At 39.1% G+C, this 72,089-nt stretch overlaps 5 protein-coding genes across 7 annotated transcripts; 1 reads left to right on the forward strand and 4 right to left on the reverse strand.

Annotated features, from left to right (window-relative positions):
- The first annotated feature begins 2,792 nt into the window (after positions 1-2,792).
- On the forward strand, positions 2,793-10,009 carry LOC120103747 (WPP domain-interacting protein 2-like). 2 transcript variants are annotated; one of them, XM_039118329.1, is made up of 3 exons: positions 2,793-2,941; positions 3,017-4,356; positions 9,200-10,009. In XM_039118329.1, exons 2-3 carry the CDS (start codon positions 3,156-3,158, stop codon positions 9,868-9,870), a joined length of 1,872 nt encoding a protein of 623 aa, XP_038974257.1. In that variant the 5' UTR covers positions 2,793-2,941; positions 3,017-3,155; the 3' UTR covers positions 9,871-10,009. The 2 variants fall into 2 exon arrangements, with proteins under 2 accessions (XP_038974257.1, XP_038974256.1); XM_039118328.1 differs by having other exon boundaries at positions 2,800-4,356.
- Positions 10,010-16,042: 6,033 nt separating this feature from the next.
- On the reverse strand, positions 16,043-18,065 carry LOC103718479 (zinc finger protein ZAT9-like). Its single transcript, XM_008807328.3, has one exon. The coding sequence runs from the start codon at positions 17,720-17,722 to the stop codon at positions 16,295-16,297; it is 1,428 nt and encodes a 475-aa protein (XP_008805550.3). The 5' UTR covers positions 17,723-18,065; the 3' UTR covers positions 16,043-16,294.
- Positions 18,066-32,268: 14,203 nt separating this feature from the next.
- LOC103718466 (ubiquitin-conjugating enzyme E2 11-like) lies at positions 32,269-38,993 on the reverse strand. 2 transcript variants are annotated; one of them, XM_039118331.1, is made up of 4 exons: positions 38,783-38,993; positions 34,132-34,355; positions 32,693-32,949; positions 32,269-32,558 (listed from the first exon to the last, which is right to left on the reverse strand). In XM_039118331.1, the coding sequence occupies exons 2-3, from the start codon at positions 34,345-34,347 to the stop codon at positions 32,719-32,721; spliced, it is 447 nt and encodes a 148-aa protein (XP_038974259.1). In that variant the 5' UTR covers positions 34,348-34,355; positions 38,783-38,993; the 3' UTR covers positions 32,269-32,558; positions 32,693-32,718. The 2 variants fall into 2 exon arrangements, with proteins under 2 accessions (XP_038974259.1, XP_038974258.1); XM_039118330.1 differs by having other exon boundaries at positions 32,314-32,949.
- Positions 38,994-43,957: 4,964 nt separating this feature from the next.
- On the reverse strand, positions 43,958-44,676 carry LOC120105654 (photosystem I reaction center subunit V, chloroplastic-like). Its single transcript, XM_039118323.1, has one exon. The coding sequence runs from the start codon at positions 44,562-44,564 to the stop codon at positions 44,118-44,120; it is 447 nt and encodes a 148-aa protein (XP_038974251.1). The 5' UTR covers positions 44,565-44,676; the 3' UTR covers positions 43,958-44,117.
- A 3,118-nt stretch (positions 44,677-47,794) lies between these two features.
- On the reverse strand, positions 47,795-57,858 carry LOC120105657 (uncharacterized WD repeat-containing protein C2A9.03-like). The gene is made up of 10 exons (XM_039118332.1): positions 57,629-57,858; positions 55,881-56,046; positions 55,517-55,684; positions 55,351-55,437; positions 51,409-51,543; positions 51,143-51,253; positions 49,317-49,408; positions 49,134-49,239; positions 48,735-48,821; positions 47,795-48,609 (listed from the first exon to the last, which is right to left on the reverse strand). Exons 2-10 carry the CDS (start codon positions 56,019-56,021, stop codon positions 48,196-48,198), a joined length of 1,341 nt encoding a protein of 446 aa, XP_038974260.1. The 5' UTR covers positions 56,022-56,046; positions 57,629-57,858; the 3' UTR covers positions 47,795-48,195.
- Between the last annotated feature and the right edge of the window lie 14,231 nt (positions 57,859-72,089).

Below are 72,089 nucleotides of genomic sequence, written 5' to 3' on the forward strand. Positions count from 1 at the left end.
ATGGCACTAGTGCTCATAAAAGCAAGAGGTAGGATGAGTTTGTTTGCATAACTCTTAATGAGTCCGAGACTCAAGAGGTAGGAGCTTCCTTGCTAGCTCCCTTATTAGGACTCACCTATATGTGTTGTCGTGAGGCCGCGATTATGGAAAATAGGTGATTTTCTAAAAAGCACATGACAGATACCTGTGCATAGTCATATTAGCGCAACCCGCTTAGAACCCAAATCGGGCTATATTATGTGTGCTGTTGATTTAATCTGAGTCATGGACCGAGGTTTAAGGTTAAGACCACTTTGGCTCTACATATGTAATCAATTGTCACTAAGTGAAGCTTCAAACCGAAAGGTACGTATACCTATTACATAATATAAGATATCTAATATTTTGTTTTGATTTTAAAATTATTTCAAAATTAATTTTTGTGGGGGATTGTTAGAAAAATTTAATTTTCCTTGGGCCAAAACTCGGCCCAGAGTTTTTGACCCACGCGCGCTCGCACGTCTTGGGCCGCGCCCGGCGCTCGGCCCATGCACGCGAGCGGGCGCGCGCTAGCGCCCTCCACGGGCTGATCGTGAACGTGTCTCCAAAATACCCCTTGCTGCCTTTCTAGGCTATAAATACCCCTCTTTTTTCCTCCTATTGGTGTATGAAAAAATAAGGAGAAAAATTCTGGAAAAATTCTGAGGAAAAGTTTTTCCTCCTCTAAGCCACTTTCTGATTTTTATTTTGGCGCCTTCATTCAACGAAGTTCTATTTTCTTTTTATTCCTTTCTTTGCTAGATTTGCAAGTCTGATCGGGTTCGTTTTGGCTTCTTCCAAGACATACCAAAGAAAAAGCTTACAATCGTCGTATCTCTGACGAGGATTGCCGGAAGACCCGTACGTGGGGGCAAATACTTCATTGGGACAGCGTCTATATACTTCGACCTACCTTTATTCATGCTATCTTTTTTTGCCTTTATTTCAAATTTAATATTAGTAGATCTGTAGTATTTACAATTTATGATTTAAATTTATTACATGTTCTCAAGAATATATTTCTTTTGTGCTAAAATAAATTTCTTTTGATGCTAAAGAATATATATATAGATTATTCCTTTTAAGATTGTTCTATTAATTGTTATTATAGTTTTTATTTACTTATTTAGAATATATATATATATATATAGATTTCTTTTGATGCTAAAGAATATATTTATGATATAATAATATATTATGATATGATATGATATAAGATGTGATCATAAGATTTGTTGGAGGGCATTTTGGTCATTAAAAAATTTATTAAAATTAAAACAGTTTTCTAACTAATGTTAGAAAGTACTTTTGGAGAGAAGCTCCAAAAATATTTTTAGCTTTTTTGCAAAGTCAAAACATCTTTCTAATTTTTTATCAAGCGCTATTATATTATTTAAAAATATTTTTAGAAAATCAAAAAATATTTTTTGGTACTTCAAAGTTCAAAAGCCCCACCAAACGGTCTTTAATGGCTTATTGGCTTTTGTTTCTTTTTAGAGCCTCATAGGTCATATCAAAATCCCCACCAATAATCCAAGGTCCAGAAAAAAATGCTCTAATCTGCTTCAACTCTCTCTAGAACACTTTCTTTAATGCATGATCCCAGGCTCATACACGACAAGGAGCATCCACGTCATATTGAGAATTCTACCATTCCACAAGATTGAGATAGAGAATCTCTTAACCTTCTGTCTTGACACCACAAACTTAAAGTTATTCCAATCCAATAGAATTAGGGGTGCAAATGGGTCGGATCGGATCACGAGGAATCCCGACCCAACCTAGTTTCTTGTTTGGATCGTAATTTTGGATCTATACCCAATCTAATAAAAGATCGGGTTGGATCGAGTTGGGTTCACCACCATAATTTTTGACCCAATAGATCATTCGGGTCGGATTGGGTCTATGCATAATCTGGACTCATTCTAAAAAAATTGGATCCAATTCGAGTTTGGGGCGAGTCTAGTTCAAGCCAACCGAATTGCAGCCCGTGAGCGTAAATAATTTTATAGATTCAAGTTGAGTCAGGACAGGACGGATCGTAGGATTGAAAATCTAAAATTATCTAAATTTCAAATAAATCATGTTGGAGCGAGTCGGATCGGATCTGAATTCAATAAATTCAGGCCCGTTCCAAAAAATGGAGCAAGTCCAAATTTAAGACCCGACCCGATCCTACCTTACAAGTCCTTCAAAATAAATCGGATTGGATCTAAGCGAGTCGAATTGAGGCATAAATCAATCCGACCTATTTGCGGCTTAAACAGAATGTCTCTAGCTGATCCTCTTCGTCCCTAGGCACCCAGCTGTTAGTTTGGCCCCTAGGTAAGGGCTTAGAATAGTTGGAGAAGGATTGCTCAGCTTAGGTTCTCTGTCCCGCAGTACAGCAACCACTTGATATAATCAAATTCCTAACCACTCTCCTCTTGGGAGGGATCAGCTGATCCCAGTGCTTATTGTGGAGAACATCGTTAAGCAACATCACGACAAATAGAGGAACGACACGTCTCGCTGCCCGGAATCAAGCTAGAATGGATGACGTGTCAACTCCTGATTGGCAGTTACCATGTGACATGTAGTGCGGCAAAGGTGAGCCCTGCCTGGGGCATTTCCGTAATTTAATCCAACATCCAGTGGTATTCCACTCGGCAACAAAAGATCCGAGATGTGCCGACGGGAGACAGCGCCACGTGTGCGGGACCCACATATAAATCTGTCCACTGCCTTCCACGTAATAATCATAAGAAACTAATAATATGTTTATATTATTACATCCATTGTTCTTCCTTTTTCTTATATCCATGGTCTTTCTCCTCCCCTCTTCTTCTGCTTCGCTAATTTCTAGGGTTTGCGGTCCCCTCGCCTTCCGATCTTTCCCCATCCCCGATCCCAACGCTAATCCCGAAGACGTGGCCATAGGAAGGTACGCTTTTTCTAGCAATTCGCGCTCTGATCTTTATGTTTGAGCTTTTTCCGAGAAATTTCGTTGGGTTTTCAGTGGAGTCACCCGCGTTTTTAATTCCTTATGGGCGGAGGAATTCGGGATTTTGATAAAAGCTGGCATTGAGATTTGAAGAATTCTATTGTGGATCTTTGTAAATTGTGCTAGGTTTAAGTTGTTGTGGTAGGTTGAGTTAATGGATTTGAAGGAGGATAAATCGAAATCTATGTTGGAGGAGGTGGGAGAGAGGAAGAAGAGTGAAACCCTAGGAAAGATGGCACCTTCAGTTGGAAATAAGGTGGAGGTCAATGGCGATATTGGTCCGGAGGAACATATTAAGAACCATTCCCCGGTTGAAACAGGGGGTGCTGATGGAGTTAGGGAGGAGATAGGGAGCGTGTCTTCTTCTGAAGCAATTTTGTTGTCTCCGGCGGAAGCAAAAGTGAACGGGGATGGAGTTGGAGTGGGGCATACGGCTGGTTCGCTGTCAAGGACAATTGTATCTCCTCCAATTGCTGCTTCTGAGGTGGTGGCATCGAAGCCAACGCCTACGAAGGGGTATGGATTAAAGAAATGGAGGAGAATAAGGAGAGATTTGAATAAGGATGGAACGACTGGTGCTGATTCTGCTCAGATTCTTAAACGCAGGCTTCCGCTCGTGGAGACTCAGAAGGCTCGGGATGAGCACAAGCAGAAGAGTGATGGTGAGGATGAAGGCGAGGGTTCAGTGGCTTCTATGGAGTCGAGGAATGCCAGAGGGTCTCCCCTTGCAGTTGCTGGTGGCACTTTGGACCCGGAGCTTGGACTGTTGGTGGCAGCTGCTGGCTTCTCTATTGGCATGGATTCTGAGAATAGTGAGGACCGAAGCAGCAAGTCTTCAACGGCTGCAAGTGCTCCAAGGCTTAGGCATGAAGCGGTTGGATTTGGGAGGGAGAGAGGCAAGGTGAAAAATTTCGGTGGGAGAGGATCAGGGAATGTTGTACAACAAAGGGGTCAACGGGGGAGAGGGGGTGGCTTAGATAACATCAAGAAGTTTAGAGGAGATCAGGTTAGAATTGAGAAGGAGAATTCACATTCTAGTGCAGAGTCTGACTTGAGAAGCTCTAATGCAGCCTTTGTGCAGAGGGGCAGCATGGTTAGTAATGGAAAGCAGAGTGAGAAGTCAGTAAATTATGATGGAGAGAACAGTGATGAAGCTCAGCCCAGTGAGGAAGTCCGATCAGCTTACCATAAAGAGAATGGGGTGATTGAAGATTTATCAAAGGAAGATTTAGATGCTGAATTATTGGCAGACAAGAATGTTGAAAAAAGCGAGAGCCATCAATCCCACCCAAATCTTGATCCTTTTGTTGAGTCACTTGTTTTGCTTGAGGCAGCTCAGCAAGCTCTGGAAAGCGGTACAGCTTGTATCTCTTTATTTACCTTTTTTTTTAGCAAAGATTAGGCACTGCCCTTATTTGCTGTTTTCATGTACAATGATTTGCATCTCTCTTTTCTGCTCTGTTATTTCATACTATAGTTGCTCTTTTAGACGGCATACTTTCTTCTGTTGTAGATCATGTTGTAGACAACGATGAAATTGAGTTGCCGATAGAACAGTATATAAAATGTAGCATTTGTTTCATTATTTATCCGCTTTCCTCATTGTGCTATAGTGGATGAAGTTATGGACTGAAGTACTGAGAATTGACAGTATTTAGGTTATCAGACAAGAAGCATTGGTTTTCTTCAGCGATTTCAGAACTTGCCCGTGAAATGTTAAGAAATATTTGTTAATCACAATACTATCATCATAAATTTTGATAACTATTTCTAACTTTGCTGTCAATCATATTTGGCAATATATTTCATGACAAGAAGATTGAATGTTGTTTCAGTTTTTACCTGAAAAGTTGGGCACCTGGTTAATTTTGCCAGACCCTTGTTTTGTTAAAACACTTGAACTGATATTATATCTAATTTTGTAGAAGAATATAGTTCTCGCATTTCATGTATGCTATTACATGCATTTATGTATGTATATATGCATGCATGCATATATGTGTCTGTATGCGATTGATCCTTTTGTACTATGTGAGAATCTTTTGTCCTTTCATTTTATGCCTTACAGAAAATTTTCTCGTAAAGAAACAAGCAACATAAGAAAGATTGTTGCATCACATCTGGTGAGGATTTGGAATGCTCAGTAATCATGAATTGCATTTTCATTCACTTTGTCATGATATTTTGCTGGGTCAAATGCCTTTGCTTTGCCACATGAAATATTGCAATTTCTGATTTTTGGGACGGAGAAGTAGTTTTTGCACTCTTTTGAACAAAACATTAGAGAGAGTTATCTTGATTTTTATCCAAGTCATGTAATGTTTTCATGCTGGAATTGTAGGTTCAAAATTGATGAGTATAATTAGCTCATCTATGATGACCATCTTGGTGAGCATTTATGCTCATGCTTTATGTATGCTATTGCTGAATGTCTGAATATTTTAATGAGTATGTGTCCATGCATGGTTTAATGGACACATGCATGTTTTTAGAAAAGTTGCTGCCAAGCTCCTGGACAAGCTATTTGTTTCATCTTCCAAGTTCTGCCCTGAAACCTTGCACACAAAATGAAAAAGTAACCCAAAGACATACATCTCCATAAAATATTTGGACCTCTCTCCTCTCTCCTCTCTCTCTCTCTCCCCCCCCCTCTCTGTGTGTGTGCCTGCGTGTGTATGCCCGTGCCTGCGTGTGTATTTCTTTCTTGCACTAATTCATTCACTCACACAGTAATGTTCTAGCTAAAAACTAAAAAAGTATGTGTTTCTATCAGAAAAAGGAGTCTTTTGATCAATACTAAGAAAAAAATCTCTGAAAGAACACGAACTTTCTCTTGATCACAACCATCAATGATCCTCTTTTCATTTACATTTATGATTAGTCCTTTCCAAAATTAATTAGATTATAAAGGCCGTCTCTAATATATGGTCAAATCCATTCAAAATCCTCATGGCATTGAGATTGCAACCTTTCAGTAACCTTCCAAATCATCCTTCGCTACTTGGAAACTCCACTAAGAATCTATGAGTGTTGTAACCTTTGGACTCTCTGATATGACCACTCCCCGGTATTCAAAATGGAGTGTCATAAGTATGTTTGCTTGAATTGTTGACACTGATGATGATTTTTGGGATGTCAATGACATGACTTATGTTAAAGGATGTTAAAAGGACAGAAAAGTGCAATGAATGATACTTCTGGTGAAGTATGAAAATAACTCTTATTTTGAATATAACATAATAAAATTTGATATTACTGAGTACTATTGACTAGTCAACTGGCTATACTATTAGCATATTAGATATATATTATTATTTACCTTTTTGAAGGACCTTTGGAGGTCCAAGTGATTGGTACTTAGGACACCTTGAAACTTAACATTGTTATCCTACTTAATCAAGTCCTTCCTCGAATACTTCACAACCGCATAATACTTTTTTATTAGTAGTCCTTGTATGACCTAAGGTATATGTGCTGTATGTTGTATAAGCTATCAAATAGGTGATGGTGCAAGGTGCAAATTTACACATGGAAATCAGAGAATTCATGAAGTGTGCTAGCATTTGTTAACTTTACATCATTTCATTCTTATCACCATGCATTTGCATGTCATGGATTCCAATCAAAGGCTACTTACAAATGCATACTTCTATTTACAAATGCATACTTCTAACCTAAAGTTATCTTGATTTGTCATGCATTTTAATCAAAGGCTATTTTTGAATGCTTTCTCAAACTTCAGGTAGGCTTTTCAGCTTATGCCTTCTTGTCGTTGTCATCCCATCTACCTTCTGTTGCAGTTAGATTAGGCATTAGATTTATGACTCATCTGGATTTCTTTTTCTAGGGTAAAATAACAGCTGAAACCAACAAGATCTATCTTCTGAGCGTTTGTTTTTAGCTTAGAAGTATGCATTTGGGTCTCTTAGGCAAGCCACATCTTGTGTGTGCCTATGATGCACAAACAGGTTTATTTTACCCAGGGCATCATGGACTGAAGTTGCAATATGAGGATATAGGGATATCTTGTCTTTTATAGTAAGTTATAGGTTTAAAATAGGCTTCCTAAATACTTCAATAATTATGGCTTATATACATACTGCAAGGTCATTCCCAAGGATCGTGAAAACTGTTAATAAAGATTTCAATTTATTTATTTTTTATTTCTGGTGGACTCCAAACTTACTATGGACTTTCTTAGGCTTGATATTGCTTGTATGACCATGGATTCAGTCGGCATATCATTCCACTCTATGTTCCTTGAATTAGATCTATAACAATCTTGAAATTTAGATCTATACTACTTGTGGATCTGTTCATCAAGGATCAGTATATATTAAATTGGTATAATAGCAGTAAGATTCTTAAAGTAAATCCATGTCATATTTTTTGCCAACATGTCGATGGATGACAAATCCCACAGTGAGATCCAACAATGTGATAAGAGATCTGATTAGCTGCATTGTATTATTACCTGGATGTAAGAGCAAATTGATGAGAAAGAAAGGTGAAGAGTTAATGGTTAAATGATTGAACAGACTAGTTCAAGGAACTGAAGATTAATTAATGAAAAAAGATCATTCATACCAGCGTCAAAGAATAAAATTGTTGAAGATCAAACAAATGACAAGTTGATAGTACCAAATGGAATATCATTAGAAGAGCCATTAGGAAGCATGGCAGCAAAAATAGTGTTCTATAATGGTAAAGATTAAGAGATCAACTCATCTTTCATCAAAGAGTATGAAGATCTGATTGAAGAACTGTCATTACATTTGAACTGATTATTCACATTTCCCTAGGATCATGATAGCATTTCAATTCTGGGATGATTACAAAGTTTAATGATTTGAAGAATTCCTTGGTGTCTGTCTTAAAGATCAGCCAACATGTTCAGTGGTTAGGTTTGACCATTTCCACGGTTTCTCTGTCCGTTCTCATGCAGACTTGAAATTGATTACAGCATTTGATTTTGGCAATCAAAAAATGAAGCATGTAGTTATTCATAAATATCCATCCCTGCAATTGTAACTCATATCTAGCATTACTTATAGAAAGTCATATTCACAGTATTTGATTATGTATGTAAATCTAAGTGTGGAGCATGTGGCTGTTCATAAATATCCATCCCTGTGATTGTATCTCATATCTAGCATTACTTGAGAAGTCGCATTCACACAATTTGATTATGTCAATCTGAGTGTGGAGCATGTGGTTATTCATAAATATCCATCCCTGCAGCTGTAACCTATATCTACCATTACTTATAGAAAACTATATTTACATAATTTTTAGGACTAGACATAAAGGCTCAATCTGCATCAAACTGTTAGGGCTCATTATGTGTTTGCTGCAAGGTTCGCTGTCACGGTACTGTACCCCGTACAAGTGCCACACTAGTACTGTATCGGTAAGTACGGTACGAAATCTTTTTGGCATACTGAGCGTCGGTACAGTATGGTATGCCCCGTACCACCTGGTTCAAGCCGGTACAGAAAACCATGATTTGCTGTTTTTTGACTATATTTTGTTGGTATCATGCTCATTACTTTGCTTGGTACAAGTCTCAAGCTTTCTCCGGCAATTCATCTCTTATTTTCTTCTCGTTCCTACTTCCTAGCTTTACTACACATATATGTGCTCTTCTGTTATGATCCTCTAATGCGCTTGTGCATGCTAAGTGTCTTAAGATATCTATTTCATCAAGATATCTATTTCATAGGACCTTGTATCTCATATTATAAAATTTTCTGCAAGCATCTTACTCTCTTTTATTGAAGTCTTTCTCTAATACAGCATTAGCTAGAACATGTGGTACTGAATTGTTAGATGACTGGTCAAAAAGGACTTCAGGCTTGACTGAAGTTAGCTGGTTCTGCAAGATCCTTATGTCATATTAAATAGCAATGTAAGAAAGTCGTTGTTTAGATCAACAGTTGCAAACTTATCGGTATATGATGCTATGTGTCAAGCTTTTTTTATATGATTCTGATTTCTAAGTTAAACAGATAGTTGTAGTTCATGCTGCTTTAAGTGTTATATTCTATTACTACGGTTAGCTTTTAGGTTGAGACTATGCCAGCAATGAACAGAACTCTGTAATTGCTTGGAATATTTTATGATTTGCCTGTGTTTGCACAAAGGACTATGCTTCATCACAAACTGATCATTTTTGTCTGTTATGTTGTCCCTGTTCAGAAATTGAGAAATTCGGAGAAATTGAGGAACCAGGCCTTGATGACTTTGATGATGATTATGAAGAAGTGGAAGGTAGTAGTTCCCCATCTCCTGAAGCTGATTCAATCCAATTGAATCAAAGGATCGAACAACTTCAGTATAAACTGGAAGAAGCATTAGCAGCTGTCAGGTCTAGAGAATCAAAGGTGCTTGAACTTGAAGCAATCCTCAACAGAACTGAGTTGCCAAGAAAGGAAATAGAGAACACTGATCCACCATTACTTAAAGAGAAGTGCAAGGAGATGGAGTTTGAACTTGAGAGCCTGCTTGAGAAGAAGATAGAGATAGAAATCGAGTATTTGATCATGACAAGAGCTACTCGAAGCTGGAAAGTCATGGCAGAAGATCACATTGCTCTCCTTGAGGACCAGAAGTCTCTTGCTGGGGATCAAATGCAGCTTATGCATAAGTTGAGAGATACTGAGGTTAAGGTGACCATGTTGACAGGGCAAATGGGGGAATTAGAGGCTTACTGTGCAGAGCTGGTAGGGGCCGAAGAGGTCTTGCGGCTGCAGAATGAAGTCCTTAAGTCTTCTCTCTGTTGCTTTGTTCAGCTGGTAACGTTGTTTATCGTATTTTGGTGGTTTCTCATGCAGTTGTTGCCCCCATCTAATGGGGTTGTGCCCACCTAAATTTTGAAAACAACCCTCATGTACTTCTATCAGTTTCAGAAGAAGTTTGTGTGTAAGATGTTATTAGGCAAATATGAATATATGTGCTTCCTTCTTAATATTCTTTAGCAACGAGTCAATAAATTTGCTAATTGCATCACATTTTTCCAGAACAAGTGATTAGTACCGCTTAATACTTGTGCTGCAATTCCAAAGAGTTCTTTTTATACATTAGCATAATAGATCAGCAATTGGTTTCTTCTCTGGTACAGGTGATTGACATTTACCTTGCCTTGACAAACATGCAACTCAGGTCATTTAGTTCTACATTTCTTTATAGTCCGCTCTGGCAGTCTTTGCAATGTTCTGAACAAAATTTTTCACTGTGCTGTTTATTTTCTCTTTTACTATGAAGCAGAAAAGTTTGAGAACTTATAGCTACCAACCAGTTATAGCTGCCTTAAGGATTTTATAGGAGTTCTGCCCCATGGACTTGGCTTAGATGGTTAGGTTATATGCCTATTCTGTGATGGTCATCAAAACTTCCAAAATGCTGCATCTGGGATGCTGAGCTATACAATTTTTAGAGCAATCTTCTTTTGCTGCGATCTTCTGATAATGTTCCATATGCACTTACTGGTTGATGTAAAGGTAGGAATAGAACCTGCCAGCTACCGTGTTCATCTCAGCTTCTATCCCAGTTTAATCCTCATGGTGCTCAGAAGAACTCTAACAGGGCAGGTGATAAGGAACTTTTAACCTTCTTCAGCTTTCTTATTTGATATGCATTCCCCGACATGTATCGAAAGCAGATGCCGGCGCATGTGACATAATGGCTGGAAGGTTTCATGGCACAGCAGATGGCAAGACATTTTTCAAGACAACATCCAAGGCTTTGTTAAGCAAAGGTCTTATACTGAACTGAACAGTGGAAGCTTGTTGATCTATATGGTAATATGTCCAAATTTGCCCAATTGATGGTGCTTGAACAATTTCAAGCCGTTATTTCATTCTAGAGCTTATGTGTGAGATTCGGTCCAAGGCATGACCATCAATTACCAACATAGCCGACCGCTATCCACATTATGATCGTATGCAACTATGAGGGTCATCTGGGAGTTGTTTTAGGTCTTCTTGCTTATCCTCAGTAGATATGCTTGCAGATATAGTTTATTAACCGTAAGCCATCAATGGTGGCAACTTGCACAGCGCAACTATTTAGGACTAAAATTAGATCAGATACTAGCATATTCATATTTATTTATATTTGTTTTATTTGACGAATATAGATACGCATTTTAGTGTGGCTATTTATTTATTTTAAAAGTTCATAAGTTCTATATGGGTTACAAATGGAATCAGATATCTATATTTTTTTTTTAATGGATATTGATATAGATACAAATATTAGTCAAATGCTCAAATTTTTATCCATATCCATATAGATTTGGATATAAAAATGCTTCCAAACGGAGATTATTAGATCCGCTTTCACCCTTACAACTACCCCATCCTTTGCTTTTATGTTCGTGTTGCATTGTTGTGACCATTCAGTGATGGACCTTATCAGTGGCTCCGTATCAAGAGACCATCTCTGCTCTCTTTCTACTTGAGAATTTAGCCACTGTTCTTTGAACGCAAGCACTGTTAAGATAGGAACTTATGAAATGATCAATGAGAATTATGTTTGCAGAGTAAACCGTTTATAAAAGTGAATTGGTAACTCAGAAATGTCACTCAAAAATCTCAGTTTTGCAGCTTTCCAAATGTTCTTTCCAAATTGACATCACTTGTTTTTCTAGTGAGATTTCTAAGATATACTAGCATTGATTCATTTTATAAATAAAAGTAGCCAATATGCCATTTCTTGCTCATTATGCACATCAATGGGCATATCAACTGGCAAATGGCAATCCATACATGCCTCCCGAGTTCACATGACTGCAAGCAGTTATCGATCGAATCTAGTCAAATTTTTGTAATGTTAATTACAATCCATGGATCTTTTTTTTTCTTTTTTGATGTAATCCATGGATCATTTTTAACATGCCATCCGGCAATATAGTCAAGATGAGGGAGCTCCGAGTTGTAGGATAGGCTTGCATGGTGGAAGAATATGTTGTGCTTGCAATATCCCGATCTAGAAGAATTTCGACTTTGATAACTGAACGAAAGCAAGGTGCTTAAGACTATAACAGGAAGAATGCTAGTGATTCCGGCCTGTAGGCTAAATTGGTTGTGGATAAGCGTGGAGAATCACTTAAAATGATGCTTCCTGAAATTGAGTGATATGAGTTCATTATCTAATCAAGTTAAATAGTGCCCAGATATCAACTTTAAGTTGTAATCCTGTACATCATTTTCACAATATTTGTTTCATAGTTTTTATCGATGAATCTTTCTCCAACCAGAAGAATGTCTCATTCTAATTTGAATTGTATCTTTTATCCTTTTCTTAGGACTGATCCGCTCGCAAGCCTTACGCAATCGATTGGATCGCATAGATAGCTTTTCAACATAACATAGGTCATCAAAAGGATCTTGGACAACTCATTAAAGTACAAAAACCAAGTCAGAAAATTGATTCCAATTTAAAGAGTGCATAACCTCACGGATGAGCTCACACCAACCCGTTGATTTTGGATCGTAGCAAGTTTTTGATGCTGAAATGAATGGCATTCCGATAGAGCCATTTGCAGTCAATGTTGCATTTGATAATTTCCGGGCTGGGTTAACATGAACTAGATATAGTCCAAACTGGGATTTGGTCAGTCAAGCTTTATGAAAATCTGACTCGGTCAGACTTGGGCTGAAAATGTGAGCCTCATTTTGAGTCCACTTAGGTTTATGCTAGAGACTAGATCAAAAACTACCCCTAAACTTGAACCCCTAATTCTGAGCAAACTTACTCCAAACCAATCCAAACCTAAGGCAGTCAATTGAGCTCATTGCTAAAATGGTAGGTCTACATGAGCCAATTAGGCGTTGGGTGTTTTAATTTGTCAGGTTGGAACTCATTGGTCCTCGACCTATGCCAAATTGCACTCCTCAGTGTTTTATGAGCTTATTTTGATGTGATGAGACCTGAGAATAACTGCCATATTTTGTATAACTATGAAATCAAATATCCTGAATTTTCCAGGACCTAAAAAACAAAAAGCAGAACTATTAATTTTTCTATCATATTCACAATTGAAGCTAAATAATCTCGATCGATATAAACATATGTATATTCCAGGCAAATAATGTTGTTAATGCACACTCTAAACAGCTGAAAAATCATCTGCTCCTGCCAAAGAAATATGGAATTACATAGCGAAAAAAAAAGACCAAAATACATTGGCTACAATTTTCATTTTGCACAAGCACCTTCAATATCAAGCTTAAAAGATTTTGAGAATTTTAGATAAAGAAAACTTGGGTACCATAATTATCTACAGATCAAAGGGTCATCAACTAAACCTTTAATGAAGTTGATGCAGATATTTACTCCAAGATTGCACTCGACATTGCGTAAACTTTTTCCTCATCGCAAGAATTCAGGCTCCTCCGGGAAAGATTTTAATTGAAAATAGGGAAGGGCATGGATTGATAATCCAGCAATTAGTCAGTTTTTGCTAGTGATCTCAGATGGAATGTCCTATTACCTCCTTCATTTGTTACTTAGAACATGAGCCCATATATGTGTGCATGCACACGTGTATGTGCATGTATCCTTGCGTGCAAGTGTGCGAACATGCATGCATAAACTTGACTGGCATAAATTTTAGAATACTAGCAAAGTCTAACTAAATTGTAAATTGGCCATAGCATTAAATATATAACTATCTAATACATTTCGTGCACTCGCTATAGGAAAGCTATATCCCAACCTCATATGCTTTGTTATTTAAGCTTTGAATACTCACAACACCCACAGAGAGAGAGAGAGAGAGAGAAAGGAATTCATGTGTCCAGAATGGATAAGATAAAACAAAAGCCTACACTAACATCATTCTAACCATCATCCATAGTTCACATTGTTTAGATTAATCTGAAATGTTAAATAGACAATATGTAAAATGGAGTGGTTAGTTTTCCCTTGCTCTTATTTTGTTGTTCACAACACAAAATAGGTCATATATATACACACAACACACACATATTGAGGAACAATGTTAAAAAGTTCACAATGTTAGATTAATCTCCATTATCTATGCAGGATTACAATGTCTTAAATTTAATTTTTACTAGCAAAACCATAAATAAAATGGAACAACCCTTTATATATATATATGACCCTTACTTGAATAACCAAAATGGATGGATCGATTGTCCAAACTCTTAAACAAACTTGTCCAAGATGCTCCTATCAAACATGGATCAGAAGGCATCTTAGAGAACAAAGTTATCATAATGGTAGCTTTTAGGATGTCTTGGTTCAGCTGTACTGTAAACCTAATGAGAACTTCTCTTCCAAGCAATAGCTTCATATTTGGCAGCTTTAGGCATGGAATGTTCCCATAACGATGGACCACACTGACGGTCATGGTTTAATATCCCTTCAAGTTCAATACCACTTGAAATAAAAATCTCAGTTATCTCTAGTGGTATTGGAAGACATTCCAAACTCTTAGAGAGATGGAGCTTTATCTTTCACAAGGAAATAACGAATCAATTTACTCGACAAAGATGTTGAAATCCAGAGATTTACCATTCAAGCTTTATTATTTAATAACAAGTTTAAAGCTTCTCTCTGTATCTTTTATGTATGGCCACCCACACCCACTCCTTAAAGCCCATTAAGTGGGGTAAGTGGGACACTGCAGTGGAGTACTTTCACCAATCACCACAAACATCAAGGAGCCATCTGGGTTCGTATTCTTGAAAGCTACATGCTCATATATATATATATATAGATAGATCGATTGACGAAAGATAGAATTTTCTTTTGCTTGGATCAGTGGAAGAGGTGATTGGAGTGGGGGCTCTTGGAAGTTAAGGAGAGAGCGTGAGGAAGGTGGGGATGGCCTCAGAGTCAAATCATTCGTATAAGGGTTGCTTTCAGAGGGTCACGAGAATATGTCAACAAGCAGTTAAGTTCCCCTTTCTTTCACCAGATACTTGGGTCCAAAGGTGAAGGGGGCGGACCCATACTTTCCCACCTAAACCAACACAAACTAAAATCCTTGTGCTGATATATATATTGACCTCCATTATACAGTGTTCAGCAACTGGGACTATGTGCATTTGATCAAAAGTTTATGAACTCTGGCACAGCTCAAGACGATCAACTTAGCTTCGAAAGCATTTGATAGCTGTCTGTTGTTTTTGGAGCAAGATTTCGAGTTCTTTAGAATACTTGTTGTTTTCTATTTTGTGTTTGGTGTTGGTGAACAGCCTTTTAAGACATGATATACCATTGAATATGATGATTTGCTGTTGAGTTTTCTTCATTTTCTACAGTAATAAATAGTGCATATTCCTTTGAAATATCTCTCTGTAATTATGTTTAATTCTTCTATATTTTAAAAGAAATGCAAAATTTTGTCACGAGAATATTTTGCATATTATGTATAACTTCTTCTTTTTTGCTTGTTATTGATAATGTTAAACTTGATAAAAGTACCAACAAGGGTGAAACTGGATGACCCATAAATAAGTAGATTGAAACAACAGACACATAGTAGGCTTGGATGAGCCTTATGACCATATATACCAGTAAAATGTTCTAAATAAACGGCAGAATTTCCATCATATTTATGAAAAGATGTTTTTTTTATAAAAAACTAGGTATCATGTTCCTTCGTCCAATAATCAAAATAATTAGTAGTGTGGTCCCTATTCTTCAAATCATATTATCTAACAGAGTAACGCATGAGATGAATATAAAATAGCATCCACATAAACCTCACTTAGAATGCTTGAAGTTCCAGTATATACTTTTCCTGCGTCTCCCATTCCTTTTGGTGCGTATACTTTATGCTTGTGACATCCACTTCATGAGCTATTCTCTTGGACAGCTCCTGCACCGGGACAAAACAAGCATTTCAAAAAAAGGGCTGTAGCTTATGGAATGGCATTACTTTTTGGCAGATAGAAATAACTTGCCCCAGTGTCCTGTTTCTAGTAGATACATGTTCAAGGACAAGAAGATTGCATGCCAACAGAAACTAATAGAACAACAGTGACACTGAATACCACAATCACCAAATATAGCTTTTAGTTATCAAATTGGTTCTTCCTCCAAAAAAACCAAAGAAAAAGAAAAAGCGAAAAGGCCACCATTGTTCCCCAGTCACCCAACTGCTGCATCAGATGGCATTTGCAGAGGCTGGGAAAATAAGCACAAGCTTTATGGTAATCAAGGGAGGGGAAGAGAGAGAGAGCCAAGTTTTTTACCAGCTCCACTGTCAACTAAAGCACAAAATTTGATGGAGCTTTTAATATAGCCAACTAACCAAAACTAGATTGAAGGTTCCAATATCATCTGTTCTTCAGCCTCAAGCTTTGGTAGCTCATTGAGGTCAATGTCAAGCAACCCTTTGTTTGCCTCCTTAACACTCTCAGATGATGATGGTGCAGGCGAGGGTGCCGGCGTCGACGGTGCAGCCGGCAAAAGTGGAGGATGATTCACAGGGCCATTCCAGTGCCTCCTCATGTGCCCACCAAGAGCCTGCCCTGTCGGGAACGAGGCATGACAAAGGGTGCATTGATGCTCTGCGGTCGCAGCTCTCGGCACCGCACCCTTTGAATCGACCAGCTCTTCGGCATCGGCTTCCATCCCATCCATGGCCACCACCTCCTCTGAATTGTTCTTGTTCTTGTTGTGACTAGCTCTGTGACCCCCCAGTGCTTGGTGGGTAGAGAAAGACCTGTTGCAGCTGCTGCAGTGGTACCTTCTACCTCGAGTTGGTGGGCTTGCTTCGTTCGCCGCCGATTCCAGATCCTTGATCCTCTTCTTCTTCACTTTTCTTCCGCATGCCGACGGGCTGCTTGATGCTTCTACGTTTCCATCATTGCCAGCCTCCATTTCATCATCTTCATTCCCATTCATAAGTTCAGAATGCATGGCATCCTTCAGCTGCAGTCCTTTAGCCTTTGTGTCTTCCTCATCCATCTCAATTCTGATATCAGCCAGTATGGATTTCCTGTTCCTATGTCGAAGCCGATCAATTTCTCGCGGTAGAGTTGGTGTAGGCGCGAGATCGTTGCCCCTCGATAGCTGCAGCAGAATCCTAGCCGCATTGGATTCAGGGTCGTTCGACTCGATGATACCTTTGCGACCTCTCTTCGCAGTCACCGACCACTTTGCAGCAGGAAACGCGAGGTCAGATGAGGAATCGATGCCTCTTTGGAGCTTGTTCTTCGCTTCAGGTGGCCGATTCGCTCCCCGGTAGCCCCTCTGAGGATGGGATCTCAGGTGACCATATAATGCTTTCAATGAAGGGAAGGTCTTCTTACACTCAGGACAAGTAGGAGGCTCCTCGGCGGCCATGTTCGCATCTTCATTCTTGCTCTCGGAGCTCGCAGGGTCCTCGGCGACAGCTTTTTCTGGGACGTTCTCTTCTTCCATTTTCGCAAGAAATCCATCATCATCTCCACGATGGTGGTCTGGCGATTCGATATGTTTATCTCGATCATCTGCGAGCTCTCCATTGGAGATACGGTGAGCTCTCATATCACCATCAGAAGCTCCTTCTAAGCTCCAATCAGAGGAGAGCGCTCCACGAGCCACTTCCTCATTCAGCTCGCAAGCCTTCTGACACTTGAATCGAATCCGAAGCCCGTTCTTCGCTAGCTTTTGTTTCGCGGCGACGGATCCATCTTCTGGCCCCAATGCAGCAGCTTCACTCTGGTAATAACTTCCCCCATCCATGGGATGAGCTCCCATTACTAGAGAACAGAAGAGCTGCTAATCTAATCTCTCGAGCAAGTCAAGGTATGTGAACCGAAACAAATCGAAAGCTTTATCCCAGAAAACCTAACTCGCTCTTGATTACAGGTAGCTTCCTCCTCTCTCTCCCTATCAGTTTCCAATAGCCCAAGAAACCACCACGAATCCGAAAACAGGGCTTCTTAGAGAAGTTCTGCGGACAATAAATACAATAAAAACTCCATCTTTAGCGATCGGCAAAACTGAAAACGAGCTTCTGAAAGATCATCCCGAGAGCTCATCGTATTCCCCTGGGACTTCAAAGGAAGAATTCAAAACAGCAGCAACCGAGCTGAAGAAGGTCCGGATTCCAGCTGAAACAGAGAAAAAGAAGCCACCTTTTAGTATAATCAATTATCGAAATCAACATGCAAAGAAACCATCAATTAATCCGAGGAAAAAAAAAAACGATGGTGGAGATTACCGGATGAGCTCAGAACCGTCTGCAAAGAGAGGAAACGAGTGACACCCAGTAGATTTCCCCAACCCCCCAGCTCAACGGAGCTAGCTTCCCACTAGATTAGATCCAGAAGGGAATAGTTCGGATGGAGGAGACTGAAAAGAGATCGAAAGAGAGCAAAAACCGCCACCTAGATTGGAAAAGACAGCTCCTTTGCTCCGAAGAAAGCGAGATGGATCGAAAAAAAAAGCTCGAACTTTTTCGGGCTTTTCCCCACCACCAGCAATGAGAGAGAGAGAGAGAGAGAGAGAGAGAGAGAGAGAGAGAGAGAGCTCTGGAGAGAGAACAGAGGAGGAGAAGAGGAGAGAAGAGGAAAGAGTGGCAAGAGGAAGAGCAAGAGAGAGGGAGGAGGGAAAGAGGAGAGATGATTTCGGGGATCCCGGTAGGTCGTGGTCGAGGCTTCGACCCCACGACTCTCTCGCTGCCTCTTGCCAACAATAAATTGGCTCCCGCCAATCACTCGATTTCCTTTCGTGCGTTACCATCGCGTGGGGTTTCGTTAAGGCAGATAGAAACCGACTCCTTCCAAATATAGATTCGTAGCCATCAGATCATGGTAATAGATTTAGATAGATCCTAAAATCCTCAAAGTTTTATTTTAAAGAGAATCCCTATCAGTTATTATAATTTCCATCCAATTTTCCTCTTTCTTTCCTCGTCAAAGCTTCCTTTTTGAATTTTTCAACTTTGTATGAGACTTTTTTTTCTTTTACAACCGCTCTTATTACATCTCCCTTGAATTGAAACAATCCATGCCCGTAGATTCGTCTCTCTGTTTGTAGCATATATTTCAACATCTGCTGGTTAGGACTATTGCATCATAACCGTCGAATTTGATTAATCGATATAGTTATTTTTTTAGTACGGCCAATAAAATTTGTGCATACCAAGAGCTGCACATCAACAATATTGTAGAGTTGTATACACTACCTTTAACTTGGTTCCTTGGCCAAGTCAGGATTGTATTGTGACAATTAAGTAGAACTGTATAGTTACGAAGTGCATCTAGCATGGTTTTGTTGGTGATGTGAATCATGTATCACTCTCTCTTTGAGTAACAATGGCATCTCTCTAGAAGGCACATTCTACATGTAACTGGAGCACTTTAGTCTTACCATATTGAATTTGCATGATAAATCTATTTGTAGTGCACTACACAAAGATGATGATGCATTTGAGACAATAGATTTATTTATTTTTTTGTTTGCTACAATGAATGGTTTATATATTTTTAGTATGGATGCATCTAAAAGTCAAAAAAATCATAAGTCTCGGAGCACTCGGAGTGATCAGCTACATACGAGGCTACCCAATCCATGACTCACTAACCTTTTTATAAATTTGCCACCTACTTATTAGTATTTATAGAGGTTCATGCATTCTTGCTTTTGTTTTGTTTTGGTTTGCTACATATTAAGCTTGCTTACAATGCGTGATGGATTTTTTAAATGTTTGCACGATGCAAGGAGATATTCTTTTCCACGTATACCTAGATTATGTTGGACAAACACAAAAGGGATATGCGTTTCTACGGAATGGGAGCAATCAATGCACCCTTTTCTTTTCTTTTCTTTCCTTTTGTAGAATATGAAAAAAGAATGTAGAAGACAAAAAGGCAATATTATTATGCATGGTTCTAAAGTATATATTTTTTAATATACTTTAAAAAATACTGCCTATTAGGAGCTTGTTGTATATATTAATCTTATTTGCATTAATTAATTACCATAAATTTTAATGTCTATCAGGATGGTACTAAAGGAATATCGGTGGTATTCAGGGAACCTAATTAACAATAGAATGGCATTTACATAATTAAAATGCGGGAGAATGATCATGGCCTTGGAGTTGACCAGGAAGTGAAAATGGGAATGGTACAGATTATATATATGATTTTAATACAGTGTTCCATTATCGTGAATGCCTAATAGAAAGCTATCAAACTCACCATGGAAAAATAGTAAACACATATAGGACATAAACACCAAATGAAAGTACTCAACTTACTCTGTGATGTTCTACAAATAGATGTGTGTTTTTGGCTAGTGAGGATCCAGTGAACCTTCGCATCGCTTCGTAGAATAGACACAATACAGCGGAATATATAATATATATATACTAATTATCAACCCAAGATACTTGCATAGATCTCAATTTTAACAAATATTTTATGCATAAGATAATTATGCTGTCATATATATATATATATATTATATAAAACATAATATAATCTTTTTCTGGTTGATTTTTTTTGTGAGAATATCCCTTGACTAATAGTTGTATAACAATTATTGATGATCAGCATTATTCAAAACTTTACGATCAAGTAATTGGTGGATCGTAGTTGTCATCTTGTCGACCTTTAAATGTTTCCACTCCTAAGATCCGATTGTCCTCTTTAGAGTTACTACAATCTAGTGAACCTTATTTTCCGAATAATCTTTTAGTTTGACAACCTTACATGTCTTTCTAATGACATTCACATTCCATATTAAAGGTCATTTTTTTTATCACCATCAATAAATTAACTTATTACGGCACTCTTAACATGTTTTTACTCCATTAGAACCTAAATGGGAGTTCTTTCTCTTTGTTAGTATTTTTTTGGTTCCAAATAACTTTAGTAAATTATTCAATATGTACTTTTTTTGAAGGCTGGATTCACCACTAACATCTTTCACATGAAAGAAGGATTCACCTTCCATCGTGCGAATCCACTATTGGATCGCATAATGGTTGCTTCGAGATGTATGCAAACATATGAATGAAGAAGTTTGGAGTACTTCGAAATTTGCATGAGGCTTGATCCAATGGTCAACGTCAAACCACACCCATAGAGTCCTTAACAGTTTTTGCCCCTTGATGTATTAAGAGCCTTCCTTTTGGCAATAATTTTCTACAAGGCTAGTTGTCTGAAATTCATGCAATTGGCTCATATTGTAAATTTTGATAGGCTGAAAAGATTTTTCCTTCTTTTAATTTAAAATCACTCTTCTGTTCATTAGATGTGGGCAGGAGTATCCCCAAGGCGATAATTTCATGATCATCAATATGTGATGCGCTTGACCAAAAATAATAGGTTAGATAGACCTTATACAAATGTATTAAACTGCACCAAAAAGATTTACACAGCCACCATCTGGGTACAACATTAGCAAAAATGAAAATTAGTATATATAGCAACTATTATTCTTGGTTTATTAATATGTTATAGAAAATATTTTTCAAAGTAACCATGTAAAGTTATATGATTTTATCTAAGGGTTAAATTATTAACTCGCCATTGAGATTTGCAGCTAGGATAATGAAACCCACAGCCACTTCCTTATCACTTTGTGGGAGAATTATGTTCTTACCTATTTCCCAGATCGTACTTTAACTTTGACTTGATTTTTACCGCCCTCATCGAGTGAATCAACTTCCAAGGATACCCGCTTGAAGTTGTGTTGACTGTGGAATCTCCATAAATGCCTAAACTCTATGAAAATAAGATAATTCTACTAAATTATAGAAATTTTAATTCCACCAAACTATAGAATTAAACACTCCCATCAAAAATTTCCATTCCTGAATTCATGTTATTGGTGCAAATGAACCTCCCACCTAAAGATCCATTTTTTTTTTGTTATATAAAAATCTTCTCTTTTTTTTTTTGGTATAACGGCGGCTGACACACAATGAGCGTGGATGCGACTAGCAAAATCAGAAAACAAAAAACTATATAAAGGTCCTGGTACAACCTCACTATCCATTCATACAAAGTCTCCAGAGTAGTGAGCCATAAAAGTCCTTCAAGGATGATGATGTGAAGAAGATATAGTCACAAAGCATGCTGATGCACATAACCACCCAAAATCCCCTCCAAATTGATGGTTTGAAATAATCTAATTAAACCCCTTGGCAGCATTTCTACGTGCATGTTATTTTTCTTTTAGGAAAAAAAAAATATCGAAAAGCCTTTTTTTTCCCTTAATTTTCTAATAAGGCACAATGACCTTCATAAAATTAGAAATGAATGGTGAGGTTCCTTTACAATGCAATTGATTTCGGCGAAGGGATTTTTTTTTTTTTTTTGACATGAAAGGGAGGCAAAAACCAACCATGATTTATTGAGATAGATGGAAGTAGAGGATAAATCTCTTATGGGAAGGGAATATTTCTGAGGAAGGGAACATCTAAATGGCTTTTAGATTGTAAACTTCCAAGAATAATAACCAAGCATCAGGTTGGAACTTTCCCATCTTTTTTTTCTTCTCTTTTTCTTTGATCCTTTGGACTGTTTTTCTAACACTGACCGGCGGACCAAACTTAGCTGCCAAGATATCTTTGGATCACCGATAATGACCATATAGATTACTTAGTCAACTTAATTTTTATTTAATATTTTAGAGTTCTCCTACCTTTGTCATCATAGCTGTGAGGTTAATACTTTTCTTAGGCTTTGACCGTTCCTATTCGTCCCATCGATCCCACCCACTTCCGTATTAAAATTGATTGGTAGCCTACGACTCACTAAATTCCCCAAATTCCTCGCGGTTGCAACTCAAGGATGTGCTCGATTCTACCATGCAGCAATAAAAAATTGGTTGGAACCGTCAATATACGCGTCAAAGATATCAACCATCATGTCATGATAAATCCACAATGGCCCAGTCTAAAGTTAAACATGGAGCAAGAAGATTAGATCGACTCATTTTTGAATGGGAAGCAATCCAAAATTAATCTGGTCTAACCCAACTCAAGATTATTGTCATTAGGATTGGAAAATACGATCTGTTTCGAATATGAATTAGATTTGGATCCTTAAATTCTCAGTCCAAACCTAAATTGTCGCAAACTGATTCAAAACTACTATATTATATATTTCAAAATCCTTCTTGAACATATCTATATATATATAATAGTCTTTTTATCATGATATGAAATATCGGTAGCTTATAATGTTGACTATATTTTTTTAAAAAAAATCTTTTGGCCTCTTCTTTTTTGATGCACCACGATATAATAATCGCTCATATATCTCTAGTAGCTAGTCGTCTAGAAAATGCATCACGTGATCCACACATGATAAATTAAAAATAATTTTTATATTAAAATATTGTCGTTACTTAAGAAAAGAGAAAAAGAAAAAGATGAAGTTGCTGATTGAATATTGAGTCTGTCCTACCATCTTAACTTCTTCATTCGTTACTGTAATACTCTATCTATCACATTGCATTGTATTAGATAAATTATCCCCACCATTATCAATATCACCATCACCATCTGTTGGGGAAAAAATGGATTGCTCAAGACACATGGATATATCGTCGGCACGTGATGGCGAGCACGACAGTGGCAACCCTTAAGGCGCCCGACCAAGAGACGCCCGACCTCAGCGCGCCCGACCACAGAGCTTGCAGCCTTAATCTCGGTTAAGCTGAGCCCGATCGACCTCAAGCTCAAAGGAGATCCAGTCAAAGGACGAAGCAGACCCCTCCACTCCACTGAAAATCAAGTCCCCCTCCTCCTTATCCGGGGTCCAATCTCGCGATCTCCGCCCCAGCGACTATCAACGATTAAATGCGCACGATCTCAATGGACCTCCAGCCAGCCCAAAATCTCGGACCATCCACGGCAACTCATTAAGTCATACGATCACGTCCAATCATTACGGTAACTCATTAATTCACACAGTCACGTCACAGGTAACCCATACACCCCTCTTATAAAAAGGAGAGACTTCTTCCTTCTGGGGAGAGATCTTTTTTTTTCGTAACCTCTCTACTGGTTCCACCAAAAAAACCCCTCTGACTTAAGCATCGGAGGGTCGGCGCCAGAACTCCCGACCATCGGCTTCTTGCAGGTTCCCCGAAGAAAGCTGTCCACCGCCGCACCCCCTGCCGGAGCTCCTCCTTCTTAGTCCGCGGTTACCCCCGAGTCAAGTTTCCAGCAACACCATCCATGTCAAAACTAATCAAACTGGCAATCCAAACTTGCCTCCATCCAACAAATAAGGAAATAACCAAGCAGTTGGCGAGCTAGTGTAATTCTTTCCAGGCCGCCCATATGTACCGGGAGACGAATAGGGCGGCCGACTAGGTGGCCACCTATGCCGCTCAGCACACCGAGGAGATCCTTTGGACACGGGAGTTGGATGCTTCTTCACCCTTGAGCAGTTTTCTTTTTTTTAATTGTGCTGGTTATACTCATGCGAAATTAATGTGAGTTGCCGATGTACCAAAAAAAAAAAACGAACAAGCAAATAATCAAACAAGAAAATATCACCAGTAGCATCGCATTGGCCTGTCGCGCTTGCAACATTGCCACCTCACCCTGCAACAAAGGATATGAGCTCAATCTCATAGTTCTGGTGCTCCATAGGGTGCTGACCATATCCTCAGCCTGGCAAGCATGATATGAGGACAGTCATATAGCCATCGAGTTGATCGCAAACCAACTTAGATTGATGTCATTTTGCTAGAAAATCCATTTTTCCATTTATTGAATAAGGATCAAAACCCTACTTCCTTGGTGGCCTCTAATTTCTTGATGTTGGAGAGCGAAGGTGGAAGAAGAGACCCTAGCAAGCTAGAATCGAAATGAAGAAAAGGAAGAGCATAGATTATGGAAATAGAGAGATTATTTTTACCGTAATTTTTATTAAGGGATATTTTAGTCTTTGAATGAAGAGGTTGATGGACGCCAGTGTCATAGTACACCAAAAAATGAAGATCAGAAATTAAATTGTAACTTTTATAAACAAAGAAGGGTCATGCGAAAATGATAAAAATTGAGGCGGTCAAAAAGTATTTTTCATTGTAACCATGTGTGATTATTAATTTAATCCTATGTAAAATATATTTTCAATAACGTTTAGATGTGTTAACTATTATCTTATTGCATGACATGTTTCCAATATGATTAGATACCTGATATTATATGTTTACTATAACTAGTGTTTGAATTATTTTTGACTCGATTTGATCCAAAAAATCCGATAGACTGATAACATCAATTATAGAATTCATCCGATTCGATCTCTAAGAAAATCAGATTAAATTTGTAATTTTTTTTATTCAATGCGAATATGAAGTGAATTTGGATTGTGCCTATCCTCGATCCAGTCCCGAGATAGAGACAAAGCATATACGAAAATTGAAATGGCTGAAAAGGAGAGCCAACTATAGGCTAATAAATGTACCTTCTTTTTTTTTTTTTTTTTTGATGAAAAAAAGGGGAAGAGGGGGGAAGGGCAAGCCCACCCCGCATAGCAGCCCCACACTGGGCCCCCACCCCGCCAGGAGCATGTTCGATGCGGGCAGAATGACCGTTTGGTATAGGCCCAGCTCACCAGACCCCAGCCATATTTTACTCATACCCTCCCCACCCGTGGCCCCGGCTCAGTTACCCCACTGGGCCCTGGCACGAGTATCCCGTGTGAGTACGTCACACCTGGCACCACCCAGGCTACCAGCCGACCAGTAGCACTTCCAGACCCCGTGTCCAGGCGCGGGGCATCCGGTCCCCAGATTTAATCGACGCCCGTGCGTTTCGAACCTGGAACCACTTGGTTAGAAGCAAACGCCCCGTTCCAACTGGGCTACCATCTTGGTGGTAATGTACCTTCTTCTCGCAATAGCTTTTTAGACTTGGTTGATATGAATTGCGAGATGATGATAGCTTAGCTGAAAATGTGACTCAACGTGGAAAAATTGTAATAGTTGGGACAAAGAAAATAGCTTTGTTTTACGAGCATGGAAGACCCATAGATTTTTTTTTTTTCTTCTCTCTTATTTCAGAAGAGGGATGGGATTTCATCGAGAAAATGAAGGAAATATAAATTATCCTGGTAGGAGACAGGTAAAAGCAAAATCTATGCATGAAAAGATTCAATACGAAAGAAGAGGTGATTGAACTAAAAGGCAAAACCGTTCCCTAAAAGAACCAATATCTCCTAGGACCAGAAAATATAGATAGATGGCTGAGCCAATGAGCCATAAAAAATGGGATGCAAAGTAACTACTCTCCAAATCTTATTTTAAGTTACTCTTTGATTATTGTGTTTTATGTTTGAATGTATATATAGTTTTTCCTTAATAAACTAAATGTTTGGCTGAAATTAAGGGAAGGTTTGGTAAGCTGAAAGAAGAAAATTGAGAAGGAAATTAAGAAAGACATGTACTGCCGTCTTCAACGGCATGCCTATCCTTTAAAATAGGATATTGAATTCTAAACATATGATTTCGAGTATCCTGATCATTTGGAGACTTATTAATCTCAAACTTTCCAAGTGAGAAGGATTTTTCCTTGAACCATTTAGGGCATGTTCGGCTTCTTGGGAAACATCTTGGGAAGCTAAAGAATTTGTAAAATCCAAATTTTCTAACCTGTTTAGATGGTGCCGAGGCTATAATAAAATGGAAATAAATTTTCTAGATATGGCTAGATTTGTTTTCTTTTCTAAACAATTTTTCCTTTCCCATGGTTTTGTAAACAACCAACATATCTTTACTTATTCTCAATAAGTTTTCCTTTGAAGGGATATTCTACATATTTGCAGTATCACTGTATATTTCATAGGAAACCATGGAGGACAACATATGTTTTACTCCATGACCTCATTCAAAATCATGAGCGCTTTGGCTGCATTTGGTTCGCGATTAGAATCGGAATCGAAATATATTGAAATAAAAATAGAATGGCCATATTCCCTGATGCATTTGGTTTGTGATTGGAATCGAAATTGGATTGCAATCAAAAATTAATTAAATAGAGAGGCATTTTTGAAAAATTAATTAAATGGAGGAATATTTTTGAAAAATTATTTTTTTAGTAATATAGTCGGGATTGGATTTTGGAGGATTAGGACATTCTCATTCCAATGGGAATAAGATTGGAGGATTAGAGGATAGGGTTGGAGGATTAGGGCATACTCATTCCCTCCTAAAACGAAGTATTAGAGTCTAGCATATCTAACATATGGCTTCCAAAAGAAAGCGGACTTCAGTATGTACACATGCTAGGATCAAGTATAGATAAATTCACTAGATAACTTATAACAGCATCCAAACAGCCTTTTAATTCACTCCAAGGGTATGTTTGGTTCACGATTGGAATTGGAATATGAGTGGATTGAAATGGAAATTGGAGTAGCCATATTTTCTAATATACTTGGTTCTAGAATTGAAACCAAAATTGGAATGACGATTAGGGCATTTTTGGAATATCAATTAAATGAAAAGCTATTTTTGAAAAATTAATTTTTAAAACAAACATGACGAATTGAAATTTGAATAATGGCAAGAAAATAGGAGTTAGATTTTGGAGGATTGGAGCATTTCCATTCTCCCCTGGAATGGGAATGGAAATAGACCCCCTAGAATGAGAATGGAAATGGAACTTCCTCTAACCAAATAGCTCGAGTGAGAGCCATTGATTTCCATATTTTCATTTTAGAGGCCAACTCTCTCCAACCAAACATATTCTAATTGTAAATCCACACACAACTCCTAACTCTCTACAGAACCAACGGCTCGTAGATGGGAAAATAAAAGGCACTTCAGGTGCAACACCTAAGAGCAACAAGGATGTTTACTTCGAGTTCTTAAAGAAGTCGAAGGAGTTCGTTTCATTTTTTATTTGTAAATTTATGATATCTACACTCTAATATAAGTAAAAATACTGAATAAGATGATTTAGTTCTATCTCCACATAAGACTAACTAATAATGATGATAATATTTTGGACTATTGAATCGAGTTTTAAATTAAATTCCTTTATTTGATCAAAGTTATCTTAAGCTGGTCCTACAACAATCAAATTCAAGTCTCACCTACGAGTTTGGAGTGAACCACAATCCTGAATCATTTAGCTTAGGTCAAAATAGGTGAAGTCCATTGCGCAAATCCTGTTTGAATGTCCGAGGGCGGCCCAGGTGTGGCGGCTAGTTGGAGTTGATTGGTATTTCCTATAGATGTTGACCCCTGTCAGAGCTTTCTTTGCTCATCTGAAGGGTACCTTGCAATGACCCACAACTTTTGCCTGGAGCATTAGAACCGTCTATGTTGCTTACCATATTTGGCTGAATAGGAATGTTAGAGTTTTGAGGATAGAAGGTTGAATCTAAGGATTGTTGTTGACAAGGCGCTTCTCCATGCAACCGAGATCATTTAGACTCAGAACGTTGTAGAATTTGGGATTGCAAGGGATATATGGGTCTTCCATTTAGCTCTCTCAGCGATCCAGATGATTTTTATCTCCTAGGAGCCCCCATCCCTGAGCTTTCTTAAGGTAAACTTAGATGGTAGTGTGTTTGATGATGGAAGAAGAGGCGGTGCTGGTTTTGTGATTAGGAACCCTAACTCCAAATTTATGGTGGCCGGAGGTAGTCGAATCTACGACACTTCTGTCCATGGAGTTGAGCTAAGGGACGCTTCAAAACGCATCACCCATGCAAGGTTCACCTTGGGGGCAAATCACATTCATCTCGAAGAGGATTTAGCTACGGTGATTAAGTGAATCCAGGGCCAGTCTAGGGGCGACAAACACTTGCTAATATAGGATATTTGCTGGTTATTGAGGGATTGTGTTGCCTCCCGAGTTACCCATATATACTCGGAGGCTAATAGGGTAACTGATTGAGTTGCTTCATGTGATGACCCGTGTGGGCGTGTATTTAGTTTCATATTGGTTATTCACTGGATAAATTTTGGGTACTTATATAGGATCAAGAAACCTAAATAATACATTTTGGCTAGCCTTTTTGGGTGAGATGCTAGGTTGTAACAAATGGTATCACAACAGACTCAGCCTATGGCCTATGTGGATTAGAGGACACTGCAGCACGAGTATATTTGCGTTGACCATAAGTTGATCGTAGTGTTTGTGATTGGATTTGAATGGATTTGGATTCTTAGCCTAAGGAGGATGTCAAAGCTTAAATAGGGGAGTATGTGATGACCCATGCCGGGGTGTGTTTAATCTCATATTTGTTATTTGTTGGTTCGATCTTGAGTACTTATACAGGATCAGAAAACCTAAATAATACCTTTCGGCTAACCTTTTTAGGTGAGGTCATGAGTTGTGACATTTCATATGTAGCCAGCACTCCGGTGTCTTCATGTAAACAGTTATGAGACTTCCCCTCCCCCCCCCCCCCCGTATTCTCTTTTCTGACTTTCTTAGATGTATGCATACTGGAATTGTATGATTTATCTAGTTTATCAAAAAAAGATAAAAGCTCTTGGTTGGTTGTAATATTAGAAGCATGTGAAGTACAGTAAGGTATTAATCCACAACATTAAGATCCAAACAAGCTTAGGAAAATGCTCTGATGAAGAGACTGTGTGCACTAAGTTCATCAGACATGCGTCGGGATGGTTTTTACCAACGCATAAAAGCGTCGCTAATGCCCAATTTTATTGTAGTGCTATTGCTGGCTTGGCAAATTCAAATATCCTCCATGCATCACACTATTTCCAGTGAGTGACCTCCAAGTCCCCCTTACCACCTGAGGATAGGAATTTTTAACATGATCCATAGTGATCGACCAGTGAACCCCATGGTTTCAGCTGAAGAAGACTCCACATCCACTCCAAAGGCTGCACTTGGGATCAGCAGGGTCAGGGACAGTGGAACCTTATCCTAGGGTTCCAACGAGGTCAAATCCTCACAAGTCAAATCCACGGATTTCTATGGTATGGAATTAAGTTGGGTTTACCGTAACAGCCGCCAGTATTATCCATTTCCATGCAACGAGAACAAATGGGTCCTTGGAGTAAGTTTGAACAACCATCACTCACCGCCGGCTTCTCACGACTAGTTTTAGTAAAAGTGTAAAACCCCACAAGCCAGGCCACACGTTTCTTTCAAATCCCATGTACCGTTACAAGTTCTCTATTTCCACTTCGTTAGCATATGCTTTACGTTACTACACATCCTAGAAATAACATCAAGTAAAATAAACCCAACCTTTTAAAACACTTCAAGACTGCAGCCATTCATTAAACGATAGACATGTCAAAAGACTAGTGTGGCTAAGCATGTGGAGAGAGACATCCATGCTTCGGAATATTCGGACTATGATGAGTGATGGTACAGTCTTTCAGGCTAAGCGTGTGCTCGGAAGGGCTAATAGAACCGCAAACTGGATAGGGCCAGAAAGTGAAGCTGCCTACAGCACTCCGAGATTTGTTGTTTTTGATTTTTATTGAGTGTATCCATAAACTATATAAACCATCTGTTTTAGAAAGAAAAAAAAATGACGACTAGTGTGCCTATGAAGCTCATACCTCAGCCTCTGAGTCCATAGAAGCTATGCTAAAGGTGTGTTCTAGTGGGAGATCCATTCAGTTTTCTTTTGGGTTGCCGAAGGTGATTCATATGGTTCATGCCCTTCTAATGTTTTGCTAATGGAATCAACTGCAAGCATGTTTTTGAGTTCTAGCACTTTTGCCTTCTATAGTGTTAAAGAGTTAAAGATGGAAAAAGAACCCTTCCACTAGGTATCAACCATGCATGTTGCCAGTCTCGGTGCCCAATGTGCAGCACTATTTTGAGTCCCTGTCACCAGGAAAATCCTAGGTATGCCTTTTTCCTTCAATATTGTAAGATGCTTTGCTCCACCAATGGTTGAAGTCTGTTTAGGTAGGGATCTTTTTACCACACACTCAATTAACCACATGAGAAGAAGAAGCAACTTCTGTGGTGGGATGGCCTTACAAGTGAAGCATGTGTACAGAAAGACCACTAGAGCAGCGAATTGAGTGGCCTCGTATGTGGCCAACCACTCCAGGGATACTCTTTAGATTGGGGAGAGAGAGTTGTCTGGTGCACTTCGGGACTTGTTATTTTTTTGACTTTTTTGGCTGTATCCATACTCGTGTTGTATGATACATCTGGTTTAGCCAAAAAAAAAAAAAAAGAAGAAGCGACTAGGATCGAAGCATCTTTTCCTTCTCTTTTAGAGAAAGCAGGTCACCTAGTCAGGCAAGTAATTAGGTTGCAGAAACATGGGAAGCCTTAATACTCCTGCCACAAGCCCATAAATCCAGTCATATCTCATGGTCACATCCTCACTAGCTTCTTATACTTATTATTGGTCGAAGTTATACATTGATTCTTAGCTAACCAAGAAAACGAGGGGGGGAAATTATTGTAACTCAAGCAAATTTATGTAATATGTAGAGATGGATGACTATGTTGGCCCAAGAAACTTCTGTAACAATAGATGCCTCGAAGCATTTCCAAAAAAATTAAGTGATACTTCGATTAAATCAAATTCATAAAATCACAACAAAGTCCAGATTACAAGCACGAGAAATTGGAATACCAAGAGAGTGCCATTAATGAATGCTACGAGTCACTTGATAAGAATAAATGCCCTGATTATCTCCAATGACTTATCGGCTGTGAAGGGATTAGACTTCCACATATTTGTTTGTGACAACATTGGCTTCCCCTCATGCATGACTAAAAGAAATCTCTGCCATTAACACAATGGCAGAAGAACTGATGCCGCATATAATCTCATTAATGGTGGAGATGGAGATTCGTAAGTGATTTGTTTGTTTTTTTTTTTTTTTTTTTGAAAATTTCATATAAATATATTTGGCACTCAAAACATCTAATTAGTTATAGTTAAATAACCAACAAAAGCAAAACATGTCAGTGATTAATAATGATGGAGTCATGTTCATAGATGCCTTAGGAGCATATTCCAGCATTTGCAATCATGGTATTTGGTAAATAATGCATAATTTGCAAACAACTTGAGCACCACACGAGATTGCACCTTGAATTCAATTTCCAACATACTGATCAATGGATCTTGCGCATGGATATTACGACACAATTCAGATGGAAATTTAAGTTGGCATTCCCAACATTCAGAACAGTGAAACATCCCACTACTCTTACCAGTGTTTAAAACCATATCATTAACCATGTTTTTACTAAAGCTATAACAAAGAAAGTTTGCTTGTAACATTCCTTGGGATCAATTTTAGCACTGCGATAGTAACCTGTGGTTTCCCGTAAAGATTACTAGCATAAGACCGAGATCGAGCAGAATTTTATCTCTTAAATTAACCTATTAGCACATTAATAATTCATCCGACCATTGTCATATTATTCGATGCAGGAGCTAAACAGGTCCTAAGGTATCATAATTAGGTTTTCCTAGCCAGCAAACAGATACATGACACCATCTTCAGGAAAATAATTAGCAATCAGGCAGCACCATCAAATATTCCAGTGCCCATGCTTAACAAGGCCTTTTAATTTTATAAATTCAGAGTTTGGATGCAGAGAAACCTGCCTCACGTGTTGATAGTTCCACGGAGGACTCAAAACCTACCACAAAGTACCATAACATTAGGCTCCATCCAACGTCAATATATAAAACCAAGCATGCTATGACATTTTAAACTAGCACTAGCACTTAGTCTGGTTTTAGACTTTTAGTCCTTGGAAACAAAAAGTTCTACCTGCTGCGTTTGCAAGCAGCAAGCCATCAGCCCATGGCATACTTCTGAGTCCATGCTCTGGCTGTCTCCTCGTAACGGGATCTCTGATTCTTGTAAATATGGGCAATCTCAGGGACAAGAGGGTCGTCTGGGTTCGGGTCAGTGAGAAGAGAGCAGATGGAAAGGAGAACCTTTGAAATGGTCAGAGCAGGGCTCCACTGTTCCTTGAGGATGTCGAGGCATATGCTGCCATTGGAGTTGATGTTTGGGTGGTAAACCTGCTCAGATAGATGAAGGCCCATCATCCATATTTGTGAAAGCAGTTCATATTTCTTCAGATAACAGGAAGCAGATTTCAGTGATCAATCAGCATACATGTTGCTAATTATACAAATAATACAAATGGAAGAATTCTTTGAAGGCACAAATTTATTAGCCTGATGTAGATATGTTGTATCGGTAGGAACAAAAGATGTAGTGACTGACTTGCAAGTTTTTTTAGTACAAGAGCATAATCATCTATACGATTAAGAAAATATAAGCCACGACAGCAAATCAGCAATTTGAATGTTCTAAAGTGGAATGAGGCCATCATTTATACATTTTGGCAAAAAGAATTAATTCCTAAAATACATTATAATATTCAAGGGTGGACCAAGAAAATTCTTGGCTAAAACCTAGTAACAAGGAAAATCAAGATCATCCATGTCATACTAGAGTAGTTCAAAGACGAACAATATTTAAAAGCATGCAGATCTAATCAGCTCCATGCTCCCTTGGAAAATCACCTCAAAGATATAATACTACATTAAACATTTAAAGGCCGTCTTCAGAAAATCCTGTTTTATGAACTATTTTTAATCTAGTAGGAAAAAGGAACTTTGTACAACCCAAACTGAATGCTCTGTTCTCTCAGACATGGAAGAGCTCAAAAAAGTATATGAAACTCTTGTTACAACAGAGATCCAAAATTAGACCCAAGATGCAAGGCATGTAGTTCTGTATAATATGCTAGCAGAAGTAAATACCTAAAATGTGAAATATGAAAAGGGAAGCATGCCTCTAGAGCATTAGCAAGGTAAGCCTCCAGCACATTATTTACTTTTATCATTTTATTTGGTAACTACCTGTATGCAGAGCATAAGATTCCAATAAAAACTATCTTAAATAATAAAATTCAACCACCGCCAACAAGTTCTAAAACTAAATTAACTTATTAAGAAAAAAGTCTTTAATAATTTTGAATTTCACTATTTGATATAATAAAAATTAGTACCAACGCCACCTCTATCCCATGCCAGTAGTTTCCTGAATCAGAAAGCTAGCAATATAGTTTGCACTTCTATAATCTACTGAGATTCCGAGGGAAAGCACATGTACAAATAATATCTGGAATCAAGCATCATCTTTAGAAACAAAAAATGTTATGGAAAATCAAAAATGATATGAGGTTTTCTTACCTTAGTCTGAAAGTTGACCTTTGGAGGCTTAAATGGATAGTCAGGTGGGAAATGAATCATAACAAAGAACACTCCTCCAGCATAGGGGCTCTCTGCAGGACCCATGATTGTTGCTTGCCAGTGGAACAGATCCTCCCCAGCAGGCCCTGCACTGCATGATGTTGGAGGATCTCTTTGCAGATCCTGAAGCTCCTTCTGAATACGTTTGTTAGCCATAATGCCTCCTAATTCAAATATAGGGAATAACAACAATAAGAAATAACTTTCGAGGTTATAACTACAGGGATAAAACTGCAAACATACACAGAATTCCCAGTTCCAGTATATGACTCCAAGAACAATGCTAGCTAGAATAACACCACTCTCATACAGAAAAGATACACAGTGGAGATGCGACTGTCATGTCGCTATTCCTGGCATCCTGTAAGATATTGGGTACTGGTTGCCAGTGAAGGACAAAATGAAAAGTTGTGCATCAACCATGCAAGTTTTCTGTAAGAGATTTCTGTCTTAATGAAGCATTTCCAATGATGTCACAGTGAGTAAACACACATGTTGCACATCAGAAATAAACCACATCCAAAAGAAACCATGACTGAAGCCAATGAACAATGAATTAGATCAGACTGTGTCTAAATAGAATATATAATCAATTCATAACTAAAAGTGATAAGTGTATTTTTTTCTTTAAAAGAAAGTGTTGATATTAAACAGAAGCTCTGCCATACAAATTTTCTACTGATACTTGGGAGAAGTTCACAAGATATACAGCATAGGCGACCCGTAATTGTTAACCAGTCTCTAAGGATGACTGAATAGTTAACAATTTCCCTTCACGATAAATCTAAATAAAAGAATCAAATAAATAAATAAATACAATCATAAAAAGGAGGAAAGGGGGGAAAATGAATGATGGTAGACTGTAGATTGCCAAAACTTTATCAATTTTGAAACAAGGAAACTTCACTAGATTTACTTAAGGACAGTCAGCCACATATGATGAACACATCAACTAAACCATATAGAATGTCCTAAGATAGCAATAATTATTTCACAGACTACAATCATTTGTCATGTCCAGAATTAACATGCATTCTCCCCTTAATTCAAGTGAGGAAGAGCCTCAGTGCCCCACCAATAACCAGCCATAATAATTTCGTATAAAGAAGAAAGACCCCCAGGGTAACCACATAACTTCCCTGATCTACCCTAACTTAAAATATGGACCAATATGCCAAATCAGTTATTATGGCACACTAAATGGAACCATTCAAACAAGCATAAATCAATGATTTTATACATATTAACAACTCCTGAAAGCAGTAAGATTCACAAAAACTCCACAGGAACTGAATATCAGCAAATTCCCCCAATTATTCACTTTGGCTTGCCCTTCTCTGTCCAATTTAACCTCTGAAAATTGGTTTTATAGACGATTTAATTAGACTGCCTCATAAGGGAAGAGCAAGGCACCAACAAGGGTCTTGAAGTTGAAGCATTAGAAACCTTTACCTAGTTGTCTTCTTCAGCATAAAGCTAATATGGTGGCCTTGTGGAGGTACATGTATTGTGCCTTTCAAAATGCAGACCACCCTACTCATCAATCATTTGAGGTCAGCCCAATACACAATGGGTTGCAGAATTACAATCAATGTAATAACTTGAAGCCAGACCCTATAAGAAGACAGGCCTAAATCACGGACCTGAATGAACTTCTAAATGTTGCTATCTAATGCTGTTAAGAAATCAGCCCTGATGATATATATGGGATGCATATAGTAAAATATGGGTGATCAAAAAATTTAATGCAAAGGAAATAACTAAACTAATATGTTCATGCTGCTGAACTGCTGAGATCAGATATTCTGGTGGTAAAAAAATAAAAACTCTAACCATAAAATATTCAAAGATAAGCCCAAGATAAAGACTACACCACAGTAAACAGAGGCCATAGCGGTGTAACCCTGATGGATGTTAGAAATGAAGTTTGATCTGATTCATGTGCAATCTTAGAGCTCTTCTCTCAGCTGCTAGCTTGAAACATGCTCAGATCATTGTCAGATCTGATAAACACCAATAATAATGCTGTTGTTTGTCAGCAAGAAAGTAACAAAATTAATGAAAGAGGAAGAGAAAGAGACAAAGATACCATAAGAAAAAGGAGAACAATCTAAGAAATCAGAAGAACAAGAGGAAGTTTACTACTTTAGTTAGGACTAGAACCTAAACAAGCAGGCCAATAGAGCCTGATAATAGGCTTGAGGCCCTGTTTGGAATTGCTATTGGAAGTAGAACTTCAAGCAGTAGAATTTTTAACAAAAAGTTGTTCGTTGTTTAATAACTACATTTCTAGAGTGTAGTGAAACTTATACATCTGTTTGGTAACTAAATTGAAAATGTACTTTTAGTATGACGAAATTAACAATAAAGGGGACTACATAGTATTTTATATTATAGTATAATATAAATATAATATAGTAATATATTATTACATAGTATAATATTATTATAATGTAATATATTATTATAATGTAATATATTATTATAATATTATGTAATATAATATTATAATAATATTATGTGATTATAATATAATATAATGTAATGTAATTATGTGATTTGTTCAGTGATTTGTTTATGGGCATTTTGTTCCCTACAAAATTTTAATTAAATGAAAAATAACTTCCCAACATCAGCCAAGTAGAGCTATTGGAGAACCAAAAGGCACTTCTCTCTCTCTCTCTCTCTCTCTCTCTCTCTCTCTCTCTCTCTCTCTCTTAACAAACACCACCTATTCCCTGAAAGTACTTTCTACCTTCCAAAAAACACTTTCCAGCCCTCAAAAGATGTTCCCAATCAGGGCCAAAGTGATTATAACTTCTAACCTACTAACACCATCTAATGAGGAAATAGCATAAGACCAAGCAACACCTAAAACCCTGGCCATATTTTTGAATAGTAAAGGCCAGACATAACACCCCCTTTTAATGGCCTTCTGCTGCTCCTAACTGCACCACCTAGCCAAGACCTCTCTGATGCACTAGTAATTTTAGCACCTCTTCACTAATCTGCAGATCCTCTCAAGTCATGAGTTAGGCTTAGGGTTTTGATAGTCAAGTAATGGTTTAAGTTTTATGTAGGCAAACAGATGGATCCCAAGCTCATCTACCAGGTCATATTAGGAGATTCTGAAGGTCTTGATAAGCATTAGGGTTTTCTAGGCAGAAGTTAATGAGGGTTTCAAGCTTGAAAAACAAATGATGATGGGTTTGGAATCAAACAACAGCTGTACTGACATGGAAAACAAACCACCTGCTGATAACAGATCCATACTTAGCTGCAATGGATGGAGTGATGTGAGCAACAGACCAGCTTGCTGATCGAAGATCTGTACTTAGTTGTAGACTAGTCACGATTAGTAAGCTGAGGACTCTATAAAGAGCTGAGTATTGAGATAGACATGTTTATAGACAATTAAGAGATTGATTTGAGCATCAGAAAGGCCCTATAGGGGCTGCTTGAAGAGCAGATCAAGCCAGTATAATCAAATCTGAGCTAAGTTGGACCAGAAACCCTTATTCAGACTGGTGGCTGCTTCCGATAGTTGAGGCTATATACATGTAGAACTTAAAGCAGATTTACGCCGGTTGGGTGCAGAAAAGAGAAAAAGAATAGAAAATATTCTAAGAAGGGGAGGAAGAAAGAAGACTTGCTCCAGACTCCCCATCTTCATAAAGCCCCTAAGTTGGTTCAAACTTGAAATTAATTTCCAAGGAATCAAAACATTAAAGAAAGTAATATGTAGCCTCTTCATAACAAATACAAAGGTCAACTCATCCCAACAACTTTGTCAATATTCATCCAACATCTTTAATATGTCCCGAAATCATGGCAGACTCCATGAGGACTACTACAGCTAATTGATATGACCTGAATATGTGGTGGACTCTACAAGTCCTACTGCAGCATATTGACATGCCCTATCTCCCTTGGCAACCATGACATTCAATATGAACCTGCTAGCATGGTCACTTTATAGTCCAATTTCATGATATAGTCACCTGCAATAAGACCTGTATTACACCTACTATTAACGACAAAATGCAATTTCCCCAGTTGCTTGGAACGGAAGATCTAGTCATCGAGCCTCTGTTGGTTTTGATTCAACTGACACTGACATATTTTAAGCCATCAATCGACATCCATTTTCTACATGCTAAGCCTGCTGCCCTTTACTTCATTATCATCCCACCCATCTTTCTTCAAAATTCTGAAGAACTAGAAGTTCTTAGCACAGATAAAAGCACAGAATCCCAATACGCTATTAAGGACACCCACTTATAACCAAAAGCTGATCATGCTTGAGTAAATCTTTTCAATTCCATCACAACAATAATTACAAAGAAGGAACAGGCAAAAGAATCCCAAATCGCTATACCCAGTACTCATAATAATATATCACCAAAATACATATATATTTGCATCAAAAATAGCCGAATCTAACTTAGTCACGAAATACATATAGATTTAAGCAGAAAAAAAGTCTGAATAATATATAACACGAAGAGTTGGACATCTGGAATCAAAAGCCGACCCGAATCACAAAATCGACCGCTTAAATCGAAGATCGAAGGAGATGAGATTTGCTTACAGATGAGAAAAATCCAATCGAAACGAGCTCTAATGGCGCTCGGAGCGAAGCCTCGATCTCTTGGAGAGGAGAGGGAGAAGGAGAAGGACAAGGAAATGAGACTCAGAGGGAAAGATTATATCGCAGGGGCCGCGGATCCGGTCACCTCCCCGGCAAGGTCATCGGATCCAGAGAGGAGCTGCTCCTTCAGCTGGCGATAACGGCCAGTAATTGTCCGTTTGTTAAATAGATTTTATAAGGGGGACAAATATCAACGTGGCAAATGTTTATTGGCTTTGTATGCTGTGTCTAAGCAGCGTCGTCTCGGCCGGTTTTCGAAGTTTCCAGTGACCTAAGACCCAAACCGCGTTCTTTTCGTTGACCAGAATAAGTGCTCGCCTTGGTAGGCTGCGTGTGGTGTCGTTTCTATTTTATTTTTATTTAGAAATAAATTTTATTTTTCAGGTTTTTTATGTCAATATATATATATATATATATATATATATATATATATTTTAATACTAAAGTGACAGGCTAAACGAAAGTTAAAAGCATTAAAATGAGCAAATATTAAAAACTTGTTTGGTTTGTATAAAAAAATTTTCTAACTATAATATGTTTTTTGAAAAGATGTTTCCTAAAAAAAATAATGACTGAAAATATAGTTTTAGCATGTTTGGTTGATTATGGAAAAGTGGTATATTCTAGAGTGGTATTTTGTTAAGTATCTACTTTTCTAAGAAAGTTTTATAAAATATCTATTATATCCTCAATAAAGAGAAAGACTTTACTTATAGATATTGATGGTTTAAAGATAATTTTAGAAAAACATAACCCTAATTTCCAATCAGAGAGAAAGTAGCTTTTCCATATCTCCCATTAGTTTTGATTTTCTATAAAATATGAAAATTTTATTCTTATAGAAATTCTACTTTTCCATCTCTTTTTTTAAAAAATTTTAATCAAATAAAAGGTATTTCTTTGTTTTTCCGTTGACCACACTTTTTCTCTTTTTTTCACGATCCAAACGAGTCTCAAGAGAGTAGGAAGTGGGAGTAAGGAACAACCAGTGACAATGCCATGGGGACATGTTTGATCAGAGTGATAGATGCCATCAATGGATCGATGCCACCACTTCCAAAAGAATGAACTTATGGACAGACGAACGATGATAAAAGACAATGAATGAATGAATACAAAGAATGAAAGAATGGATGAACAAAGGTGGAAGATGGATGCTAGAAATGAATGAACGAACGAATGGAAGAAATGGCGGAACTGAGAAGGACGCCGATGAGATAATGGAGGAAGCCATCGGAGAGATGAGTGGCGATGAAGAGGAGGAAGGCAAAGGACTTGAGGAGGTGGAAGGATAGAGCCGAGAACGATAGGCTGGGTGGAAGGGATAGGAGAGGGATGAAAATCTATTTTGAAAAAAAAAGAAATAGAAAATTTTTCACTTCCACTTTTTTCAAAAATAATAAAAATTATTTAAAAAACTAAAAAAAAATAACCAAATATATTTGTTGCATCAGATTTTATATTTTTATTTTTGAATAAAAAAAGATAAAAAAAACTATACCAAACAAGGTTTGTTTTATCTAATAATAATGCATGTATGGGAAAAGAGAAGGAAAGAGTTGGGAGCTTTCCGATATTCAGTCAGACGCAAAAATTGCAGCAGGTTCCACGTAAATTGTTTTGTTTCAAGAAGCTACCTCTTGTCTGCTCCCGAACAGCTTATCTGGGATTTGAGGTATAAATCCTGTTGTGAATTATTGCATCTATTTAGATATTGATATACTTTAATAGATATATGCACCCTGTTTACACATATACATTTTTTGCTACCTGGAACTCGCATAGCCAATGCATGCATATAGTGTATTCATGGATAGATACAAGTTATCCAAATATAAAAGCATAAAATTATGTATGTGTTTATAAGGATTAAGGAATTTATCCAAAACTATTCATGAAATAAATGTATTATACTATGTCTACTTCACGATAATTGAAGGATACTTATCATATATATATCCCATATAATATTTGGCCACATGTTGAATGACTAAGTCTTTTGATGAAACGTTAAATGATTAATTATGAATTGAATTTAGTTGGCTTGCCTGACAATTTGACGTAACCTAAGTTAGCTCACTGAAAAAAAAAGAATCTATGGGCAGGATGATAGAAGATTGTATTTTATATTGAGACGCGTATACGATTCATTAGCCACCTAATTGGAAGAAAGCCAACTACTTTTTGGCCTCATCCATGAGGTCTCCTGTTCAGCTACCATTTTGCTGAGCTTATCTTTACTTTTTGGCATCATCCATGAGGTCTCCTGTTCAGCTACCATTCTACTGAGCTTATCTTTATTTTGATGCTACTTCATGGTAGGACTGCAGGCTGCAACGAGAGAAATCTAGAAATTTCTCAATTGAGTCGGATCAGATATAACTAGAGATGTGCATGAGTCAGATCAGATTGATTTAGAGATACATTTGGAACCAAACTGATTTAAATCGGTTTTCTAAATTCGAAATTGAAACCAAATCGACTATCGAGAAAAATTGCCTGGAATTGGCTTGAGAAATTCAATTTAGTTTAGTTCAATTTATGGAATTGATGTTCAGTAGCTCGAGCTAAATCTAGAAATAAAAATTCTATTTTATATAAGGTTGATGTTCAATAAATTGAACCAAACGGACTGGGCTAAGTTCATACATAAAAATTTTATTTTATATTTTAAAAAAATAAAAAATTAAAAAATATATATAAAAAGGGAGAGGTAAGCTCAAGACTTTTTCAAACCGGTACTAAATTGAATTTTAAAAAATCAATATAAATTAAACCAAAGAGGTTATAAGCCCTGGTTGGGTTCGGATTTGGCTTGTTTTTTGTGCATCCCTATATAGTAAGTACCCTTTTGTTTGCTATACTGCATTTGATTGTCTCTACTCAAACAAATTCCCACTGGATCCATCATCTACTACTCACCATTCAAGTGGTTCCTTCTTAATTACCACTTTTAATTTTAATAAAAAGTGACTAGAGGATCAACTCTTCCACCCTAGCATGAAGAATGGAGGAAAAGAAAAAAATATAGCCCCACAATAAAAAAAACTAAAGAAAAGAAAAAGGAAAAGTTACATATTCACGCAAGTACACCTCATTGTTCCTAATAAGCAAGTGGCACCAAAGAAGCCTTTTTAGATGGCAGTAACCTAGTCAATGCCAAAGCCTACCCATGATATATATATATATATATATATATATATATATATATATATATATATATATATTCTAATTCCAGTTATGGATATTGACCACCAAAGTTCGTTGCCAATTGCTCAGCTTTCCTTGCACACTTTATCTGCATGTAGATAAGTAAATGCATGTATGGAAAAAGACTTTTGACATATGACCAGGTGCATGGCATCCCACTATAATATTTCATTTGGACTAGCATATGGGGCATAACCATTCTAATAACCAAATTAATTTGAACATCTAAAATAACTCTATAATTTCACAAATAATCTTACATATAAGCTATACAAAGGCATCATTTTTGGACCTTATCAAAATTTTCCACTCATGCATGCATGGAGCGTCTATGTTAGAAACCAATTCAAGTTTCTCTCATCACTTATCTCAAGAATATCAACTTTTTAATTACAAATTTCTGTCATTTTTTAATTATATTTTTTTTCTATCTTTAGAAATCGAGTTTCTCCCATCACGTATTTCAAGAATATCAAAATTTTTCATGCATGCATGGAACATCCGGAGAAACAGAGCGTTTGAGTCCAACAAGAAGAAAGCCTTAACATACCAGTCGAAATTTAATATAACTTAAAAGTTTACATGCTTGAATTTTGAATCCAATCATCTATTTAAATCTTTCTACCTCCCATTAAGTACTTTCTGTGGGGTTAATGTCATATGTGATCCTCAATATTTCTAAGGAATCTCCACTCTCTAGCTTTCTAGTGGGAAAGGATTTGGTTGGACCGTCATTAGACCATTATGATAGTCCAGTTAGCATGAGCCCTCATATCATGCATGCACAACAATATGCGAAATGCGTGCTCATCTCCCTGTGTGAATCAAGAACCCAGACCAAATATATATATAGCAATCTTCAAACTGTTTGCAAGCCAATAAAGGGGGTTAGAAAGATTGTAGGATATTATGGAAAAGTGTATAGATGTATGTTGTTGTCACCAAAATCTGAGCTAAAGAGACCAGACGAGCTCTGAGCTGGATAGATTGGATGAGCGGGTGAATAACAAGTGATCGGTTGTGGCCGGCCATGCTCGGATGAAGAGATTTGCTAAGAGTCCGATTTAAAAGTAAGAGAGAGAAAATACCGAAGGTCACCATATTTTGTCTGAGAAGGGACTCTTTGATGTCTAAATCCGATAATTTTGTTTGGAAACAGTAAGCAATTGAGAATAGTGAAAACAAGAGTGTCTTGCGTGAGAGAGAGCACATATGGAGGTTCTTCAGGTGTTGATTATATAGAGGGTCGGTATCGGTTATCCAAAGAGATAGACTTGTGACTTAACTGCTCTGTAGATCCCAAATGCTATGGGCTTAATTGCATAGGTCGTGTGGTAACTTCTCAATCATGTAGAGCGAGCTATAACTATTCTGCATTATACTTCATAAATGCATAGAATCATAACTATCTCTTTAGTGGACTTTAACTGTCTTAAATATACTTTTATTCGAAGACACGTGACTCGTTACTGCTCGTCATCCGCTCAGATTGCTGGCTCTATCAACTCCTCAAGTCCAGATACAAGTCGATGAATCGATGCTACATCATATGCATGTATAGGAAGTTTTGTGCCTTCCACCCCTTTGGAAGCAGGTCTTGGATAATGTAAATTATTCAAGTTGATGAAACTTTGGTTTGCAAACCTAGGGCCCTCCCTATATTCAAAATCAATCACGTGAGTAAGTTGGATGGGGCCAACAATTGCTGGGCCAATAAAAATTTTCCACATACCATAATTCCAAGAATTTTCAGATAATGAGGCTAAACAAGAATCATACTCGAGTATTTTCATAAAGCTAATCTTTTGTTACTTCCTTGCATGACTAAGAGCTAGCATACCACATCGAAAAGAACATGCGGCAGAGCTAAAAAAGAAAATCACATGAGAGAAAAGAAAGCAAAACTAATGACCCAAGCAAATTCAGTCAACTTTTGAGAGAAAAGCAAATTTAATTGATAAGAAGCCACCTCCCACACAAATACAATGGATTCCCCCACCCACCAAAACTATCACATCCCCACAACTCCAAAGCCAAAGTTTACCACCATCCCTTAGGATTAAATTCAGAAGAACTTGGGATCGTAGCCGTTGCTGGAGGTGGCGAGGATGTAGTAAGCCACGATGTGGCCGATGGAACCCCATGCAAGGACGTCGACTATGTTGAACCCGACCGGGTCGTGGAGACTCACGTACTCCTTGGCCCGGGTGTCGCCGGCGTCGTAATGGGTCATCCCGTTCTGCTCCGGGAGCCCTTGCTTGGCCACGTTCTCCCTCTGGAAGTTGAAGAACACGAACCGGCCCAGGAAGAGGGACAGACCGGTGCTGAGGCTGATCACCAGGGACGGGTTCAGCTCGGCCTTCACTGCTAGACCGGGTCTGGTGCTGGACCGGACCGGCGGCTGGGCAGAGAGGGCGAGGCTGGCTCTTCGGAGGAAGGACAGGGAGGAGTCGGTAGGCTTGAGAGGGCGGAGGCCGGTGAAGGTGGGTGTGGAGAAGAGGGTGGCGACCATGGCTGATGACGGCTTTGGCTTGTGGTTGAGGTTAAGACTGGTGTGGGGGGAAAGGAATGTGGATGCTGTGAAAGATTTGAGGATTGCGAGTGCTGGAAGCCAGGGGAAATGTTGTGGGGGAGGAGGATGAACGGGAGGCGAGAGGAGAGGACGATTTGGGGTGATGAGTTGGCTGGAAGTGATTGGAGGGAGATAGATAGGATATTGGGGTAATTAATCACCGGTCCATTTATTGACCGGTCGGTCTCTAATGTTTAATCCGGTGTGGGCATTTTCGACTTTTTTTTTTTTAAATAAAAAGAGCTCAAAAACCGGGAATTAAACTTGGTGAAGATATTGGACGGAAGATTTTAAGACCGATCAACCAGAACTTTTTGTTATAGCGCGGTCTTTTTGAGAGTAGAGAATTAATTAGCCCTAGGATAGGGGTTTGGTGGCCGCAACACCCAAATGTAGCACCCACCCAATGTCGCACCCACCCAATGTCGCACCCACGTATAGATCTACTGTTTGTTTTAGTTAAATTAAGACATCGCCCAATGGTGTATCTGCATTCGATTCATATGGCTTCAAAATTCTCATCCAAAACAGATCCTCTATTTTTTTTTTTCTTAAATTTTCTTTAATTTTTTTTCATAAATATTCTTCTAAAAATTAAAATTTGCACAAATATCCTCTTAAAATTTATAATTATTTTTGTACCCTCGTAAAAGACTGATTTTGCACAAATCTTCCTAATATAATGGTTCTTATAACACCGTTAATAAAAACTATATTTATTTTAATTAAAAATAAAATAAAATTTTGAAATTACTTTTTTTATCCTCCATCGCGATCGCCTTATAAATATATTTTTTTTGCGCATCCATTCATTAAGAATATTTTAGTCATTTTAATTTGAAACCGTTAATTTTTTAACGTCGTTAGATTGTGTGGGTACATATGCAAAAATAAGGATAAAAAAAAGGTAAAATAGCAAAACAAGTGTTTTATGAGGGTATATATATTTATGAGGGTATATATGTAAATATTAATTTTGAGAGGGTATTCATGCAAAATTCAATATTTAGGAGGGTATTAATGTAAAAAAAAATATTTTTTTCCTTTTTTTTTTCCTTTTGTTTTTTTGCTTTTTTTTCTGTCCATTCTTTTGGGTCTTGCTTTTACTTTTTTTAATTATTATTTAAAACACTTTTTCTCTTCATTTCCCCCTTTATTTTCTTTTTTCCTTTTTTTTCTCTTCATTCTTTTGGGCCTTGCTTTTATAATTTTTTGCGCCTGTGATGAGATGATGTGAAACATCCTTTCTAATGATGGGTCAGCCACCTCTATTTTTTCTTTCTTTTTTCCTTTTTTTAATCTTTTTCTCTTCATTCTTTTAGGCATTGCTTTTATCTATTTTCGGCATGGGGTCTGATGGTGTGAATAGATACTTTGTCATCATGCCTTGGCCATTTGGTGAGTGGATCAGCACTGGATTTCACAAAATCCAGCTCGTTTAATCATATTGAGGAATCTTTTGATTGCGGTAGTATTTTATCAATACATATAGATCCAAAAGGTGAATGCAATATATTTTCCCCTTTTATTTCCCTCTTTTCTCTTCATTGTTTTGGGCCTTGCTTCATCTGTATTTGGGACTGGGGTGTGATGGTGTGAACTGATCCTTTCTGATAATGATTTAGCTATTTGATCAGTGGATCAGCGTTGGATTTCATAGAATTCAATTCATTTCATGTATGTTGAGGAAGCTTTTGATTGTGGTAGCATTTTATCAATATCTAGATCCAAAAGGTGAATGAAATCTATATTTTTAGTGTGGTATGTCTTGAGAAAGCATTTATCTTTCAAAAAAAGGCTTGATAACCATGCCTTTGACCTTTGAGCTTTGGTTTCCTTCAGCATTGATATCTGTCATTTGAATGGAAGTGAAAGCTCCTCCCTAGTCAAGTCTCCGATTAAATTTTCCAGAACAGTAGTTTTTATAAACAACCATTATTAGTCACTTTGAGAAATCTAGAACTATAACTGCAAAATAGCACCTTTGTTCATCATGTTCTTGGACTTTATCTCTTATGAAAAATACTGTTTGTAACCTCTACTTAAAAATTAGAAAGAAAAAAAAATCTCTTGTGGAGCATTGTCTTCTTTCAAAATTTACAAAGCAGAAGTCCAATCAAAGCTAATGAGAGTTTAGGTACAAAAATTGACAAGTAAAAATTTATTTCAAAATTCAAAATACCATCATCATATGATATAGTATCCAAAATCAGTTTGTGCGAAGCTTTCATTATCTCACTTCTTTACTGAACCAATTTAGTGTTCCTAGATGAGCTGTGCATCTTCATGCTAAGAAAAATCCTCCAATCAATCAGTAGTCAGTCCCTTACATACTTGATGCAGGGAGTTTGAGTTTGCACTTCTCATCCTTTATAGCATGCGTCTTTTACGAAACATTTTTCCATTTTAGCTTTTCATTATTTTTCACCCAATAAAGCCTTGCTCAAATGATCTACTCATGCTGATGCTTCTAAAAGTATTCTTTGCCTTTCAAAGGATGGAGTAGTAGAATGATAAACCAGTTGCATCCCTTGTGTACAATGAATTGGTACTCAGATATAACAATTAACTAAAATGACTCAACCCTATATACTTCACATTGTAATACAAAACTCAGGTTACTTCACTGCTGAACTTGATATAGGATACTTCACCTTCCTCAAAAATCTATTAATTTCCTTGAAGAGATAAAACAGACTTCAAGAGAAGCATAACCCAGTACAGTAGCATCCTCTTGCTAACCTGATAACCCCTCTGAAAAATCTTAGATTAACGTGATATTTTAAATTAGTATAATAATCAAAAGAAAATAAATATTGTTAAAAGTAGAAACATTGACAAAAAATATAAATACTAACATCAGATCAAAATCAGCAGAATCACACATATATAGAAGTAATAATACGGACAAAAAATGATAATAATACATTATAGATCTTCTAGGACTAATAAAACAATATGCCCATAATTATTCACAAAATAATTACCCTTTACAAATCTTACATCGAGAAAAAAAAATTGGAAATAAACCTGAATCTTGCTCCTCAAAAGAAATTTTGCACGATGACAGCACAAAAATAACTTTCCGATGTCGATCCAATAATCACAGGTCAAAGCAATCCAAACATAAAACATTTGACTGAAAAAGTAATCAAACTAAGAAGAACAGATTACCAGAAATATCATCTTGTACTGCAATGCATGAGTCGAAACAAGCGGTGTGAAATTTCACTAAAGTTTGTAGAGAACAGAAAAAATAAAAAAACATTGAATGAAGATTACAACAGAATCACTCAGAAAATCTTCTGAAGGACAGCTGAAAGTCTAGCACATAGAGCTAACTCGAAATTTTCTTCACCTCACAACTGCAGTCTCTAGACATATGTACATTTTCTCTTTGTACACTTCAAAGGAGTCTGTTTTTTTTTATTCACGATTGAACATGAGAAAGATTTCCAACTTCCCCTTTACCCTTACTCTCAGTCCCCCTGGCCATGTCCATGTACAACACTCTGTCCTGGGCGCCAGAACAAAGAGTCTCAAGAGCTACAACATGGAAACGAGTTTTAATTCAAAGTAGTGAGTCAAGGTACGAGTAGTTCCGGAGGCGGCTGTACTGAAGGAGACTGCCATAGGTGCGATCCCACACACCAACAAAAAGAGCCTCGGTGTCAGGACTGAACGACATGCCTGAGATTTCACCAAAGAAGTCCAGCTCCTGTCGCTTGTTGTACCCACTTCTAACATCAAAGATGTGAACAAAGTCTGCAGGCTCTGCCATCGCCATGAACTGACCATCAGATGTGAAGCGGATTGATCTTATGGCTCCAAGGTTCCCTCTCAGTACATCCACAGATTTTGAGAGGTTCCTTGCATCCCAAATCCGACAGGTCTTATCCTGGTTACCAGTGGCAAATGTGTGACCATCAGGATTCCATGCCGATGCAAACGAGTAGTCCAGGTGACCACGCAATTCATGGATAGTCTGCAAGAACTAAACTTCAGAAACAAACTTTTTGTTGCTTCAACATTTAAAATTGGAAGTGATGAAGGCAGGTTACTCCCATTGAGGTTCATCACTTGACCTGAATAACCAAGTATAGTACTCACCTTTCCGGTATGAGCATCAACCAGTAGTCCGTCAGGGTTGTCACCCACAATAACAAGAAGCTTCCCATCAGGACTAAGTGATGTATGCTGAAAACAGAACAACAGGTAAAGATACAATAATACAAGATATTGTCTGATAAAATATTAGACTATAAATAACACCAACTTCCCATACACCAGCATGACTCAACTTATTGATTGGGTTTATAGTTTTTATAATCTGATTCCACTGAATATCCAAAGAAATGATAACACTATATGGCTCTTTGACCAGGATTAACAACTTAACCAACTACACACTACAATAGATCAATTACAGATGGCTCATATTCACATCCCACTAGAAAAAGAAAAAACATCTAACAATACAGTACAGGTAATCAAATACTAATGGCTTACATTGACCGGCCATTGGAAACGGAAATGCTTGCAAAGCTGAAACTTCTCCATGTCAAAGTCACGAACTCCACAGTCATTATTTGAAGCCATGAAGTGAACAGCGCCACTGAATAAATTCCATTTTTGAGTCAGAGCCACCAGACATGATCAAAACAAAAGAGAATGCCAGGCAAAATGTAGTACCTGGGACTGTCGTAAATCTCCACAGCATTAGTGATTGCATTGTCATCATAAGTTGTCCGGGAACAATAGCTTATTCCTTCTCGATCTAAATACTGCATTTCCAAGAAAGTAAGAGAAAAGCTCAGATAATATATACCTTCTAAAATACTGGAATAAATATATTTCCAATGTTGCATTAACTGTACAGTCCACTGCAATTGCATTTAGTGCATCTATGTCAAACTGCTAACACCATAAGTTTCATGCCTAAATTACACAATCGCTTCACCCGATTGATGATGACGAATCAGATACTCAAAAACACCTGATCGATCATATACATATATATATATATATATTACCATTGGCAATAAATTTATAGCTATTTTACTTACGCAATACCAGAGATTTAGACTTCTCAACAAGGAGCCAAAAAAGTAACTTTCAAAAATCCTGGCCCGAATTATATGTGCATAAAACAATAATATTTCATTATTATCTAAAATTTTTAAATCGAACAGCCTAAAATGTTGAGCAGCATATTAGCAATAGATAATGATGCCAGGTAAGTAAAAGATAAGGTTGAAATGAAGAATTAACTCCAGGAACATAAACAAAAAGAAAAGAATGTTACAGTTTACAGCAAACTGATTATTTTTATCCTTTCAGAAGCATGAACACAAGCACTGGGATAGCACAACGTTGTGTAAATCTCTATTGCTTATGTACTACTGGAGGCAATGGCCACTTTTAAGTCATATTTCTTGCCTCATCAATTATTGTATTCCTATAAATTTTCTAAGATATTAGCTGAGCAAATCAGCTGATTGATTCTCAGGCTTGCTAAGCTGCTCCCACTTTAACATGATCCTTTCATCCAGTAGAATTCATAACCTCTTAGTGTAGCTATGAACTATGACCACATTAGATCACATAAATAAAATGTGCATATCACCTAATAACTGCTTTAAACAACCTGAACTACTCCTAGTAAACCATAACTTCTCAGCTTGCTCGATCTTTGTAACTGCCGACTTTTGGGGAGATCAGACAGTCTACCACCATGGTTCTTGACAAAGCCAAAACCATAACTCTAATTATCATTTTCTGATCTCAACTATTTGGAGTTAAACTTTTTTAATTCTTACAAGGTGTCTTTTAAAAGGGTAACTCTAAAAACACTACAAACTCTTCCAAAACATTTCTCATAGCTTTCATTCAAAATAGCTTATCACTTCTCTCTTTTGTGACCCTTCAAAATGCAAGTTTAAGCACCTTTCTATTGCATGCAATCACCTCTACATATCAAGTCTTCTCATCTTACACAGCATAGACCTTGAAAGCCTTGACTGACAGTCCACAAACCTCATTGTCCTCCCTACCCTGCGTGCTCAAATATGAATTGGCATTTCTATCAACCAAGGGTAAATACTTTCTCCTGAGATAGCTTTCCATCATACTACATTTTGCCATTCTTCTCAGACTCTCTCTTTGCATTATGCATTATCAGCATAACACTAAGTACTATGTACACAAGTATACAGTCATATATCTCGTTATTTTGCTACATATATAAGATATACATGGCAACTTTCTCACACATATGCTTATGAAAATACTTAATGAATAAGGTAAGCCAAAGAGGAAACTGTTTTTTTAATCATCGGCAAATTTTTCGTGAACATGCTTCTGGAAATAACAAAACATGTTTCATTAAAAGCAGTGAACAAATTGATAAACTAATGAAAAATAAATAGATAGATAATGGAAGTAGTGATGGATATTATATTCTCCCATGCTTCCATGAATTATTGTAAAAGAGTGGTGGACAAAATGAAGAGAATTACTTTACAAATAAGTTCCCCTTGAAATCCACCCGCTACAAGTAACTTATCTTTTACTGCCAATGTGCTAACTTGAGTCTGAGAAAATCCTTCTAATACACTTCCAGGGTGTTTCTGTAACAAAATTAAAAAGCCATTATGTAAGTTAAAAATTATAACTATCCACCTAATAAAATGATTATTGAAGAAAAACATCATTTAAATCAAAATAAAAAAAGAAGAGGAACAAAAGGAACTTTATAATAGATTTATGAAGAAAGATTATGCACCTCATTTGGTGCCACATGTCCTGAGACATTCATAACCTCATACTTCTCACAAGTTAACGCTGACCAATGGAGCACAGAATAGTGTGACATTAGATAGACATCATGCTTTGATGTAGCCCAGACCAGATTTCTCAGCTGTAAAAGTAAAATATAATTAATGAAGATCAATGGCACAGTTTTTAAAGAAACTCAAAATAAATAGAATGCACTCATATAAATGTAATAAGTCCACTGAAAATTCTTTTGCACTATAGTTTAGCTACCTAGAAACAAATAACAGGGCAATCACATGGCACTTAAATTTTATAAAAATATGTAGACAAAATTTGACATGGTTAAGGCCCAGCAATAAGAGAAAGGTCAGTAACAAAAGGTAGAAAGAGGTATTTGATGTACTTATCCTTGATTATGGGTGTAGTCAAGATGAGCTAGAACAATTTTTGTTCTGAATTTCTGATCAACGACGGCTTGAAAATTTATTTCAAGCATTATATTCAGGACCCAACATGCCTTGCTTCAAGCCTTGTTCGAGGAAAACTGAACATAAACCTATTTTTTGAACGGATTGATAGTCTTAAATCAATTCCTCAAGAGATTGAATAAATTATTCCTAGAAAAGAAAATGAAAGTCGAATCAAGTTTGAATCGGGCTCAATTCAAGCTCATTTGAGCTTCAAATTTAAAGCCTTATTTAGACAAATAAAACCCATGACCCAGTAAACTGGAAAGCTATCAACCTACAACTATTGAGCCCATCTGACTGAATTATGACAATACAATGAAGCCATCAATTTGTTTAAATAACACCACATTAGTTTCAGCAGTTGCTGATTAACAATATACATAACAGGTACTGTATATAAAATATACATTGTTAGGTATTCTCTCTAAATATAACATTTAAAACTTAAACATGATTTTTTAGCCTAATCATGCGATGCCTCATCAAATAGAGATCTGCTCAAGATTGGCTTGAAATTTATTCCAAGCCAAAAAGCCAAGATCAAGCTTAGATTGTTCATATCTCATTCAAGATTAATTGAACCTATTTGCAAGTGAGTTGAACTGATCGGCATTTATATCCATAATGCGATGAATCTAATATGCCCCCTCTATGATTAAGTTCAAATGTCCAGTTACCACATGCATTTTTAGAAATTTCATCTTTATAATCTGTACAAGGCCACCACCAAGCACGTGCTCAGATGGCATCACCCTTGATAATCGGACAAATGGGCAGGAGTTCGACTTTAGCTAGGATCAGCCATCTACAACTGGGGTGGGAATAGGGTAGAAAGGTAGGGATTAGCCCCTCCTAATCTAATTTTTTTAAACAAAAAACTGTATAAGGGTCACCTGAACCTTTAATGTAATATGTTATTCACTAAATCTGCAGATTCCCACAACCAAAGGTAAAAATATAAAAATTTGATTTCAAGTATAGAGCTGAAAACTTTTTCCCTTTCTTTTCTCAAAATATTTCTAAACTAGAAGTGGTGATCTTGCAGATATTGCAATTGCTTGTGTCAGCATATGTGGGATTGTGCACAAACATGTAGTTGAACAATTTCTTTTACATGTTCCCAATTATTAAAGTTAAAAGTGAAAGACAAATACTAAAATATGTTATCCCTCTCTTTCCTCAAACTGTTTCCAAAACACTGATGATGACACAGTACATGCTGAAAGTACTCAGCAACTCTATAAGGTTCATGTCTTAGTTGCCAGTAGTAGGAGCAGGTCCAGGAGCGAGGAAGCACATCTTTCACAAAATTGGAACAATGAAAAGCTCAGGAAGTGGGTGATGAGTTTCTGAAGCACATATGCCACTCTAAGTAGAATTCTAGATACTGAGGTTCATGCATGCAGAAATTTACTCAAACTTTCTTGTTATTGTTCCCAATTGCCAAATATTAATATAAGTGGAATGCAAATGATACTAAATCCAAAAAGTTAAATACCTGCAATAGTTCAGTCCATCTGCTGTAACGTCAAAGCAATCAATACAACTACTAGGGTCCAAACTTTGACTATTAAGGAACCTGAGATCTTAGTCTGGACAAGGAAAATATTAATGTTTCCTCACTTGCAAGGCGGAAGGAGCTTTGGCTTATTAGAGTGAGATCTAGTCTTCCATATTTCACATTGATGACAGGCAAACATGCTAAGAAGACCGCAATAGAACATGTCCCCCTCTTAAGAGAGTGCAAACTAAGGGCCTGTCCGAATAAAATACGATAGGATGGTACATATAATTTCCTAAAGTTATCGCTATCACCCAAGGTCAGTTGTATGGATGTCTTCCTTATCAGATAAACTGCTTGTCAGTAAAGGCTAAAGCTTCAGGACAAGTCCCATAAATCTAGGACTTCTGCTCATAAAGCATCCATGCTCTCCAATACCCCTCCCTAGAGTTGCCTAAAGAGAATTCTCTGGCCTGTGATCTATATGCTCAGCATCTGCCCACCAGCCTTCAACCATTTACACCACCAACTTCCCTCCCTCCCACCTCACAGCCGCTTGATGAGATCATAAATGCACAGGTGAGTTTCAAACCCACTCATCCGTCAACCCCACCTGTCCCCTCCATTCCATCTCCTTTCCCCTTTCATCACTGCCCCCTACCTGTGCCCATGCCTCCACTCCATCCCTACCCCTTCAGTTGCCTCTTTCCCATCTGCCTCAACCCCTCCAATCATAAGCAGCTCTCTTCTGCATCCAGCCTTCTTTTTTTCCATTGATTTGTGTGTTGGTGGGGCCAGGTGGGAGGGGAAAGAGCAGGGGAGAGGCAGCAAAGAGGCAGCCACTTATGTTAATTAAATTAACCAAACATCAATAATTAAAATAACTAATCAGACATTCCCCCTATCTATTTAAACATAAACATACCGTAGGTTACATGATTTTATTTTTAAACCATAAGTCTTATTAGCTACTTAAATAGGACCTAACAACAAGGGTGTGAAGCTCAACGACCACGGGATGAATGGGAATCAACAGATTTTGCAAGCCCCTACTAGAATTTTGCAGTATAATATATGGGCATGCTCTAAATCAAAGCATCCATTCTCCTATAAAGCTAATCTGCTATTTTGATTTAAACACTAGCTACTAACCAAAGGCTAGTAGCTTTGTTACTGACGAGGCTCAAAAGGTCAGAGATACCTTCAATCCAACTAAAAAAATAGGATCTCTATGCTCTTGAAATGATACATTTTAACTTTTACATGTAAAAATATTCATGTCTGATAATCAGCAAAACCTACTGAGAGAAACATCAGTTATTAACCTAGTGAAGAACTATATGCCCATGTCCTAATCAGTTATCTCTTGATAGGATGAGAAGCATAAAGATATTAACCTTCCAAAATATACAATAAAAGAAGACTAAGATTTTATTAATCTAAAGGTAACTGAAAGACTCATAGAAAGCCAAAACCAAAAGGTGCTAATATGTTTTACAACCAATAACTTTTGAGAACAAAAATTAAGAGTCTATCAAAAATCCTAAGAGATTTGATTCCCTTTTCAAGCATCTTTCACGATCACATTCTGTATACATTAATTTTAATAACCAGAAAATTATTCACCTCCTCTACTAGACTAAGACTCTAGCTCAACGAACACATCTACAAAATACACTGTCAAAACTGTCAAAACCCTTCGGACTTTAGTAAGTTTTACTCCTTAGACTAGGAATCAAAAGTCCATCCAAATTCTACTTCAAGTTAAATTATCATTATCTCAATAACTTGTTGACATTGACTGATTCAAACCTTGGTACAAAACAGAAACCATGTCTCCAAGACATAGAAACATCTTGAAACAATACAAATAGCATGGCATTACATAAACCAAGATACTGAGCAAAGAATGAACAAACAAATTCTATAGCTCATTAATGAATAGAAAGGAACCTGCTTGGGAACTTTATTTGCTTACCTGAAAATGGAGGATAGTTGATTTCACTGATCTTGTATTAAGTCGAAACTCATAATACATGCCCCCTTTCTCAGTTGGTTTGCAAAACTAGATACAAGAAAAGGATGTTGAAAAGAATGCAACAAGAAAACCATGTAACAAACCCAAAACTGTGTAGCTATTGTACCTTTTCTGATGATTCGCCAGAATTTGGAATGTTCTCATAATTCTTGTATTGTTCTAATCTGGTTTGTCTGTACTTCTCCCTTGTGATGCTTAAGCTACTCCACGGTATTCCTTGGATATCCCTTCCTTTCCTTGCTTGTGCTGATGAAGTGTCAAATACCTTACTATGCTGGATAAAATAAGATAACTTTCTTTTAGAATGTTGAGAGCATAATACAGAGAAGAGAAATGAGAAATGAGAAAAGAGTTTCTAGGAATTATAAATTCTGTACTAATAAGAAACACTAGCATGCCACTTAAAAATTGAAAAAGAAAGTAATTGCAGTAGTTTGATGAAAAGCACGCTAGTATAAGGATAGGCATACAGATTGGCCATATTCTTCATCATCAGAATCTGAATCACCCATCACTCTTCCTTGAAAATCTTCATCCATGTCATCCTCTGCATCCCCCATTTCATAATCCTCTGCCATCTCATCAACATCATCACCTTGGTACCGAGACATATTTGACTTACTTCAAAATTTATGCCTGTGCGATATCCAATACAAGGAAAGTTCAGATAGAGGCATACAGTTCCTATGGCATCTCCAAGATGCTCTCCAATATGCATGAGCTTAAGAGTAAAAAAAAATAGCAATATGAGAAACAAATTCCAATAGGGCATACCAAAAGGCACACTCCGGCAGGCACAAAAGAAGAAGTCTACCTACAGGTTCATATCTACTATGCATAAAATGAAAGGCTTTGCATGGCTTCATGACCTACAACACGTCATGATGATGAGAGCTGACAAACAGAGCCCCTTTAGGGATGAATACCCAGTGCTTCTCTGTTATACAAACTACAGAGAGGGAAAAGCTATAATGGGTGGGTCTCTCTCTCTCTCTCTCTCTCTCTCTCTCTCTCTCTCTCTCTCTCTATATATATATATATATATATATATATATATATATATATATATATCTACATATCTACATACATATATATATATGTATCGACATATCTACATACATATATATATATATATGTGTGTGTGTGTGTGTATCTACATATCTACATAAACATATGTATATGTATACGTAGATACATATATATATATATATATATATATGTATGTATGTATGTACATATCTACATATCTACAGAAATATCAAAAAGAGAATTATAACCATTTTACATCATTCATACGCTAAACTGAAGGATTCATACACAATTGCTTTATTTATGAAATGTCAATGCTAATTAACATTCATCCTGAAACTTTTCTCGGTTTAAAAAATTGGGAGGACATAACTGACAGCTAACAAAAACTTTCCCTGATGCTTGAACTTGGGCAGATCATTAGTTCAACCACCAAATATCTTCCTTCATCACAAATGGATTGACAAACAGCAAATTGCCCAAGCAACAGAATAGTATCCAACATAAAAGTGAAATAGACTAAACCAAGAGCGATATGTTTATATGGCTAACAACAAACCTAGACCACAGAGAGCAACGGCCTTAGACAAATTCGTATCTTTACCCACACGATTGAAACAAAAACACATGCACCAATAAGTTGCATATATATATATATATATATATATATATATATATATATATATATATATATATATATATATATATATATATATATATATATATATATATATATATATATATATATGCAGATGAGAAAAAATAATTCTTCATCTATTAATTTCATGAATTAAATAACCAACCTGGGAACCACACCACAATGTAATATCATGAAATTACAAGAAAAAAACACCTTGTACGCAGAGTTCAGAGATCTTTACCCGGATTTTGTCGATAAATCGATAAGTTACTCAAGACAACATAAAAATTCGAACAAGGGGAGGTTTTTCACCGTAATTCCAAATTTAAAGAAAGACGGAACTTTAGATTACGCCACGATCCTGAAGTCGCAAACCCATACCTTTCTCTTTACAAACAATAAACCTCAAAAAATGACAATAAAAAAGTCAAAGATATCCAACATACACCAGAGGCAGCAAAGATGGATCACAAACATCCAAATCCAGAGACATCTAACCGATCGCATAAATTTCCAAAAAAAAAAAAACGAATTTTTATAATTTCGCACCTTTTCCAGGGTTGGCAAGCCTTCAGATCTCGAAGGAGGAGAGAATCTGCATCCCCTAGGGCCAGGAATCCGAGGAATCGAAAGCCTCCCGACCGGAATCAGACGAATTTGAGGAGATTAAAAGGATCGCTTCTCGCCGATTTAGGGTTGGGCTTTCCTTAATTTTTCTTTTATTTTTTTATTTCTTTCCGATAGCTTACAGGATCGCAGACGAAGGAAGGACAGGGACAGGTTAGCGATAGAAATACTGGTCCGTTTACGGTAATGCCCGTATAATTTCGGATAACTACGAAAATGCCGTTCTCGGCCTTTTGCCAACGTGTCCCGTTGGCGATGTCCAGTTTTCCAAAACAAAATTCTGAATTTCTAAAACTTGTTTGCTTGATTTTGAATTTTTATAATTATTAAAACTTTAGAATTATTTACCACGAAGATTTTTATTTTGCTTTGGAAAAAGCTGAGATTTAATTTTTACTCTCATCTTATTTTCTACTACATGAGAACAAAAGATAAGCAAAATTTGAAAGGATAGCATATTTTTTTGCTAAAAAATGATAATATTATAATAATCATTAAAAAAATTGAAGGAATGTAATTGATTTTCTGTGTTTGGATGGGGACGTTGCATAATGTTGTGACGATATACCGGTTGCTTCCTATCAAATAAGAGAAAGGCCAAAATTCAGATAGATCGTGATTAAGCCCGTGATATTCAGATAATGAATTTCTTTTTATTTCATAGGATTGGTCAATGATTCAAGTTAGTATACATTATAATTGTATTGTACAGTTATATCTAGTTTTTGGAATAAATATTTGATTTAGATGGTGTAAAAGAGGGCTATAATTTTTTCTGAAGAAATATATCTAGCTCTGCAGCTATAAGACAAAATTAATTTTTTCTACAAAAAGATTGCATGAATCAGATTCAAAAGTCAAATTTTAGCTGAAACTATTGCATTAAGCATTGCAATTTCTTAAAATACTCTTTTTCTTTTATGGCATTTTACTTACTAAATTTGAATGTTGCGGTCTCAACCTTATCGCCTTTTTGTTAAAAAAAAAAGTAAATATAAAAACTTTGATCACTATTATTATCTTGCATACAAATGCTAAGATTTAAACATTATTAAAGTAGAGTACTACCGCGCCCAGTTTAAATTATATGATTCCAATGAAACCTCCTAAACTATTAGTAATCAATTATCAATTGGTTTCCAAATTTCAACATCAATGTATTAGCAATCTTAGCCAGCATACATCTAGTTAGCTACTTTTGCAAACGGATAATATACCTAATCATGCTTGGTTGCATTCGAGATATCGACCTATTAGCTTTGGAATAAAAAGAACCCCCCCTACTTGAATGATAGATTATATAGTAAATTGGAGGATTGTTGGGGGTATTATTAAGGATAGAGAGGAATAGATGGTTTGTAAATAGAGTTAATGACAAGGCTGTTTTGGTGACGCCATGAGAAATATCCTTGGGCAAGAAGGCCCATTCACCCTCAATTTTCTGGAGCTAATCCCAAGAGCTGTCAACTTCTTGTACCAGCGATGATGGCCGAAAGATAAGCACTGCAAGTCACCTTGGGCCCATTCAAACCATTTCCTTTTGTTTCCCGTTGATGGTATTGGCCCCATTCAACTGATGATAGAATGATAGCACTTTATATATTTCTCCACAAAACTTTGTCTCCAGCCCCTCGATTCTGGTTTCATTTGTCCAACATAGGTAAAAGCCATCATAAGTCTTCGGCTAAAATAGTTCTATAAATTTTATCCAGATTTCTGACCTCACAACCAGATCAACGTATCTTTCATAAAACAAAAGAAAAGGAAAAAAAACTACGGCTGCATGGATTGACTCTGCTTGGAAATAAACATTGTTGAATACACCTAAACCTGCAAGACTACATTAAACCATATTAGTTATTAGTTGGACCAGATCCACCGCTAAGTTGGTGGACCAATCCAACCATGAAGTAACAAGGACAAATATTTGTGTATTTTGCATGTTACTTCATGGTTGGTTGGACTGGTCTACTAGCTGAGCGGTAGACCAGGTCCAACAAATAACCACTCCATTGAACCATGTGGAAATTGGCCAACCTATTGTGCAACATGTCATGCCTCGTCGGATGCCATATCATCGCCGAGTGGAGCTGTGAGCCGGTGGTCATGATCCTTGCCTCTACCATAGAGCTGAATCACAGGGGCATATTGTTTGAGGTTCAATTTGGGGTTGTGGAATGTCTAGAGTGAGGAGGGCTAAGAGCAATGGACCAATTGGTTCCTATTTTAATTGATTATTTATTGGGTTATTCTGATGAGCTTGGAAAATGTTTAGTATTGCTTTATAGAGTTAGCATTAAGAACATAAGAATAAGGGAAATCTAAAAAGATGGAGAAAATGGAAAAACAGAGGACTAGATTTTTAATATATATTATGTTACCCCAGAGATTGATGTTGGAGGAACTACATGTTGAATAAGTTTTTGATAAAAATTCGTGCATTCTTCTTCGCAAAAATTGCATTTAGAGTTTTTGCTTTCCCTTTTGGGCTGGGGTGGGGAACAAGAGCAAGAAAATATTGTTTATATTGTAAAAGAGTGAAATCATACAAGGTGATGTTATAAGGCCAGGATGGGACATCCTCGATCCAAGCTTCCTAATCATCCATAGATAAATAAGCCACCTCATTACCAGTATTTAAATCTATTGATTGATTGATTATACCAAATTTAGTCGGCCTTACTAAACTTCATCTTGATTGATTTGTGATTGATCATGCCAAACTTAGTCGGCCTTACCAAATTTTATCAATCTCCTAGTCTATATAAAGGCTACTCCAACACATTGTAACAGACAGACAGAAATACAATTTTTTTCTCACTTATTCTTCTTTTTCAATAATCAGAGCAAGGTAGTAAGAGAAAAAAATTACATCAACATCTTTAGCAAGTGAAAGAGAGACTTCAAGAAGAACCCCAATCTCATTATCAGAGGTATTTCTTTTGTGCAATTCTTATATAATACCCACACAACTCTTTCCACCCGGAAACCATAGAAACCAATATCTAGCTAGACTTTAATGCATTCCATTGCTGCCAAAACTTTTTCATTCTCATTTCAAAAAAAAATTATACTAACTCCACTACAAGTCTACACCAGATTTATCATTTATGGATCCATAAAATTTACCTTCCATTTCTGTTTATTTGGTCCTCTTAAATTCTTTTGTTTAAACGTATTGCTCATGCATTCCTCTATTAACGCTCAAGCTTGATCAAGCACTTCTGTTGATGGTTTTTTTTGACCTGAATTGGCATGCATTTGAACACAAGAAAGGAATGAGCTAGCATTATTCAGTAGTATTTTGTTTTGCCATCACTTTTGTTGCTCTGACTTGATCTTCAAAAATTGATGTTATAATGGTAAATGTTGCAGGCTTGGAAAATTGTGAGTGCATTTTGAACTATAAAACAAGTTGTTATACTGCATATTCTTGAGAATGCCCAACAAGTGGATGCAAATTTGCTACCATCCTTTCATTATGTACATTGGATCACTTAATTCGTATCAGGATATTAACCATGCAATTCAATTGAGAGAACATTACATTATTATAGTTGGCTTGATCATTGAAACATAATGCTAGATGTATAAGTAGTGTTGGGGGAATAAGATTTTTCCCTCCAAGTGACACAAATGCCCCCAAGAAGCCGCACAATCGCCGACCCTGAACAGCCGAAGTCGGAACGCCCGACCTCAAGACATCCAGCCTCGAGACCTCCGACCTAGGAAAGTCCTGATGCTCAAGGTCTACCCTTGTCAGCCACCTACTACGGCCGTACTCCTCTGAGGTCCAACTGAGGACCATACCCTGCCACTGCTTCAGCATTTATTGCGCATGGCCACTGTAACCCTCCGGTTCACTCTACAATTAATGCGGATCTCCGGCTTACTCCACCATTAATGCGGATCTCCGGCTTACTCTATAATTAATGTGGATCTCCGGCTTACTCCACCATTAATGCGCATGGCTTCTGACATCTACGGATCCTCGGCTCTCCACGGCAAGTTAACCCAGCAGAGTCTGGTCAACCATGATAAGTCTCTGATCTCGGCCATACCTCCGACACCAATGCAATGATTCGCCTGGTAGCGTACTGGTTCGGGTCGTACGACGCCCTCACCGCCGACATCAGTACAATGATTCGCCTGACCGTGCGCCGACCTGAGCCACATGCCGAGCCGTACTATGGCCTCGCCCTGTTACATCACAGGTAAACCGACCCCCACCTATAAAAGGGAGCCTTGGCTTCTCAGGAGGGGGTTGGGAAATTCCGCGCCTTACAAGCACTGTTCATCTCCTCCTTACACTATCTGCCCCCTCCCTGACTTGAGCGTCGGAGGGCCGGCGCCGGAAAACCCGGCCACCGGTTTGTCTGCAGGCACCCAGACGGAGGACGCCGCCCGCTGACGGATCGCTGCCCCGCTGTGAGGACCTCCAGCTCCCTCTCTCCGGCCACCCCAGATGGAGGACGCCGCCCGCCGACTGGTCGCCGCCCCAACGTGGTGACCCGCAGCTCCCTCTCCCTCGACCGAAGATTGCCCCCGAGTCCAATTTCCAGCAACAGTTGGTGCTAGAGGAAGGGCCCGAGTAGCAGTCATGAAGTTGAGAAGTAAGGGAGCCTCCAACGTCTCCCGGCGTCCCCCGCAAAGTCCTGGACGCTCTGTCCAGAATTCTCCAACTCCGGCTGACCCAGTTCCTCAGGTCCAGCCGGAACAGTTCAACGCCTTAGTACAGCAAGTCCAGGCCCTGGCCGCCGCCGTTCAGGGCCTGCGACGCGAGGAAGCTTTGCCAACGCTTCCCCCGCGGGCCCAGGTCCCGCCGGAATTTCTTCCCAACGGCCCGGTTCTCCCCGGCCAGAATCTACATGGCTCCTCCAGAGCCAATAACGAAGAACAGACTTCCCTCCAGAGAGAGCTACCGGGGGAGGATCTCAACAGAAGACTCCAGCCTTCTGAGGCTGAGTCAGCCCCGGACCGCCGTGAGCCGGCGCAAACCGCGGCGACAATCCCGCGGGTGGGGGAGCTCGACAGAAAGGTTGAGCACTTGGAGCGCCAAATTGCAGCGCTCCACAGTAAGAAGGCGAGGCAGGAGGGAGACTTTGAGTTCACTACCAAGTCCCCCTTCTCCTGCCAGATCGAGGATGAGCCGGTTCCCGCAAGGTTCAAAATGCCTCAGGTGGAGCCCTACAGCGGAATCACCGACCCTCTCGACCACTTGGAGAGCTATCGGGCCCTCATGGCCCTACAAGGGTCCTCGGAGGCCATACTTTGCAAGGCCTTCCCAGCAACCCTCCGAGGGACCGCTCGGCTTTGGTTTTCTGGACTGAAGCCGAACACGGTGTCCTCTTTTGAGCAACTCGGCAGGCAGTTCGCCACCAACTTTGCTGCCAGCCGGCGCCAGCGACGAACGTCAGACTCCCTCCTCGACATCAAACAGAAAGAGGGGGAGTCCCTCAAGGAATACCTGGATCGCTTCACCGCCGCCACATTGGAGGTTCGCGAGCTAGACCAGTCGATAGCTATGTCGGCCCTGAAGACTGGGATTCGCTCCTACCGATTCCTCTTCTCCATCGAGAAGAGCTTCCCGGCCGACTTCACTGAGATGTTGGCCCGGGCCCGGAAGTACGCCAAGGCCGAGGAGGCAGTCTCCACTAGGCGGGGAGCAATTGAGCCCGCCTCGAAGAAGCAGAAGAAGCGCCGCGAGGAGCGCGGCCAACAGAGGAGCCGATCCCCTCGCCATGAGAAGAATCTCCCCAGACTGAGGAGCCCGCCCCGTCAGCAGGGGCGACCTCAGCAGAGGACCCCTCCTCGACCGAGGTCCCCACCACGGCCTCGGACGTACCCGGGAAAGTACGAGAACTATACACCCGTCAACGCCCCCCGGGCCGAGATCCTGATGGAAATTGAGGGTCGGGACTTCTTCCGACCCCCGCCGCCTATGCGAGACACGGGATTTTCCCGTAATCCCAGGAAGTACTGTCGCTTCCACCGAGACCGTGGGCACGATACGGAGGACTGCTTCTAGCTCCGGGACGAGATAGAAGCACTCATCCGTCGAGGAGTACTCAACCGGTTCATGAGAAACCGGCGCGAGGAAAGGTGGCCGGCGGAGGATGTCGTACCAACCAAAAATTCGGACGACAACAGGCCCATTGTCGGCACCATCAACATGATTGGAAGGGCCTCAGCAGGAGCAGCCGCCCCGGGAACACCCCCGAAACGCCCACGCACTGATGAAGTCATCTCGTTCTCGGACGAGGACTTAGAAGGGGTCGAGACCCCTCACGATGACGCTGTGGTCATCTCAATGATTGTAAATAAGTTTGATGTAAAGCGTGTCCTAGTTGACAATGGAAGCTCAGCCAATATTTTGTATTATCATGCCTACCAAAAAATGGGGTTGACAGAAGGACATCTCCGGAGGATCAACGCCCCACTGGTCGGGTTCACCGGAGATTCGGTCCCGGTCGAAGGTGAGACCAGCTTCCTTGTCACAGTTGGCCTTGCCCCCCGGGAGAGCACTGTGAGGACGGACTTCCTGGTGGTCCGACTGCCCTCGGTCTACAACGCCATCCTTGGGCGGCCAGGGCTGAATGCCCTTCGAGCCGTAGTTTCAACCCACCATCTGCTCATGCGGTTCCCCACCGGCCAAGGAGTAGGCGAGGTCCGAGGAGACCAGCTGGTCGCCAAGCAATGCAACACGGCGGCCCACGGAGTAAAGCAACCGACCGAGGCGACAATTCAGCCAACGGGCCCTTCATTGCCCATAGAAACCCTCGATGCGAGGGACACCCTCTGGAAGAAGCAAGTAGAGCCCGGTGAGCTTCTTGTTCAAGTTCCACTAAAAGAAAATTTTCTCGAGCTAACCGTGCAGGTCGGCTCCTGCCTCGGCGCCCGCGAGAGGGATCGCCTCGTCAGCTTCCTGCGGGACAATGCTGACGTCTTCGCCTGGTCGCCTGCGGACGTGCCGGGAATTGACCCTGAGGTCATGGTTCACCGACTCCAGGTGAGGCCAACCAGCAGGCCTGTAAAGCAGAAGAAAAGGGGCTCCGCCCCGGAACGGCAACGTGCTGCGGCCGAGGAGGTGGACAAACTCCTCGAAGCCGGCTTCATCCGGAAGGTCTCCTACCCGGACTGGCTCGCCAACGTAGTCCTCGTAAAGAAGGCCAACGGAAAATGGCGTATGTGCGTGGACTACACCGACTTGAACAAGGCCTGCCCGAAAGACAGCTTTCCCCTTCCAAGCATCGACCAGCTCGTCGACTCTACTTCAGGGCACCAACTGCTAACTTTTATGGACGCCTTTTCAGGGTACAATCAAATCCTAATGGCGCCAGAAGACGAGGAGAAGACGGCCTTCATCACCGACAAGGGCACCTACTGCTACAAGGTGATGCCCTTTGGCCTAAAAAACGCTGGGGCCACCTATCAGAGACTGGTCAGCCAAATTTTCAAAGACCAGATCGGCCGAAATATGGAAGTCTATGTGGACGACATGCTGGTGAAGAGCCGAGCGGCGGAACACCACATAGCCGATCTCGACGAGACGTTCGCCAAGCTCAGAAGATACAAAATGAAGCTCAACCCGGCGAAATGTGCGTTCGGGGTCACCTCGGGCAAGTTCCTGGGTTTCATAGTGACCCAGCGCGGAATTGAAGCCAACCCGGAGAAAATCCGGGCACTGCAAGAGATGTCGCCTCCGAAGACAGTTAAGAAGGTGCAGCGGCTCGCAGGGCGAGTTGCCGCCTTGGGAAGGCTCGTCTCTCGGTCAGCCGAGCGCTGCCTCCCTTTCTTCAAAAGCCTCAAACGGCCGAAAGACTTCCGGTGGTCAGAAGAGTGCCAGCGAGCCTTTGAAGAGCTCCGGAGCCTTCTGGCCTCTCCCCCGCTGCTCACCAAGCCCCAGAAGGGCGAGGTTCTTTATCTATACCTGGCCGTCTCCTCGGCTGCAGTGAGCTCAGTCCTCGTCCGGGAAGAGGACAAGCTCCAAAAGCCGGTCTATTACACCAGCCGGGTTCTCAGGGATGCTGAGACCCGATATTCTAAACTTGAGAAGACCATCTTCGCTCTCATCATCTCGGCTCGGAGACTCAGGCCTTACTTCCAAGCCCACACAATAGCTATATTGACCGACCAGCCTATGAAGCAAATATTGCAAAGGTCGGATCGTGCGGGGAGGATCGCCAAATGGGCGGTTGAGCTCGGGGAATTTGACCTCGAGTATCGGCCCAGGCCGGCTATCAAGGCCCAAATACTCGCCGACTTCATCGTGGAGTGTACCCTGCCGGATGACCCCGAGTTGCCACCCGTATCCGCGGAGGAAGCCCCGAGGCAGCCATGGGTCCTGCACTCGGACGGGTCTTCAACCTCGGGGGGTAATGGAGCCGGACTCATCCTCACCAGTCCAGACGGAGTGGTGGCCGAGCAAGCCTTGCGCCTCGAGTTCCCAGCTTCGAACAACGAGGCCGAGTATGAGGCCCTCATCGCCGGGCTCAAGCTGGCGAAAGAACTGACAGTGGAAGACCTGACGGCCTTCAGCGACTCCCAGCTGGTAGTGAACCAGATTCAAGGAGACTTTGAAGCTAAAGAGCCATCCATGCAAAAGTATCTCCAAAAGGTGCGGGAACTTACGTCTGCCCTGAATTCTTTCAATATTCAGTACATTCCCAGGGCGGAAAACTTCAGGGCAGACCAGCTGTCCAAATTGGCAACCTCCCGCATGAGCGAGCTTCCCAAGGGAACAACGCTCGAGTATCTTCAGATCCCCAGCACGGAAGAACCCGAGCCCACCATGTGCATCGACTCCGAGCCAAGCTGGATCGATGGGCTCGTCTGCTACCTCCAAGACGAGACCTTACCTCATGACGAGACGGAGGTGTTGGGAACCCGCCCACGCCGCTGATATTTCAAAAATTTTTCAGATAGCAGCGGAATCGGCATGCACGGGTTCGACGTTCATCGCATGAACGTTGTTTCTAGACCTTTCGTAATTAGGTAAGAATTAAAACTTTTAAAACTATTAGGAAGATCAAATCTTCACCTTGCGCGGGTAGATGATCACCGCAAATCTGAATTCGTGGTTTTGGAAGAGGGTTCGCTTGAAGCCGTTCAAACGTCCGGCCTCTACGGGTATCCACACGAAGCAGGATCCGATCCAAGCTCTCTATCTCACCGGGGTGCTAGCTCCCTTGCAGAGATAGCTTTTGATGGCTGATCTCCTCTCTTTCAATCAACCCTTGATTGTGCTTGAGAGGAGGAAGAAGAAGGATGAAGATGGGAAGAAGATCAAAAGCCCCTGCAGCCTTCTTCTTTTTCCATGCGTTGGAGCCAAGGAAGAAGACCAAGAGGAGGGAGACGCCTCCTCTTCTTTTTCCTTTGCTGATGGCGGCTGAACCAAGGAGAGATGGAGAGGGGGTGGCCACGTGATGAAGAGGAGAAAGGTCCATCTAGGGCGCCGGCCCTAGTCCTCCTTTAATAAGGATGAAGGGCTCCTACAAGTTAGGAGCCCTTGACTACTTTCCAAGAGGGGGCGCCGGCCCCCCTTCTCTCTTCATGTCGCACCAACTAAGTGAAGAGGGGCTGATGCCCCTCTTACTTGGTTAACCCAATCCTCTTCTAAAAAGGATTAGGTGCCTCTCTCATGGTTTAATCCTAATCTAATTAGGATTAGCCAAATTTGGGTTCAATCTACGCTAGTCCTAATCCAATTAGGACTTGAATGAATCATGACTTAATTGAACTCTTCAATCCTAATCCAATTAGGAGTCATGTTGATTCATTAGATTAATAATTAATTTAGACTTAAGGAATCCTAATCCAATTAGGATTTGTTTAATTTTAGTCCTAATCCAATTAGGACTTTATTTGAATTCGAAGTCCTAATCCAATTAGGATTTCTAGGAATCCTACTCCAAGTAGGAATCCAATTTTAATTCAAAGTTCCTAATCTCATTAGGATTGTAGGAATCCTATTCCAAGTAGGAATCCCAGTCCTACTCCAACTAGGATTCCCAGTCCTAATCCAATTAGGACTCTAGGAATCCTACCCAAAGTAGGATTCTTGTTTCAAGTCCAATTAATTAATTCCCTTTCCTTCTTCAACTTCTTATCAATCAAATTGATTACTTGTGATTCCTAATCACGATTTCAACCATCGGATCGGTCAATACTTCTAGTGTGTGTGACCCCATAGGTTCTACTCTGACTGGTAGTGAGATATATTGTGATCTCTATCTCAATATCATTGAAAACTCCTTTCAATGGGTTGGAACGATTCCAACTCAACTCATTAGGGTTTATCGATCATCAAGATAATCCCTATGAGTCCCACCATCCACCAGTGACACCTAGCAGCATGTAGTGGCTACCCAGTAGAATAGAAAGATGAACCTCTAGGTGCAGTTAACGTGTGATACAGTCCTACTATCGTGGATCCCTACAGGACGGAGGTCATGGACAACTCGTCAAACCCCATCGTCTGTCATATGTCAAGATTTATTCGACTCGAGTTCGATAGTGGAAAACTCTTTCTCCACTTTATATTACTGCCCTGGCCAAGGTCTTAGAACTCAGTCTAACAAATCACATAGGATCACTCCTCTTCTATCAAGGTCGATAGATTCCTTATAGGTGCATACCCTACTCCTACAGTGAACCTACTGCAGCCAATCTACACTGCATGGACCCATATGGCTAGAGACCATGTATGTGTGCAGTCAAACTACAATAACCTCACTGTGAGTAGCCGAAGCACCGCAGGTCAAAGGACCAGTCACACTACTGCAACATCAAGCAAGTCACTGACGAGTGGATAGACATCCAAGTGACTTCTTGTCTTGGTCACGCTCAGTACCCTTGTTCTCTAACAAGCACCTGCACTATCACTTCAGTGTCCCTACACTGTGGACTCAAGTCTCGTCCATCCAGAAGGAAAGTGATCTGTGCACTGATCGGATCGATCACCGTCCTCGTGATGATCCATTGATCAGGAGCATTTAGAAATTAATCACCAATGATACATGGCTCAAATTCTCAACTCTTGAGAATATGTATCATCATCTTATTAATTTCTTGGACGATTCATAGACACATAAACAATATGAATGAAAAGATGCCTTTTATTTATTCAATAATAAATAGTCAAGTACAAAATTATGTCCCTAGAATCAACAATGTGTCAGCCAAATTGGCTTCTAGGGCATACATCTAACAATCTCCCACTTGCACTAAAGCCAATTGGTCATATATCTTAGGCCCATCTTCTCAAGGTGGGCTTCAGTCTTTTGCTGACTCAGCTGCTTAGTGAACGGATCTGCCACGTTATCCGCGGAGTCTACTCTGATGATCCTCCAAAAACCAAGAATAAATCTTTAGTTCTTCTCAAGTACTTAAGAATATTCTTCACAGCTGTCCAGTGTTCTTCACCTGGATTCGACTGATATCTGCTTGTGACACTCACAGCAAGAGCTATATCAGGTCGTGTACATAGCATGGCATACATGAGGCTTCCTATTGCCGATGCATAAGGAATCTTGCTCATGCATTGAATCTCTTCAGATGTGTTGGGGCACATCTTCTTGGAGAGATGAATTCCATGCCTTAGGGGTAAGAGACCCCTCTTGGAGTTTTCCATGCTGAACCTCTTCAGCACCTCCTCTATGTACATTTTCTGTGACAGGCCAAGCATCCTTTTAGATCTATCTCTATAGACCTTTATTCCCAAAATATAGGATGCTTCCCCGAGGTCTTTCATGGAGAATTCTTTTGACAACCAGACCTTAACCGAGGTTAGCATGGGAATATCATTTCCTATTAGGAGAATGTCATCTACGTACAGTACGAGAAAAACGACAGCACTCCCACTAACCTTTTTGTAAACACACGGTTCCTCTTCGTTTTTGATGAAATCAAACGTTTTGATTGCATCATCGAAACGAGTGTTCCAACTCCGAGATGCTTGTTTTAGTCCATAGATGGACCTTTGCAGCTTGCAGACCTTGTGATCTCCATCACTGGAAGTGAAACCCAAAGGCTGTTCCATATGGATATCTTCATCAAGATGTCCATTCAGGAAAGCAGTTTTCACATCCATCTGCCAGATTTCATAATCATGAAATGCTGCAATGGCAAGCAATGTTCGGATGGATTTTAGCATGGCTACAGGTGAAAAGGTCTCCTGATAGTCAATGCCTTCGCGCTGACTATACCCTTTCGCCACAAGCCTTGCCTTATAGGTCTCTACCTCTCCATCCGAACCTATCTTCCTTTTGTAGATCCATTTGCATCCAATAGGTACAATACCTTCTGGTGGGTCTACTAAGGTCCAGACTTGGTTGGAACGCATGGAGTCTAACTCTGACTTCATTGCTTCCAGCCATTTCTCGGAATCGATATCAGATATCGCCTCGTTGTAGGTTTTGGGATCCTGTATGTGATCCCTATCTCCCACTAGGAACATTTCCTCGGTATCCTCTTCTAGTATACCTAAGTATCTATCGGGAGGATGGGAGACCCTACTTGATCTGCGAGGTGGTTGAGGGACATCGTGTACTGGCTCTGTATTAATGGGTTCGATAGGATCCATAACTCGTTGCTTTTCAGAGACTTTCTCTTCAAGCTCAATTTTCCTCCCACTGCCTCTATCAAGGATAAACTGTTTTTCCAAGAAGATGGCATGACGGGTCACAAACACATTGTGATCCTTTGAGACGTAAAAATTGTATCCTAATGACTCTTTAGGATATCATATAAAACGAGCACTTATGATCCTAGCCTCTAGCTTGTCCGCCTGTAGTCTCTTGACGTGGGCCGGACATCCCCAAATCTTGAGATGACCCAGACTTGGTTTCTTACCATGCCATATCTTATACGGTGTGGTAGGAACGGATTTAGAGGAAACTCTATTCAATAAATAAATCGCTGAAAATAGAGCATCTATCTAAAGAGACAAGGGTAAATCAGTGAAGCTCATCATGGATCGGACCATATCCAATAGAGTCCGATTCCTCCTCTCCGACACTCCGTTGAACTGAGGTGTACCAGGAGGAGTCCATTATAAAACTATACCATTCTCCTTGAGATAATCACGGAACTCTCAACTAAGGTATTTACCTCTTCGATCTGATCGAAGAACCTTAGTGAGTTTTTCTATATGTTTTTCTACTTCATATTTAAACTCTTTGAACCTTTCAAAAGTTTCATATTTGTGTCTCATACACATATCCATACCGTGAATAATCATCGGTAAAATGAAGTAGAAAATTACAACCCCTAGCCTGCACATCGAATGGGCCACACACATCAGTGTGTACTAGGGTAAGTATTTCAGTGGACCTCCCTGTGTCCTACAAAGGATAATTTGGCCATCTTTCCTTGAAGGCAGAATTCACAAATCAAATATGACTCGAAAGTCAATGAGCCCAAAAGCTCATGTTTCTCCAATTTGTTTATTCTGTCTTCTCCTATATGGCCAAGCCTGAGGTGCCTTAAATACTTTAGATTTATCTCATTTTTGGATCTATTAGATCCTATGGTATTCACTGTTTGCTCAGATATATTCACAGATACATCCATATGTATGTGATAGAGACTGTCAATCTTAAAACCATGTTAAATCAATTTAATTTTTCAAATAAATAAAAAATCTTTCTATGCTAAATAAAATACAGAAATCAAATTTCTGCTAGCAATAGGTCACAGTCTCTAAGTATCCTGAGCATATCTGAAAAACCTTCTGAAGGTCTGTCACCCTTCATGTACTTTATGCTTCCCATGTATGTAGGACAGTTCCTCTTCCAATGGCCGTCCATGATGCAATGGAAACACTTTTCCTTGCAATTGGCTTTTTTCTTGGAACTTCCTTACTTGGTGTTTTCTTAGTCTTCTGCTTCTTCGCAGGCTTCTTCTTCTTCCAAATAGACTCTCTCTTGAAAGTAGAAACCAACTTGACAGCGAAAACGATGCCCCTTGAACTTCTTCAAGGTTCCTAAGGTAGTTACCAATTTATTTAACAATTCTATTTTAGTGCATACAACCTTGTTCATATGGTAGTTTACTATAAACTATTCATATGAAGCTGGAAGGGATTGCGAGATCAAATCCGTTTGCAATTCCTCGTGCATGGTCATGCCAAGCTTCTCAAGCTTCTCTAAGTCCTTTATCATGGTCAAACCATGATCATGGACAGATTGCCCATCGTTCATCTTGGCTTTGAAGAGCCTCTTGGACACTTCAAACCGAGCTGCGTGACTCTGATCACCATACAACTTTTGCAGGTGATTTAATATGTCCCTGGCAATCTTTAAGTTCTCATGCTGGCATTGTAATGCATTGGACATGGATGCCTTTGTGCAGCACCTAACTTTATTGTTATTGTTCGTCCACT

The sequence above is a fragment of the Phoenix dactylifera genome, unplaced genomic scaffold (genome assembly GCF_009389715.1).
Source record: "Phoenix dactylifera cultivar Barhee BC4 unplaced genomic scaffold, palm_55x_up_171113_PBpolish2nd_filt_p 000334F, whole genome shotgun sequence".
Lineage (NCBI taxonomy): Eukaryota > Viridiplantae > Streptophyta > Magnoliopsida > Arecales > Arecaceae > Phoenix > Phoenix dactylifera.

Excerpts from the sequence above, each read along its gene's own strand:
- LOC120105654 (XM_039118323.1), bottom strand. The coding sequence starts at position 44,564 with ATGGTCGCCACCCTCTTCTCCACACCCACCTTCACCGGCCTCCGCCCT.
- LOC120103747 (XM_039118329.1), top strand. The coding sequence starts at position 3,156 with ATGGATTTGAAGGAGGATAAATCGAAATCTATGTTGGAGGAGGTGGGA. Across the intron at positions 4,357-9,199 it reads TCAGCAAGCTCTGGAAAGCG|AAATTGAGAAATTCGGAGAA; the intron begins GTACAGCTTGTA and ends GTCCCTGTTCAG.
- LOC103718466 (XM_039118331.1), bottom strand. The coding sequence starts at position 34,347 with ATGGCTAACAAACGTATTCAGAAGGAGCTTCAGGATCTGCAAAGAGAT. Across the intron at positions 32,950-34,131 it reads AGGTCAACTTTCAGACTAAG|GTTTACCACCCAAACATCAA; the intron begins GTAAGAAAACCT and ends CTATCTGAGCAG.
- LOC120105657 (XM_039118332.1), bottom strand. The coding sequence starts at position 56,021 with ATGTCTCGGTACCAAGGTGATGATGTTGATGAGATGGCAGAGGATTAT. Across the intron at positions 51,544-55,350 it reads CAACTATCCTCCATTTTCAG|CTGAGAAATCTGGTCTGGGC; the intron begins GTAAGCAAATAA and ends TTACTTTTACAG. Across the intron at positions 48,610-48,734 it reads TTGATGCTCATACCGGAAAG|ACTATCCATGAATTGCGTGG; the intron begins GTGAGTACTATA and ends TAGTTCTTGCAG.
- LOC103718479 (XM_008807328.3), bottom strand. The coding sequence starts at position 17,722 with ATGGGAGCTCATCCCATGGATGGGGGAAGTTATTACCAGAGTGAAGCT.